Source organism: Alosa sapidissima, chromosome 12 (genome assembly GCF_018492685.1).
Source record: "Alosa sapidissima isolate fAloSap1 chromosome 12, fAloSap1.pri, whole genome shotgun sequence".
Classification (NCBI taxonomy): Eukaryota; Metazoa; Chordata; class Actinopteri; order Clupeiformes; family Clupeidae; genus Alosa; species Alosa sapidissima.
In genome coordinates this window covers 29084506-29151609 of record NC_055968.1, presented here as the reverse complement: position 1 = coordinate 29151609, position 67104 = coordinate 29084506, and the positions used below count along the sequence as shown (strand labels likewise).

The following is a 67104-nucleotide window of genomic DNA, read 5'->3' as shown; positions in this document are numbered from 1 at the left end:
GTGTCTCAAAAAAATGTGAAAGCAAATTTGATTAATTAGATAGGTATATAGGTAGATAGATACTTTATTGACATGCACTGTCAACATGCACTTACAGCAGAAAAAGTAATATACAAAAACTCCACTGTACAATAGAGACAGTAGAAGATAAACATGATACTAAAATACTAAATATACTATATGAACTAAGTCAAATATCAACATAGTGTGCTTAAGGATGAGCACGCATGACAGGGAAGGGACTGAGCCTGTAATACAGTGTGAATTCTAAGGTGCTCTATGAGTGTCACGGTGATGGTGCAAGTAAGTAAGTCCAACAGTGCAAGGATAACGTCTAGAGACCAGCATAAAATAAATATGGCCATAAGAGAATAATGTATAATGTAGACAAGGTCATATAAAAAAAACTATATCAGTGCAAGAATAGGTTGAGGTAATAGGGTTACAGCCATTGGTCAAGTATTGAGTATAAGGTATTAAGCATCAAGTAGGCTAAGGCCACAGTCCAGGAGGGAGGAAGGGTTGTGCATATGTGCTAATAGCATGTAAACAGAGTAGCAGTAAAACAGTAGGCTAGTGGACAGTAGATACACAAACATGAAGAAGGTGAAGAGGCAATGTCGTGGAAAAAATCACTAACTTTTAACTCTAACTCAGCACTTTGAACAAAAACCAGCGGAGAACGGTCTGAGATGAGAAGTGGCCGCTTGTGGCCTTTTATTCACAAGTCCTCCTGGTACAGCTCTGAATGCACAGAGGCAAGTGTCACCAGGCAGGAGTTGCGAATGATCAGGCCCGTCGCTAGAAGGCAAGCAAACCAAGCAATTGCTTGGGGCCCCGAGCTGGCCAGGGGCCCCAAGACAACGACTGGTTAAGAATAAAATGCAACGACAAACTGTGAGCGCCCCTTTGATAGTCAATGCAGTAAAGTGCAACGACACTGTTACCGGCAATACCGGGATCTCCCTCAAGGGGGCCCCTCTCAGTAGTCGCTGACAGCAGCCAGCCAGCCAGGTTTGTGGTCTCTGCTGCTGCCGCGAAAATATAAAACCTCGGCAGTCATAATGAAGCGGAGTTATGCGTCCGGAAGCCAGAAGAGAAAGGTGACAAGAAAAAACAAGATAATGGTAAGTGATAAATTACACTGGATAAAATAGCTCTACTTGTCTTGTACAAATGGTGTAATGTCGCAGCAGGAAGGCTAGACTAGCAAAAAATGTTTATGTTAACTACCTGCCTGACGACCCATGCTGCTTGTAACAAACTAGTTAGCTCAACTTTTTTTTCCCGAATGGACGGAATATGGTTACATACTGTAATATGTTTATTAACGGGATAAGGAAGACGCAGATCTGTTCCAGAATCACTGTTTATCGTATTTAATGACATAACATTGCTATAGCTTTGTAATAGGTTTTGATGAAAGTGGCATAGCTTCTCTGCTATACTAACTATTCGACCATGATAATCTATTTACCAAATGGGGGTTAGGAAAACCACACAATAAATTCTGTGCGTCAAAGCAGACTGGAACATTCATGTCTAGTAGTATTCATGCATGCCAGCTGTTTACTGTCTTTAAAGTACCAGGTGCGTCTGTCTAATTCTCAGACAGCAGAATGCTTAAATGCTATGTTAAGCTACAAGTACAGTAGGCCTAAGTCAATGTATAACATTAGCTTGGGATGTTTTTACAGTAAGCATTGGTAGTTGTGAAAGCAGCTGCATCCCTTCTAAATATCAAAATGCTAACATATCTTTTCTTTCTCCCTCAAGGTGCTTTGCTTAAATTTCTCAGCCCTCAGGCTCTTCCTAAGGATACCTCCACTGATGAAGATGGCCTGAAAGGTTAATCTTATGTGTGTGTGTGTGTACTTGTATTTATGTTGGATTTTTAAATTGCTATACAACCTGCACTCTATAGTTTGAACAATGCATCCTTTTTCTGCATAAGATGGCAGTGTTTTATTTTCTCACTTTGTGAGAACTGAAAAATGTTAATGTGAGTGTGTGTGTGTGTGTTTAAGTATGTTGGATTTAGTTGTTGTGCACTTTTTTACATTTATATTGGATTTTATGGTACGTTGGTGTTTTTGCAAATGTTCAAAACTAATGCACAGTATATATATGCAACTGCAGTATTTGCACTGTCAAAATGTTGTATTTATATAAAGTGTGGGTGAACTTAATCTGTATGGCTATGCGGTGGTTCCTGTAGGCTTTGCGTGCGGTGGGGGGGGGGGTCCATGTCCATTTTGCTTGGGGCCCCCAAATTCCTTGAAACAGCCCTGCGAATGATGGATGTCCTCTGCAGCGGAGACTCCACCCAGGCCTTGGGGAGAAGGTGCGCACATTCTGAGGATTTTCCTCTTGGGGGAAAGTTTTTGTATGTGGTCAAAAACACCTCCTTTTTTACTTATGGCCAACCCTGGCCCGGTGTCTGCCCTCTACGAAATCGGCAGACCCTTTTTCATCCAATCAATGTATATTCAATAAATCATATAGGTGGATGAGCTCACTGAGCTGCCACAAAAAATGATTAAATAATCCCCAGTAGGCCTGTGTCACGTTCGCGCACGTGCATGACATCCTGCCCCAGCCTCTGCCTGGCCACCTGGCTGCACATGAACTCTTCATGAACTTTACTACATACTGTATACCTCTCGGCTGCTGCCTGGCAACACATGACATCTTCAAAAAAAATCTGCCACAGCAATTAGTGCAATGGTAATTAGTGCACTGCACAAATAAAAGTGATGTTCAGACTATGTTTGCAGGGCATACAGTGGTGACCAAATATTTTGAGACAAAAGTGAAATTCAACGTTTTAATTACATTCTCAATTTAATCTGACTAAATTTCCAATTGAGGGAGGTGATTTACTCCGTTCTGATAATCCGATCAATTGAAAAATCCACCCATGTAAACAAGTACTCTGATTGATGGAGTAGCCTACATTTCTTCTTTCTGTGCAGGTGCTCCCTATGTAAAGGATAATGTAACGGCGGTCATTATCGGAAATTATTACACGGCTCTTTAGAGTGCTGCAGAAAGTTCCATTCACATGAATGGGCTTTCACAATGTTCGGGCCTATGTTAAATCTACATAAATCACCGGCAAAGTATATAATCACCGCTGTCAATGGCAACGGGTTGATTAATGTCTTTTATATCCCTCCGCAAGACGTCTGTTCGCTTATTGCAATGGAATTTCATTGAAAGGGAAAGTAGGCTAAGCTAGTAAGACGTTGCCACGCAACACCTGAAACTGTCAAGTTCTATCTGTGTGGCGAACTATTTATTTTGTCAGCAGAAGACACAAAACGGTAGCAAAATAATTTTAAAGACCCATTGGGTTAGGTTTTTTTTCTCGTTTTGGCAAGTAGCCGTGTAATAAGCGGGATAATGTATTGTCCGCCGGAAATTATCAGAAAATAAGTCCCTTCAGGTCGAAGCAAAACCCCTCCGCTGCGCGTCGGGGTTCTGTTCTCCCTGTCGGGACTTATTTTCAGATAATTACCAGCGGACAATACATTATCCCTTACATAAGTCCCGACAGGGCGAACAGGTCCTGCAGCATTTAGAAATCTGGTTGTTTAACCCCTCACTGGTTGCTTTTTGAAATGTTTCTTTAGAGGAAATGAACAGAAAGACTGTGCCAGTTTCCAGCTCCACCATAAGACGAAGGGCCCGTGTAGATGTAGAAAAACGACTTTAACAAATTAGGGATGACTATCTCAGTCTGACTGACATGGACACAGAGACAGGGCTTAATGACATAACCTGGCAATAGCCAGATGAATTTCGCTCCGCCTAGCTCCACTCATCCATCTGGAACCGATCCATTGAAGTGTTGCTTCAGAAGGCTGGGCCTAATCAAAAAATGCTTGCATATGATTGAATAAGCCACTTGTCCGTCATCTATTGACGTGCTACTTCAACCACTCACATCGAAGCCAACCCGTGACGCTAATAACAGACTCACAGTCGCTTCTACGCTATGTCACATCTATGAAACTCCCGCCCTGCATCCTGATTGGCTAAACCATAAAGTTGGTTGGAGAAATCACTCTCAATGGAAGAGGTCCCAGATGGATGTGAGTGAAGCTAGGCGGAGCTAAGCGGAACGACATTCATCTGGCTAGGGTCAGGTTATTAATGACAGGCATGAGAATAACAATGATAGTGTAGGATTGTTAGAAGATTGTCTCAGTTGTGCAAATGATACCTCAGGTATTGCAGCAGGAGCAGTCTTTCCTGAAGAGGATGGTGGCAGTTTGAGTCAGACTATACTGATGGTCTCTTAGCTAGTGGCAGTGATAGTTCCGAACCTGAAGATGAGATCTATGAGATGTCCTTATCTGACAACATTGCAGACTGGGCCAGACACTTTGGAATTTCATTGGTTGCTCTGACTGCACTACTATCCTTCGCCTCTCCCATGATCTTCCAAAGGATGGTAGGGCCCTCCTTAGGACAACAACTAAATATTCCATTCAAGAGAAGGCAGGGGGAAAATACTACTATTTTGGCATCATCCATTCACTTAGTGCTACACTCAGCGGGTATGCACACACACACACTAACTGATGGCCACTCTGAGGCTACTAATAAACATAGATGGGCTACCATTATTTAAAAGCTCAAGTGTTCAGCTGTGCCCCATCCTGGGTCTCCTGCTCAGTGTCCCTATGAAAGAGCCTGTAGTGATCACATTATACTCTGGAGAAAAAAAACCTTCTTCAGCAAAAGAATTCCTTGAAGACTTCACCAAAGAATTAGTTCATTTGGAAAAGGGTTTCTGTTTTGAGGGAAAGACTTTGACGCTTAAACTTGATACAGTAATTTGTGACATACCGGCAAGAGCATTTGTGAAACACACCAAAAGTCATAATGCGTACCACGGCTGCGATAAATGCACAAACCCTGGTAGACACGAACAGAGACGAATGAGTTTTCCCTGTAAAGATTATGCACTGAGGACGGATGAGTCTTTCAATGACAGGTTAGATGAGATACATCACCATGAGGGGCCTCATGCGTTTGAGGGCACTGGGGTTGGCATGGCGTCACAGTTTCCCCTAGATCAGGGGTCCCCAACCTTTTATGTACCATGGACCGGGGGGGGGGGGGGTTCGGGGGTTCAATGTTCCATATGTGTTGTGCATGCATTACTTAAAAAGAACTAGCTCCAGTTAGGTATAAACAGTGAAGGTAACAAACTCTTAAACATGTGAAAAACGTGAACTTGAAGAAGTGAAAATTAAACAATATTAACTATGAATATTGAACAACTTGAAGCTACATCTAGCAAGTGTGAACATGTTTAACACAATATGGGAACAAAACGTGCATTACGAATATAATCAGTGGGAGCCCTGTGCTTGTTTCCCTGCAACAAGAAGGTTCCATCTGGGGGTGATGGAAGATAGTGTGTGTTTGAAATGTCCAGTCGATTGCGCAATTTGGTCTTAGTTGCAGTCATTGCCGAAAACCCGGCCTCGCATAGATAGGCCTACGTGGTGGGAAATGGTAACGTTTTCAGCGCTTTTACGGCTATCTCGGGATATTCTGCTTTGGTTTTGATCCAAAAACCCGCCAGAGAGGTTTCCTCATACACACTCTTAAGACCACCGTCATTTGCAATTTTGATCAAATGCTCTTCCTCCTGCGCTGACAAGTTAGGACTTTTCGGGATATTGACAAATTGGTTGCGGACCCACTCATTGGTTTGCCGTGGATCTTTGGAGGATGGGAAGTAACGCTCAAACTCATCCTCGTTCATTTGCTAACCACTTTCAGATAGAGTGTTAGGGAGTTAGCCCCGAAGTTACGGATAACTTCGGCCCTGGAGTGGTACCAAGCTCCCTGTTCTCCGACTAGGTCAGAAGAAAAAACAGTAAAGGTTAACGCTATCCCAGAAACTACTAGGCCTACTTCTACTAACTACGATATGAGATATAGTCTACCTACGAGTCGATAAGCCATATTTGTCATCGGATGACGGGTTAGTGCAGAAGTGAAGTAGACTGTGCCACGTAACCTCATCTCCATTTAGGTGATAGGCTTACTTAATGTTCCTGATTGATTAGCTACAGAATAATACAGATTTTACAAGTTTTATTTGCTACTTGCTAGATTGACAAACGTATAATATAGAATTAAGTGTTCAAAATCAATCTATGGAATTGGGGTTGGTTGGTGCAGCCAAGCTCGTCCAGGGCGGGCACAGATGGCTTCCAGGACGGGCCTGGCCCCCCAAAGCCCCCCCATGACGCCGGGACTGGCAGCGCTGAAGGCAATATGTAAAGAGGGTTGAAGGCGGGACAGACAGACGTAAGAAAATAGACCTTGCAAAATGCAAACATGCGTGCAATCAAACAACTGCATATAGGCCTATGTCATGTAAAAACGTGACATTATTGTGAATTAAATTGAGTTTAGTTTGCATGCATTTTTTTTTAAACTCATGTCGTAGGCTACGGCCCGGTTAGGAATGTCCCGGTGGTTGGGGACCGCTGCCCTAGATTACATGCACCTTGTGTGCTTAGGTGTCATTAGCGCTTGCTCAATATGTGCCTTCGTGGTCCTCTGACTGTCCGTGTCCCTGCAACTATAGTTGAACAAATGTCCGCTAAATTGGTATCCATGAGACCCTATATTCCGGTGGAATTTGCCAGAAAACTGCGATCTCTTAGAGAATTGAATCGCTGGAAGGCCACGGAGCTAAGGCAGTTTCTTTTGTACACTGGACCTGTAATGCTGGCGAGTTTTCAGAAGTTAATCATCTTTCAGGTGTCAACTGTCAGTATCAGTGTTGTGCAAGTTGACACTTCACATGAGCCCCTATATTATCAGAATCGATGAAAACAATGTCAAAGCTTTTTCCACTAGAACTTCTTACGGTCGGTTTCCACACGGCGAAATTTCGCTTCGCTCTCATTGAGGTTAAATGGAGACGAAATTCGCCCTAGTTGGACGAAATGAGAGCGAATCGCCGAGGCAGGCGAAACAAAGTTGGCGAAAGTTTAACTTTATTCAAACCATTCGAGAACCAATCAGGTTCGTGTGCTTGTGTTCGGAGGCGGGAGTTACAAAAAAGTCTGACCAAGATGGCGGAGACAAGCTGTAACACGAAAATTTGTATGTGATTAAAATGTTTCTACACTAACATTGGCACTTGTATCAACACAAATTGCGGTTTATATGCCACACAAACTTAGTCAGGGCACATACACCACTAAATAGACCACTATATATGTTAGTTTAAACTCTCAAACTTTTCAGCTAGCCGACAGGCCAAGTGCTAGTATTTTCGCACATTAGATTGCATTGTAAACATAGCTAGACAGGTATGAAATATATTATGTCTTATTGACCTTGTTGTTTCTATGAACATGAATTGTTGTTGCAACATCAACTTAGTCAAGGCATAAATAACCCTGGATATCTTCATTAAGTACTTAAACTAGCTGATTAGCCTAATTAGCTCTCTTGCCACCACTGGCTAGACACTGCAATCACAAGGTTAGCGGTATTTAGCACTTTTAAAGGATAATTCTGGTATTTAGTCCCTTTTCTGGTTTGTTTTAGATGAACTAGAGTGGTGGACTCGACTTTTCTGACTCGTTTTGAATCGCTATAATGCTTCAGAGTGGCTGCCTATGGGCATGCACAAACATGTCCTTAAAACAACCCTTAACGTTCGTTTTCAAAACTGCAACTCACCGAGTGGTTAGTTGTGTTCGTTGATTATTTAAAACAATATCGGCGCAATATATGATTTCCAGCTTTTTTGTTATTTGCTATTGTGGAACTAATTTTTCAGATACCTCACAACCGCATATAAACTTCCGCTCAATATTTGAGCCTGAAGCATAGACAGTAAAACAAAGATTGTAGGCGGAGGAAGATATTTCATCAGGAGCCACTTCCGGGAACCCGGGGTCAAAATCCCCCTTTATGCAGAGCAGAGGCAGCGACTGCTCCATTAAAGGCTATGGCCATAGCTCAGAATTTCACCACATATGCTAAGATCTTGGTTCTATAGAGTTAGGAATGTGAATTTTGGGCATGTTTTCATGATCCTCAAACCCTTCTGAACATTTCAGGTACATTAGCATTTTTGAGCATTCCAGTCTGGAGAAAATCAACCTTATATCAGGTGTGCGCCGGTTATTTATGGCGCTGCTGTTGGCCGGTTGCAGCGTACACTCATCAATACGTCATCGACACGCCTCTTTATGCAGACAGGATTCGATCCCCATTTCGCGCCCATAGACATGAACTACAACGAAGTATCTTGCTCCGCCTTAACAATTTTGAGTAAAAGAAGGTCTCGCGGAAAGACCATAGACGGTAAAATATATGGACAGCGTCATCACATAGACGTCAGTTGAGACGACTGAAGCAAATTTCAACCGTTTCCTGTTGGTCGACGAGGCTTTCTGAGCAGGCTCAGGGGACGTAGATGTAACGTATAGGCACGTACTGTAGTCCGACTCGTGTCTTGTGATAGCTGCACCGAGAGATTGGGTTAATGTAGCCCCTTACTTCGTTACCACCACGTCTACATTTACTTTTCTTAAATGTCCTAGTTGTTCATAGATAAATGTGATTTTCATATAAACAGCACTCGCCACATTCATAGCTTACTGTCAATCTATCAAAACTTCGCTGAAATGTTGTGGTCCGATGCTTTCGTTCTTATCCAGAGAATAGAGCTGCACAGTCCCGCCCACAGCCGATGCCGGATGTAAAAATTCAATGCAATTTCTCCATTGACAATTGCGGTATAAGCCATAAAAACTTAACTGCACGTGGTAGACTTAAAACCAGCTATGGCTGTACTAAGCGATTGTATATGCTCCTATAGACACCAAGAGTTCATGGGGCACTAACCTTGTTTTGAGATAAATGCCTTTCGCGATCTCTTGGATAAGTACTTCATTACCCACAATCCTGAACAATCCCACAGTGATGCCTCTGATTGGTGGAAAGGCCGTTATGGTCATAGTTTGAAACTTTCTCCAGAGCCCGTCCCTTATTAGACATTCTCTGCTTTCTCAGCGAAAAATATTGACAAAGATGGCGGAGTCTTTTACTGCCTATGGTGAAAATCTTAATGTGATTAAAAACTTTCTTGACGAATATTGGTACTTGTATCAACAAGGATTGTGGTTTATACATCACACGAACTTAGTCAGGGCCAATACACTATCAAATAGACCACTGTAAATGTTAGTTTAAACACTCAAACTTTTCAGGTAGCCGACAGGCTAACCTTTAGCATTTCCGACATTGTATGTCATTACATAATGCAGCTAACATTAGCCTACATGCTGCAACACAGGTATGAAATATATTATGTTTTAGTGAGTGTCCAAAGGGGTGAAAGCCACTTTAAATCGGGTCACATTATTGACTGCTGTGTGTCCGAGAGTCAGTTTGTGGGTTTTGTAAGGGCCAGCATGAGGGACAAGACCTACAAAGTTGTGGTGAGTTAAGCAGGGAGGTTGGTAACGTTAATGCTGCTAGCATTGCTAGTTAACAATAGCTAGGCTACTGTAGCCTATACTGTATGATTCATATCAATCATTAACCTAGGAATACTTTGTGCATTTAATGAACATTTTGTGTAATAATTCACGCCAAATTAATAAACTGAATATGGTGGTCCAAGAGCAGACCATGCACCAGTCCATGCATCAGCCCGACTGAGCAGTGATGACAGCATAGGATGAGTCAGGTAACCTTACGAAGCACTGCCGTTAACGTTAACCGCTTTCACACACACGCGATATAAAATACGATGATAAATATAAAATTCAATATCAAAACACTATTATTTACACAATTACTACTGAAATAACTGCTACTAACTGCACATTCACTATATAAAAATCACTGTTTGGAGGGGAGGAAAGGGTTCGCGTGCTGTCGCCGGTTGGAAATGGCAAAATAAATCGTGCCGATTTTGCCTATATTATTCAGTGAGGTGCGGTGGTTTATGGGATGAGTAGTTCCTTCGCTCGGAAATGAAAATATGTACACAGTCTTGTACCTTTGACTTTTTTGGATTTTCTCTTCGTTTTTTCACTCAAAATGATATGTTGTATGCTTATGAGTTATGCCGTAGCTGGTTAGCCTAAGACATGCTGTAAAACTCTTTAGATACAGACTTTTCCAAACGTCAATGGGACAAATGAATGGGAATCTTACATCCGGCACCTAACCGCATTTTGGCTGTGGGCGGGACTGTGCAGCTAGCTCTATACGGTTATTTTGCTCCTCTGCGACGCTTTAACCCTCTCTGGGCTCGTTTCTAGAAAGCGCCTAACCAAAATTTACGAAGTGGATGTTTATCTCGTGACTCCATGATTGATCTATCCTGTAGCTTTATTTTGATTAAGAGACTGACTCCCCTACTTGGCTCATTCTTGCTATTTATGTTAGAGTATTGCCTTGCTTTTTAATAAGCTAGTATTATAATCTTCACAGACTCTTAAATCAGCACAGTGATAAATGGTGTAGTGGCTAAAGGAGGTGACTTGATATCCCAGTGTTGTAGGTTCGATTTTCTTATGATGTGAGATTTGCTTCTCGCTACCTGCAGGTGAACTAGTGTGACGCGTAGATTCAATTGTTTTTGACTGATCTCTTGTACCTATGGTCTCTCGATGTAGAGTAACTATATACATAAATATGTATGGTCAAAACCTATTGTTGTGTCTCGTAGGCCTACTCTTACTCAGAGGTGAAAAGAAGAGATAGGATGCGAACTCCGGCCGAGCGAGTAGTGTACTGACGCGCTGCCGTTACGCGCCACAATTTATAACATTTGCGATACCCAGACATTTGTCCAGGCTATATATTTTTTCCACAAATAATGGCACATATCGGCTTCAGTAAAATGATGGTTCTACAACACTTTTTCGGTCGTTTGGTGGGTGCTTCGTCTCCCTCTAGTCCTTCTCCGCGGAAAAAATGAATATGCAACTTTCTGGTCGCGGTCCGAACACATCCAGATGTAACTCGGCAGAAGTATCCAATCGTGCCTCTAAAATGTAGTCAGATTATAGTTTCTAAGAAGACTGCAAAACGGACTCCGACTTGGCTTTGTTGCTGTTAAAATTGTAAGTAGCCTACCCTTGGGTGAACTTCATTTTTATAATGTGATTTGATAGTCTCTTGAACAATGTGTTTGCTCGACCGTGTTATTGTGAGCCCTATGTGTTTAGCTTGGTTTATTGATGGCTAGCTAGTGGGGGTTTAGCATAGCAGTCACTTGCTACCAAAGCTACAGGGGGAGCTATGTTGTGAAAAATGCGAGCCTAAATCAGGCGAAAACCCAGAAACAGCGAAGGAATAACCAGACCTGCATAGGGCTTCTTTAAAGGAGAACTTGGCAACTATTTGAACGTAATAAACCCGTTTCGAAATCATTTGGATGGTTAAATTACCTGTTCCGGTGAAAATGGTGACTTTCCCCACTGCCCCTAGAGTCCCCAGGTGGAAAACCAACCTTGAAACATTGAGACTACCGTCCCGGAAAGAGAAGTGAGAAACAAGAAACTTGTTTAAAATCGTGTTTCTTACTTTGTAACATGCACATTGCTCTGCCGAACTTATGCTAACCGTTTCACTAGCTTGTAAACAAATCCGTGTGCTTTATCCTTACCTTTTTCCACAGTTTGAAATAGCATAATGCCCAATTTCTCCAGCAGAGGGGGAAATATAGCTATATATCCTGCCAAGTTTCCCTTTAATGGTAAGCAAGCATTTATTTATCAAACGATAATGTTTCATTGTAAAAGTGTAACGTTACTACATTAAATTCGGTCATGTTTACAGTCTATGTACATCGTTAGTGTTAGGTTAACGTAATGTTAGGTTAACGTTACTCGGCAGTCTGATTTATAATTAGGGCCTAGTTGTCAGTAAGTTACAGTTTATTATACTCATATGATACATAAAATATGAATATAGTTCCGGTATAGCTTCTAGGCTACTGTCAAAATTATAGGCTGAAGATGTGCTGCTGGTTAACGTGGAGGTTTAGCTAACATTTATGTAACTCCTCGTGAAGCCAGATTTTTACCTGAATCGTTCAGTTTTTGCAGAAAGCACGAAACTTGGTACAGTTATAGTACTATAGGGCCTATAGTACCAGTTGCTGCTACTGGAAGAAACTGGAATCCATGCATTTCCACTGAATTATTTTTGGAATCTGATCCCTTATCATACCTGTTCATTCTTACTCGTCGCTCGACTTATCGTGACTAAATTCAAGATGGCTGCAAACGCTAAACTTTGTGAAGATACTGTCTGTATAAATCGTCTTGTAAGTAAATGACCAGTGCTTTTTCAAAGTTCTCAATGTCTCGTTTTAAATGTCAGGGCCCTCGGAAGTCTACCAATGAAGTGTGGAGATACATTGAGCCTCGTAAATGGTGTAAAACAGTGATTTATTTGCATGGCTAGCCCGATGCCGAAGCACCACCATTGAAAAAGCTGTTGGTAGCATCGGCTAACTAGCGCCAGATTTTGGAGTGCATGGGACAAGCCGAGATGGGCTATGAGACATACGTTCACGCTCGGTATCATGTTTCAACACACTTTAGGTCAATATCACACCGGAATTCTCCTTTAAGCTTGTTTTAAGTTGGCAAAAGTTTGAACTAGCCAACTAGCTCCGCTGGTGGGAAAATGCATGGGACTCAGCGCGGCCTATTGTGTGCAGAGGGAATTTGAAAGACAACCGATTATCCCGCCCCTCGGACTGGAGCACTGCGAACGGTGAGTGCCCAGACTGGCTCGTCAGGCTAGTTCGCATTAGCTGCCAGTTCGCAAAATTCGGTTTACATTGTACCAAATGCTGTCATTCTTATATCTACCAGCAGCACTCGGTAGCTTTATATGCTAAAGTTTCTTTTAAGGCTTATATGTTTTATTGTAGTTTAACATTTTGCATCCCGTGTCACTACTGGTAGCATAAGCCAGTACCTGGAGCCTACAAATGTTGCACAGGTAGTCCAACCCCTCCAGAATGGCACACCAATATGTTCCAATCTCCAGAAGGATTGCTGTGTCTCCCAGCGCAGCATGGAGAATTTGTACATTTGTATTCGACAATGTATACATAGCCATAGCCTACCGGGAGTCCTATGAATTAAATGGGTTTGGAAGTGTTGTTTAGAGCTACTACCCATTTTCAGTTCAATTGTCCACATGAAACATCTACTGAATCTTCAGTGAGGTAATGAAGAACCCAGGGGTACAAGCAAAGACTTGAAGGAATCATTGGAATTTGCCATTGCTTCTGTTTGTGAGTTTTATGAAAACATTGAACTGGTTGAACAAGTAGGGTTTCCATGACAGGACACCATAGAGGAAGCTGCTGCTTCATTTTTACTTCATGTGAAAAAGTAGACATTTGACATCTGTCCAAATGCGGGTGCTTGAAATCCTTGAAAATGCTTGATTTTTAATGTTCCTTCAAGGTTAAATCTGTGGTTCCGTTCTTTCAAACAATCTGTGGTTCCATTCTTTCAAACATGTTTAAAACTCGAGCAGAGAAAAATCAATTCCGGGGATGTTCGTGGAACGTTCTTTTAACCATATTTAAAACTTGAGTAGAGAAAAATCATGTAGCCTATGATTTGATTTGGGAGATATCTCAGCTCATAATAGGAGAGAGATCAAGTGCATGTAGCCTATCAAATCTAATTGTCATTCATTCATTATTAATATTCATCATGCCCTTTGCGTGTAAACGTTTGTACTTAGGCTACCTCATGCCTGTGTGGCAGGATGGACTGGGGTTGAATCCATAATATGAGGTGCCGAATGTAAAAATTTGGTTACAATTTTTTAGCTGATACATTCAGGGATGCAAACGGCACGCCTTTTGGCGGATGCCGCCTTTTTCACGGCTGTCTGGGGGACTTGTGTGAATCGTGCAGATCCGATGAGTTTTTTTTTTGGGGGGGGGGGGGGGGGGTTGAAGTGTCTGATTATAATTTCATCAAAGTTAATTCTGTATTAAAATGACTAAATAAACACATAGCCTACCGTTACAGTCCATGAAACATAGGAAGTGTAAGACAACACTAAATCAAAAAGCTGCGCACGTAAAAATCCCATTGGCTGCGCACCATTATCTGACTGCTACGGACCGGCACTTCACTGCAAGGATTTAACGTTACATCTATCAGTCCAGGATCCAGTAATTTTGTGTTTTGCAAGAAAGGTAAGGTTAACCTTGATGTCTTCTAATCACATAATTTCTACCATTTGCATTGTGTAATGTTTAGGTTGTCCTAATGTGTCATTACAGTCTTTACAATAACTATGCCAGGTTAGTGCTAGGTAGCACACTACCGCTACATTTTACATGACTAGCAAAAATACAGTTGGATTTTTTTTTTACCTTGTTTGTTGCGTCAGTCAGTTTAGTAGTATTCTGGACAGACTAGCAGTATTATTACAGGTTGAAACGGAGATTGAGGTCAAGACAGCCAAACACAAATTCAAAAATGTCAGACTTTTTCAAAACAATTGGGGGGGGGGGGGGGGGGGGGGGGGGAAGGGACATGCCAAATGTACTTTCTGCATGAAAGAGATTAATTATGCTAACAAGGGAGTGCATGCTCTGTTGAATCACTGCCAGAGTGCTATACACACAGAGAGAGTGGCTACCATCATATCTACCCAAAGTGTGGCCCAGCTCCTCTGTCAAGACAAGCCAGCTACCAGCCGAAGTCAGGCAGACAGAATAAGGGAAGGAAAAATACTATTTTGTAATTGAAACACTTGAAGCGAACACTATCATTAACTTGTTCAGAAAATTGAAATAGTCTGGCGAGGTGGGGCCACGGGTTGGCACATTCCCGGGATGGACCTGCTGTGTCTTCATCCATTGTTTCGTCCATGGTTTCGTCTCTTATCTAAATCTGACCATGGAGTTGACTTTGGCGGAAAGCTGAAGGTGATTGCTGATAGGCTGTCCCAATCAGTGGCGCCTGCACAATCCAATCACGTTTGAGAGGTAAACAACAAATTAAGGGGTTTCCGAGATTTTTCCTTTTTTTTAGAAGAAGTAACGGGTACTCACGGTTATGGATAGAAATGTAGTGGAGTAAAGAGTACAATATTTGCCTCTCAAATGTACTTGAGTAAAGTCATGAGTACTCCCCAAAAATGATACTCGAGTAAAGTACAGATCCCTCAAAATTGCACTCAAGTAAATGTACTCCGTTACTGTCCGGCTCTGCCGACAGTAATGTAGTGGTTAAGGAGCTGGGCTAGCATTCAGTAGCCTGCAAAGTTGCAGGTTCAATTCCCTAACTGTGACCACATTGAATGTTGCAGGAGCTCAAAAAAAAAAACCCACGGGAGTGAGCACAGAGTGCTCGTGACGTATGACAAAATAATAATGTAATCCGGCCCTTGAGGCTATTAATTGCGACAAACAACGATACTGATTAAAATAGACGATAGATCCAGGTACGGGGACAAATCTCATTTGTAGGCCTACTCTGCTATGTGCAAGACATCCAGAGCTTGGTTCAAACCCAAAATCGCTGCGCAAAGTTTTCAGGAAATACTTGTATTACACGCGAGAAACACAAAGACGTGCATTTGTAATGACGCGGAAGCGATGCAGGCCATAGTGTTGCAGAAATTGAAGCAGAAATTAAGCAGAAATAGCCAGGCCTACACCAAATGTTTAAAAACGTTCACGTGTGATGAAGTCTTAGGTAAGCTTATTCACCTATTCTAATTCTGAAGGAGAATATCCTTTTGGAGATTATGATCGATTGTCTATGACAGTGATAGTCACGGTGCGTCTGTGAATGGAGGTGCGTGTATACAACGGTGTCCACTAAGCATACCATGCTTGTTTCGACCCTCTGCCCAACATAGCTTGGAGGTTGCAGTGGTAATCGTGATGATAGTGTCCGTAATGGATGTGGTACAGACAGCAGGGCTAGTAGAAATAGGGCTCTAAAGAACTACAAAGTCACCCGCAATATGATGCGAACTTCTGGCTACTGCAGATTACCTGCGATAGGAACTGTTTGACCAGAATACTTTATTGTAGGCCTATATTGTAGTAATCTATTACTAAACCACAACATCTTAGGTGTTGGTATACATCTTAGGTGTTTTTCTGTTTTCTGTTTTTCTGTAAATTTACCCCCTTCATAAACTTTTGTTTTACTCAAAGATTTTTACATTTACAGTATAACTTTATCTCTGACCACTTTCAAGCCATGGCCTTTTAAATTTTGATATAAAAATCCAATGGTGTTGCTTTCTTAACCCTGATGCCTAGTTTGCCAGGTTTAAAAAAGTTATGAGAGGAAATATTTTTATTTGGTGTGAAACACACACACATACCTGTTTTTTATGTTTTTCATTTATTTTATAATTATTAATTAATTATATGTATTAATATTTATTTTATCATTATTTTATTTATAAGCTAAGGTTGCTAGCACAGGTGTCTAAAACTAGATAAAAACACTTGCACTTTCTGTTTGCAGTTTTGTGTGGTATTTGAAAAAAAGAACATTGCATTTTCAGAAATAGCCGGCCCTCCAATCAGATGACGTTGGCAGAATTGGCCCCCAGCTCATTTGAGTTTGAGACCCCTGGCCTACAGACTTACTGTAGGCCTAACCTATGCCTATAAATAATTTCTTATCAAAAATATTTCTGGATACGTGCTAAACTCCTTACCTGGTTGTAGCCTAAGTTTTATGGGTGTGGACGCTCACCTGGTAACCTGGATTACAGATTACCTGACCGAGCGACCACAGTTCGTCAGACTGAAGAACTGTCTCTCTGACACTGTGATCTGCAGCACCGGAGCGCCACAGGGAACTGTGCTCTCTCCAGTCCTGTTCACCCTGTACACATCTGACTTCTGCTACAACACCGAGTCATGCCACATGCAGAAGTTTTCTGATGATACTGCAATTGTGGGGTGTATCAGGAACGGGCAGGAGGAGGAGTACAGGAGCCTGGTGGAGGACTTTGTGCAATGGTGCAAACTCAATCATCTTCAACTTAACACTTCAAAGACCAAGGAGATGGTGGTGGATTTCCGCAGGTCTAAGCCCACTCTGCTACCAGTCCACATTGATGGGGTCAATGTGGAGGTGGTTAGCACCTACAAGTATCTGGGTCTCCACCTGGACAATAAACTGGACTGGTCAGCCAACACTGATGCACTCTACAAGAAAGGGCAGAGCAGGCTGTACTTCCTGAGGAGGCTGCGGTCCTTCAATGTGTGCAGTAAGCTCCTCAGGATGTTCTACCAGTCTGTTGTTGCCAGCGTCCTCTTCTATGCAGTAGTATGCTGGGGAGGAAGCACAAGGAAGAAGGATGTAGGGCGAATTGACAGGCTGGTAAGGAAAGCTGGCTCTGTAGTGGGAGCTGAACTGGAGTGCATCACTTCACTATCTGACAAAAGGACCCTGAACAAACTGATCAACATCTTGGACAATGAGTGTCACCCACTCCACAGCACTATTGTTAAGCAGAAGAGCCTGATCAGCTGGAGACTTCGCTCACTGCCTTGCACAACTGACAGACTGAGAAAGTCATCTGTCCCCAGGGCCATTGAACTGTTCAATGCCTCACTTAAGGGAAGAGGAGAGATAGACTTCTCTGCATAGTCTGTCTGCCTCTTCACCCCCTCCATGTTTGGTACTGTCTGTCCACTAGCCACTTGTACCACTGTCTTTATGCCTCACTGTTTGTGTGCTATATTAGCACATTAGCACATATGCATAACCCCCCCCCCACCCCCCCCCCCCCCCCCGTGCCACAGCCGAACTGTGGCCACACTTATACATTTTCTTAAATAGTTAAATATATAGATATATAGACTTTACTTTACTTTATTTCTGCATTGTTGCACTGTTGACTTACTCATTTGCACTATCACCATGACCACTATCACCATTGCACTACCACCATGACACTCATTCACACAGAGCACCTTAGAGCACCTTACCATACCTTACTATGCACAGAGAATCACAGGCTCAGTCCCTGCCTCAGTCATTGCAAGCGCCTCTGATTTATTAATCACCACTATGTGGATACTGTTTTTAGAATTGATTTAGATTAAGTGTTAGTGTAATTTGTATTTTAGTATATTTTTATATATTGTATTAAGTGTTAGTATAATTTGTATTTTAGTATATTTAGCATATTCTTTATCTTCTACTGTCCTTACTGCTTAGTTGTGTTTTTATATTATATACTTTAATTACTCTTTCAGCTGTTAAAGAATGTGTTTGTGTTGTATGTATGCTGCTGAGACCTTGAATTTCCCCTGGGGATCAATAAAGTATCTATCTATCTTTATCCATATGGAGATCTTCAAAGGCTTGCGCTATAATTCCAACCCTGTTTATAAACTAACCTGTCTGTTGCTGACAAGGCCTATCTCAAATTTCCCGTTTAACTCTTCTACATAGAATAGGCTATAATTGCGCAAACATTTCAAATTCCGACTTTAAAACGACAAGGCGTGGACAGGCAAAATAGGCTATTACGCATAGGCTACAAACAATTTCCAAATCAGTTTCAGTAGCCTACGCTACGAGCTGGCCTAAGATCCGAAGTGGCAGACGGATAGGTAGTTGGCTACATAGCGACTTGTTAGCTCACATTAACAGTGTAGATGCGGGCTTGTTTTTCGCACAACCGGAATAGTCTCCCTGACATAGGATATGCTTTTGTGAAATTTTATAAAATATATAGAGAACGAAAAAAAAACACGTTATTAACCGGTTTTGTGGATTTCAGAATAACGTTTCTGTTCCGGAACAGTTGAAGACCATTTTGTTTTCGTTTCCGTTTCCGCTCCTCGTAAAATTCCGTTCGTTTTCGGTTTTCGTTCCTTGAACCGGTTCGGAGCCCTGGTTCCATATACTCAAAGCACATTGGGGTAAAAATATATGTTTTAATTTAGATGTAATCATGCCCTTCTGGAGCAACAGCCTGGATTGGACCAATCACAGCAGCTGCCAGTTGCCTCCTCACTTCCTCCCCACTAGGATCCCAGCTGCTGTTGGTCCTGATCCTGGTTGTCATCCCTCACTATGATCACCTCCTCCAAGGGCAAGTCATCCAAATTCATAGCGATGTTGTGCATAATTGGACAACATGCTATCACCACCGGAGCAAAGGTGGGCTTCACCTCCAGGGCCTTGTAAAAGATTATCCTCCAACGCGTTTTTAAGATGCCAAAGGCCCGCTCAATTATAGAACGGCTCTTGGCGTGATGGTAATTAAACCGCCTTTCTATTGCTCTCACCACTGGTTCCCGGTATGGGGTGATCAGTGATGGTGTACAGGAGTACCCGCCGTCCCCAAGGAGAAGGTAACGCTGTGGTGGGTAAAGTCTGTCCGGAAAAATAGGGCTGTTCCTGTACACACGGGCATCGTGGACTGACCCTGGGTAGCCAACACAAATGTCCAGGAACAGCCCCTTGTGGTTGCATACAGCCTGCATCTGCACTGAAAAAAAAAAAGTTTTCTATTTAAATAGCATGATTGGTTTTGTGATGGAGGCTTGATGCGAATTTGGCAGCCATCAATGCTTCCCACAACCTTTGAAAAGGCTGGGGAACGTGCCAGTTGCGCAAATCCAGCACTGCTGCGTGGCATGGCAAAGGCCCGTGACGCCACTCTGTAAGCGGTGGGACTGGTGAGCCAGAACAGAAATACTAGGACCTCTAGTTCAAGGCCCCAGCCAGAATACCGCCAGTCGTCAGTGCGCAAGAGCCTCATTATTGTTGGTTGGCCAAGGCGAAAATCTTCCCTCAGGTCAGAGGTCCCGTCCAAAAACACTGACACAGTATCTTGCAGGCTCTGGCTGTAATGAGCACCAAATAAAGTGTCACTACTAAACTACTAAGTGTGTTTTATTTTTGTAGTTTTTAAGTTTTCATAGTGAACTACTTAAACAAGAAGTAAGATGGTAATGTTTTATGTACAACACTTGAAATATAAAGGTTGTCGACACCTCATTGCATGGCAATTAAAAATATATTTGCTGCAAGCCAATTATGTGAAAGGCTACTTGGCTCCCCACGTCAAGAGGAGAATCATGAGAAATAGGTGAGAATTCTGCAATATTTTAGCAATATAAAAGATTTGTTTTAACTTCTAAAAGGCACAGTCTGTTTAGTTGTGGGATAACACATTTACGAACACAGTTGTTGAACCTAGTTGTTCCTATGGCTCCACCTTGTGGATATTTTAAAAAGAGGTGTAGGTCTATCGTTAAACCAACTTCACTGCAAGCCAGATCCCTGGCTCGTGAGATATTACTGTAACCGTAGCCTAATACTAACGTAACAGTTTTGTTTTTATCGTTTTTTTTTTTTTTACAAATCAAACTCAGAAATGACAAAGGGTGTCGACAGACTTTCTATAAAAGAACAAGCAGTATTAAGCTATATTGAATGAAATCGTCCTGCCAAGAAGGGCGCTAGCATTAACAGTAACGCTGCTAATAATAAATGTGATATTTACCGTTGCCATTTCGTTGACATTATGTCTAGCGAGCAAAATACGAAGACGTCTCGCCCTTGCCGTGTTATTTCGCCTTAACCTGAGCACCAACACTTTGACCAACAGAGTCACAACTAAGGCCTGAATCAGATCCAATTCTAAACACTGTATCGATGTTAGCTCACGTTAGTCAAGACAAGACGCATACATGCACGAGAGCCTATGGATGTTTTAAAAACGTTTAACTAATGCTTATATCATGTTATATAGTTGATAATATTTTTAGGATTACAAATGTGTAGCCTATAGGCCTATATTTTCGTAGGCAAATTCAGCAACGTAACCAATGTAACTCCCATCATGTTGTGTTAGCCTAAATAAAGTTAGGATGTACACAGATCTAAGTTACACTGTTTTATTTCAATAATCAAATGTATACATATATTCAAATATTATTTCAATGCAGCTGAGAAATCCCAGCCTTATAGTCCGGCAGTCATGGGGTCAGACCTGGCGTTTGTTTATGCGACCGAGATAATTGACGAAAATCCGGCGCATGAATATGTGGCAACAGCAACATTCTGAGTGTCCGAAATTAAAAATCGACAGGTTCACTTGTTCCCTAGATAGCCCCCTATATAGTCCTCTATATAGCAAACACAATATAGTGAATGAGTGAACGAGTGAACTTTTCGAAGCCCTAAAGCTAAATATTTCGGAAATATTCAAATCCCCAAGGAAACCACGCCCACTGCGGTGGCTTCAATTTGCGCGGCACCGATTGCACGTCATCGCCTCCACCCAACATTGTGTATCGTCCAGCAGCAGCCGACCCACAGGCACACACACTTTGCCTTCTTCAGCTTGTGTTCATTTAGTCATAGAATGCTGTTCTCCAATGTTCTGTAATGTTTTGTATCACTTAATTTATTAACAACTTTTATTACTTTTTAGAGATGATTTTATCACACACACACACAGGCGCACATACACCTTCACACACACACATAGGCTTAGACACATACGTGCACACACACTGCCTGTCACGTACACACACAAACACACACAGAATGCTGTTTTTTTTTTTAATCAATGTTGTTCATAATAATATAATATAGAATAATTATTTCCAATGTCTTCCACTCATTTTTTTCATAATGTTCCTGACGGGACTCGAACCCGTGCCTTTAAAGCAGGGGTTCTCAAACTTTTGTGGGCCGGGGACCCCTCGTGTAGTGGAAAATTCTCCAAGGACCCCTCATAATCGCAACACATAAAACTAAAACTTAAGTTAATCATGTAGCTGTATATCCTTTTTTTTTCTGTTAGATGCTTATGTTATATATATTTTAAAAACATAGAGTGCTAATACCACAATAGTTATGTTAGCAAATTATGACAGTATGTAAGATTTTTTTTCAAGGTTTGTTACTTTTTTGTCAAATGTAGGCCTATTGTGTTAACTTTCATTTTGTTGGCGGTTAATTAATAGTAAAGTGTTTTGACATATTGATGTAACGTATCAGCAGATCAATTGGCCAAATACTGATTTTTTTGCCATATAAGACAATTTCATATTTTGTAGCAAACTTTGTCACTACACTACAGATGCAATATACTTTTGGACTGACTTTTTACTCTCTGGTAAGTTTGGTATAATTACGTACTATCCAATGAATGCAACTCCATATATCTTTGGATAATTTGTCTGATATTCATGATTTTACGAGATAATATCTTGTTAGCGCCTTACTGACACTAACTCTCTAGCTTAGCCACCAATTGGCTAGGCTAGCACCGCTTGTTTACATTAAAGTAGCTAGGTTCCATCTCTCTGAAATGTGTTTAAAATGCGATCAGACTATTGATTTTACATGTTGAGATCTTTGAGAATGTACTACTACGGTGTGGACTCGAAATATAAAGCTTAAATGTGCTTTAGATGCATTAGAATATCAACCGCGATTAGCATGCTAAATGCATTGAAAATGAATAAGCTACCAATCGCCACTGTAATGACCTGACGATCCCTGGAAATACTTTAAAAACATGGTCAGACACCCTTGCTCACTTCTTAAGACCATAGAGATGGTGTTACAAATAATAATAACAACTGCAAAGAAATAAAATAAATAAATAATATTAAATAGGAGGAGGTTACTAACATGGACAAGGGCCATCACCTGAGTTGAGTGCCTGAGTGGTGAGAGCAGTAAAAGAGTTTTAGTATATTTAAGAACCATTGGAGTGCAAAAGTGTAAGGTGGTAACGGCATATATTCTCCATACATAGGTTGAGTGGGGTCCTTGCATATAGACATGGGTTTCTTTAACATCTATCTGCTTGTTAAAGGAACCACTCGGTGAGTTGCACAGTTTTGAAAACGAACGTTATGGGTTGTTTTAGGACATGTTTGAGCATGCCTGTTGGCAGCCACTTTGAGTAGTCAAAGGCGATTCAAAACGAGTCAGAAAAGTCGAGACAGGACCAATCGTCAAAATTTCGGTGTCCACCACTCTAGTTCATCCAAAACAAACCAGAAAAGGGACTCAAAGTGCTAAATACCGGAATTTTCCTTTAAAAATGTCAGTAAGGCTACTGAACTTCACACCCACTATCTTGCTGGCCACATTCACAATTTTTAAAAGTATAAGTAAGTATAAGTATATATACTCTTTTGATCCCGTGAGGGAAATTTGGTCTCTGCATTTATCCTAATCCGTGAATTAGTGAAACACACACTAATCCTGGCACAGTGAGCTGCCTACATCAACAGCGGCGCTCGGGGAGCAGTGAGGGGTTAGGTGCCTTGCTCAAGGGCACTTCAGCCGATCCTACTGGTCGGGGCCACGGCTGCCCCACAAAAAAGTGAATTTTTGTCTTTGGTAGTGAGGTTTCCGTACCAGTAGATGATAGAGAATGCCATGCAGGACAGCCTTGATACAAGCTCTGTAATCATGCTTAGATACAGCCACAAGTCCAGTACAAGGGGCAGATCTTTTGTAAATTGGTGACTTGTGAAGATAAATGAAGTCAGCAAACACATTACCACATCAGGATAGAGAGCAAAAGTGTGTGTGGTCAGTAGCGATGTTATAAGACACTGCCGAAATGCAAGCTGTTGGGAGGTTGTTGGTTTTGCCAGACGCCACTGCTGAGCCTTCTGAAGATGTTGTGGTCTCACTAAACAGAACAATGATGAAGTGATGAAGGTGCTTGTGTGAACTCCAGTAAAATGCTCACAACGGCCGTTCTGTTGGTGATGTTGGCTGCTGGCAGCACATGTTGTACTGTGGAGGGCCCTGGCGGGTCTTGGGTGCAGCATGCGGTGCGTGTTGCAACTGCCACCAGCCAGTCTTAACGTCCATATTGCAGTGCTCCTTAGAGCCGCCCATGGATGTTAAGACTCGCGTGTATTGTATTGCTTACGTTTTGGTACAACATAAGCACTCATCTTTAGGTGCTTGTTGACAGCCATGTCAAATGAACAGGAAACTGGTTTGCCGACTTCAAGTGAGCTAGTGCACAGAGCCCACAGTATTAATTTGGTTTGGTTGTTGCTCAGACACTGATGAAATAGCACAAGGAATTTATCATCTTTACTGTGTATGAATTTAATGGATTTATTGTGTCGAGCAACATACAACTCCTAATATTATAATCACCAGGCAATAGACAATAGACTGTTGTAGAATGTTGTAGGCAATAGAACTCTGAGCTTCACTCTTGCTCATTAAGTCCAACTGCACGCTACCAGTTCAGCAACATTGTCGTATTCATCAGCGTTGTTAATTTTGATGTGTGACTGATTGCACCTGAAAAAAAGTGATAAAAGTAATGTGGGAAAATGTGTTTGCCAATTCGTCCACATGGTTCTTCCTTCAATGGAAAGATGAATAAACTATAAGGGTCACATGACAAATGTCAAACAGTTCACCAAGGCAAGACAATCAAACAACCAGGTCAGGTTATTCCTGTGTGTAGCACAAACGATTACATTTTGCCAGAGGTGAATAGTAACATACTTGATTATACTGTATGCAGGTATGATAAGGGATCAGATTACAAAAATAATTCTGTGGAAATACATGAATTCTAGTTGCTTCCAGTAGCAGCAACTGGAATCCATGCATTTCCACAGAATTATTTTTGGAATCTGATCCCTTATCATACCTGTTCATTTGTACTCGTCGCTCGACTTATCGTGACTAAATTCAAGATGGCGGCTAACGGTAAACTTCCTCAAGGTACTGTCTGTATAAATCGTCTTGTAAATAAACTACCAGTGCTTTTTCAAAGTTCTCAATGTCTCGTTTTAAATGTCAAGGCCCTCGGAAGTTTACCAATGAAGTATGGAGCTACTTTGAGCCTCATAAATGGTGTAAAACAGTGATTTATTTGCATGGCTAGGCCGATGCCCGAGGCACCCCCATCCCAAAGGCACCCAAAAACTGTTGGTAGCATCGGCTAACTAGCGCCAGATTTCTGAGTGCAGGGGACAAGCCGAGATGAGCTATGAGACATACGTTCACACTCGGTATCATGTTTCAACACACTTTAGGTCAATATCAGACTGGAATTTTCCTTTAAGTATGATTTTTGAGTATCTGTACTAGAGTATTAATATTTTTGGAAACTTGTGACTTTTACTCCACTACATTTGAAAGACAAATACTGTACTTTTGACTCAACTACATTTGAAATATGAGTATGAAGTACTCATTACTTTTAACCACATTTGATTCTTTAAATACAATAATGCAATAGACCATCTTGAATGTCATTTTTTTCAATAATTCAATTTGAACTTGGCTTTGAGATTTGAGAACTTGTCTGGTGATCCATGATCATTGTGAAATTGGAATGAAATACATACACATAGCTAGATAAATAATCTAGCCTACTCATAATTGAGTTATCGGGTTTTGTATTCGGCAGTGAAAATGTTAGATTTGTGAACGGAGAATGAAGGATGATTCAAATTATATTATTGCACCATTTGAACAGTTGAAAATTTATGAAAATAGGTAAAATGTTTTTGTTGGATGTGAGGAACTAAAGGTCTCTTCAAGTCCTATGACCGGCCAAAGGATGTATACCCAGAGAATGTCTAATAAGGGGAGAACTGCCACTCTCAGTAAACTTCCGGCTTCTGAACTGGCTGCAGTTCCACTCTGGTTCCATATGAGGGTGCTCACAGGACGAGTGCAGAATGAATGGGGGTCTATGGGGCTCCTACCCCTCAAAATTCACTTTTCTCAGAATATAATTTTTTGTCTAATAATTTGAATGTTGAATTCGAAAGGAGATGCAATGAAATTACACATTGCTGATTGTTAGATTTTTAGTCATGTATTTGCTTTAAAAAGACTTGTCAATGACGTCATACACATCGTATGACCAGAGATCCAGAGATACTGCTTTACGGCAATCCTTAAGTCACTTTGGTACTTTCGTGCTGTCCACATTCTTTTCTCTGGAGGCATCGACAACAGAGCTGATACAGGTAAATACACGTGCTAGAAGAGTTTTTGTTTTGTTGTTTTAAAAGACCATGCCACACACACACACACACACATATATATATACACACAATGTAGCAGCAGAGCCCTTATTAGACATTCTCTGCTATCAGCTATGTATCCGATACACGATGGCGAATCCAGCCACTGAAAATTAGTGAGTCAAAGTGTGGAAAAAGAAGAGACCGCACACATGATGGATGATATTACACGTGTAAATCTTGTGAAGTGGAACAAACACCAAGTGGAATTTCATTTTAGTATTATTAGTATTATTACTAGTATTATAATTATACTATATATATATTATTAGTATTGTAATTATAAGTAGTATAAGTATTGGACATTTCAAGATTTAAACTACCTATGATCAAGTTGTAAATGTAGACAGTTTCCTGTCAGCTGTTCATTTGTTCTGGTAGCTCAGAGCCTTGTTTCTCTGTCTAATTTCAGCACCCAGCCTGCACATCACAAATTTCTTGATGGCGATAGATTCTATCAGGCTGGCATGCTCAGGGTGGGTGCGGACGAGGCTATCAAAAGCTCCCAGATTCTCAAGAGTCATCTCCAAATTCCTGGTGATGTTGGGGTGAGGCCATAAGGTTGTGATGTTTCTGGATGCCCTGAAAGTACTCCTCTGGCCTCATGAGATTGGCGACATTTTTTGGCCGTCAGGTAAGGGTGGTCGGTGTTCATAGCATAGCTGTGGTCCTGGTGTCTAGGACCCAACAGCAGGACCCTGTCATGTCATGACATGTCCTCACTGTAAAAGTACTGCTGAAGCATCCGCACCACCCAGCCAGCAACATAGAAGAGGCCCTCCTCCATGATGCAATCACCATGTCCTCACTGTGAAGTCCTGCTGAAGCATCCGCACCACCCAGCCAGCAACATAAAAGAGGCCCTCCTCCATGATGCAATCACCAACAGTCTACAAAAGTAAGAGAAAATACAATGTTACATTGCATATGATAATGTGTCATGTGACTTACAACTGTAGATGTACGTCTTTGTGCTGTTTTGTGGGTCATGTAGCGCAGATAACCTTGTCTTCAACAATGCCTGACTCCAGGTAAACATCAATTGGTTCTGCTGTGGGTGAAAGAGGCAGGGCCAATGAGATGGTTGGAGGCATCAGCAGACCTGTGGTTGCGGAGGTTGATAGAGTCGCCCCATTGGATGAGGTGAGAAGTATGACACCATCATCCACCTCACAATTGGATGTGACTGAAGAGAGGGCAGGCAGAATATTCGACACACTGAGTCCCCTGAGCGCAGCGGGGACTCCCGTGCACTGGGGTTATACTTATGGCCACCTTTTCCCCGGACCAAGGAGAAGAGATTCTACCAAAAAACAAAAGGGGGAGAAAGTAAGCTGTTTATGATTTTGATTAGGTGAGGGATTTCCAATGCCTTAGTTCACAGGGAGTCCCACGTGAACCACCGTAAATTCAGGTAGGCTTTGACAAACACAGGAGCACATACGTTACCTATTTTCGTCCTTGGGAAATGTGAAATAGGACAACCCTTGCCCACTATTAGAGCAATTAATCACTGCACACCTGCGAGGCATTGATTTTACATGTTGAGACCTTGGAGAATGTACTACTACTGTGTGGACTCGAAATGTAAAGCGCAAATATGCTTTAGATGCGTTAGAATATCAACCACGATTAGCATGCTAAATGCATTGAAAATGAATGAGCTACCATAATCGCCACTGTAATGACCTGACGATCCCTGGAAATACTTTAAAAACGGGATCAGACACCCTAGCTCACTTCCTAAGACCATAGAGATGGTGTTACAACAGTGTGGAGTTGGAATTTGAGGTGTAGATATGCTTTAGAAGTGTAAACATGTCAACTGGGAATTCCATGTTAAAAACAGAGTGATGAATTAACTATTTTTGTTTACTACTTTTACAAGGGCTGGGGGTCTCTGTAAATGTATTTAAGCCCTCATCTGATCATCTGGCTAGCATGTTTAGACCCTCTAAATGTTTTTACCACAGTGTGAAGTCGAAATTCGAAGTGTAAGTATGCTTTAAACAGAACACCTGATTTTTTAATGTGTGTTAATGAGTACACCACTATCAAACTAATAGTGATAGGCTATTATTACAACTCCAGGGATCTGTGTGTGTCTTCAAAATGGATTCTGTATGGTGTGATTAAAATTGTTTGTCTTTTCCTCGTAGAAAGGTTTGAGCCCTCAACCTCAAAACTGACCCTGTGGCCCTCCGCTGCAGCAGAACTGGTCCTTGAGTACCGCCAGAATGGGACCACTACCTAGAAGATCAAGAGGGTGGACAGGGTGTGCATGGAGGCAAGGGACACAGTGGCACTGAAAGGAGGCGACACCAGAGCGTGATGTGCGCAGGCTGATTGGTCGGGCGTCGATACAGCTGTGTGAGCTAAATCAAAGGATACTCTCCCAATGGTAGGTCAAATGTTTTAGCACAAAGGACTGTACTGTATTCAGTTACCCGCTTTAAGGACTGTACATAAATGGTGACACAGAGGGAGACGGAGAGGACTGTGGTGGCACCTTGACCAGGCACTGCAGACGGGCTCAGCAGGGTCGACCCAGAACCCAGCAGCATCGGCAACGTATCGTCCAGCAGCAGTGAACCCACAGCCCAGCAGCAGTGGCGGTGTATCGTCTGACAGCAGCGGCCGGTTCAGCAGTGGCGGTGTATCGTCTGACAGCAGCCGACCCAGGGCCCAGCAGCATCGGCAACGTATCGTCCAGCAGCAGCTGACCCAGGGCCCAGCAGTGACAGCAGCGCACCCAGGACCCAATAGTGGACCCAATGGCGCTGTATCATCCAGCAGCAGCGGACCCAGGGCCAGCAGCAGTGTCTAAGTGTATCGTGCAGCAGCCGACCCGCACACACACACACACACACACACACTTTGCCTTCTTCAGCTGGTGTTCATTTAGTCATAGAATGCTGTTCTCCAATGTTCTGTATCACTTAATATAATCCTTAATATAGTCTTCCCATGTCATTGTTTTTTTTATATATATATATATTTTTTTAAGTATATTTTTTGGGCTTTTTGCTTTTATTTGGACAGGAGAGTGGAGAGTGAGACAGGAAGCAAGTGGGAGAGAGAGAGATGGAGTGGGATCGGGAAATGACCGCAGGTCGGATTCGAACCTGGGTCCCCGTGGGCACTCGGATATGGTATGGCCGCTGTAGCCTGCTGCGCCACAGCACCCCCCGTTTTTTTATATTACTGATTGAATGGACATTATTGTTTATTTTTGCTTTTCCCCTCATTTTCATTACTTATTTTATTAGGCTATTGATTGAATTGCCATTGTTGTTTAGTATTGTTATTTTCCTTATTATAGTTTGACCAACATTCTAATCTGTTCCCTGTTAAATTTGAAATATTATGTTGTTTTTGTATGTGTGTGTCGCTTTCCAAGGCGTCTGCGAAATCCCATATTCATAACCATAACTTCATTCTTTAATTTAACAACTTTTATTACTTTTTAGAGATGATTTTATCACACACACACACAGACACTCACACACACAGGCGCACGCACACCTTCACACACACACACTGCCTGTCACACACAAACACAGAATGCTGTTGTTCATAACTGTTTACTATCTGTGATTTATAACTTGTTCACAAATAAAATGGAACCTTTGTTCTGAAATACTACACATAGCCTTTCTTTTTTCTTCTGGAAGACATTAATGATAATTAAACAAAAAATAAGAGAATAACCGGAAAAGTACTCTTCTCTGCAATGTTGCATTATATTATTATTATTATTATTGCAGTATTTTACTGTGCTGAAGGAGCAGCATTTCTTCCATCAAAAACAAATTATATAAAATATAAAGTTACATTTTACATATACAGTTGCAAATTTATTTAAAGAATAATTATTTCCAATGCTTTCCACTCATTTTTTTCATATTTCATAATGTTCCTGACGGGATTCGAACCCGTGCCTTTCAAGTAAATAATTAAATAATAAAATAGATGAAGATATGATATGCACAGGGCAGAACAAAGCTTCAATCTGATTGGCTGTTTCTCCGTAACAACTATACACGGCTGGCCCCCGCATGGGAGCCGAGAATAATTCCGCTAAACGGCCCTAAACACTTTCCCATTCATTTCCAATTGTAGTGCCAAAGATCCTTAATATACCGTGAATTTAATATATCAGAAACCCTGTTCATGGCCTCAAAGAAGTCAGCTGTAGGGTTTGCCTCACTTGGCAGCCTCTCCAGCTCTATGTAGTCTTCATTCCTATTGTGTTAGCATATAAATGGTCATATTAAGCAGTGAAATGTGCAGGTGTACTGACTTAATTTTAAGAACATAATTCCTTACCAGCAGCCACAGTGTGACTGAAGACTTGCGTAGCAAGGCGCACGCGCATGTTACTGATTGGTGGCAGTGAAACATGCTTGTCTGTGATTTTGGGGGCCAGTTGTTTTGTTTGTCAGTGCTGTAGAATGCAGCAAAGTGTTTCCACTGCACCTGATGTGGTCCGATCTGTAACATGACAGTGTAAACGTATGTTGCCATTTGGTTTGTTGGTGTTTTCTCAAACGATACAATTATTAGATATATGGAGAATTAAACTAACCTTCAGGTCATGTTTTTTAAGATTGACTTCACTAGGTGAGGTACGACAAACATTGTTTCCATATTGTGGAAACATTGTTTCCATCCACAGATATGCAGTGTGCACTCTCACTTGTGTCTTTTATATCGAGACTGGCTCCTAACAACTTCAGTGTTTTGTGGTTCGATGTTGATTGGTCACAGACCACAGAAAACACCTGTTGTGAGAGATTGGCTGTGTAAACATGACCATCTCATGTAGGGATGTATGCAGAGAAGTTGCACTTTTCTATTATTTCATTGCATTCAAACTCACAGTGAAACCAATCTGTCTCAGCCTTCTCACTGCTACTGATATACTGCAATAGTTGCTGTCTCCTTCGAGGAGAGGGTAGCTTTAGCCAAAAAGTATCCCAGGGCCTGCAGAATGCACAGTGTTGATGGTGCAGGTTATGTATGAGTATCTTGTTCATTTTCAGCCTAGGTGTAGTAAAGGTATGTGTAATGTCAGAATTGTCAATCTGTCCAGTCACTAAAGGCACAAAGCTCACCTGCTTCCACTTAGAAGCTGCTCCTCGAGCCATCAGCACCATTGCCTGATTGGCTACCTCACCTTTGGAGGTCAGCCCATCTACTTTATCGAAGGCACGGTTGTAATCAATGTGCTTTTTAATGGCCATTTCATCAAAAATGAATGACACTACCAGTTGGGATGGCTTCATCGTTTTTGCCATTAATGCCATCTGGTGAAAAATTGAATCAAGGAAACCTGGCTGCAATGTAAAGCAACACTAACCTGTTAGTTGAATAAGCATAATGTATGTATTAAAAAAACAAATGTCAACACATTTCGATATAAATCTTACTTTGAAATGGCCAACATTTGAGTTAATAAATCTTTGGAAGGTTGATTGACATGGAAGAATAAAATGCCTCCTTAAGGTCCGGTAGGCATTTGGACTGTGGTGGAATATTTGGACTCCAAGCTGCTTTTTCTGCCTTTGCTTTTTTTGCCAAAACTTTTTAGTTGAAAGCTAACAAACTCCGCTAAATCTGGTGGTAAGTTTGTCAGGCCATCAACCAGTTTGTTCTTTCCCTGTTCAGCTGAAAGTCTTGTAAATTAGAAAAGGGGTTGTTTGTTTTAATCAAAATAGATAAACAATCAAAACATCTAGATTATAGTCCGGAAGCCCAGAGCCTTTTGATTAAAGGAAGACAGCATCAACATTTGAACACAGACCCATCAGGGGATGAACCAGAATGATATCTGACTGGTGGACTTCAGACCAAGTTTATACATAGCAGGGTATTCTGATAAACAGCCATTTTCCCCTCCTTTACAGTATCTTGGAACATAATGCAGTAGGCCTACAGTATGGGGCCACATCCCCTGTATGGCCCCATGTTCAAATGCTGATATTCGTTTCGCTTGATCAAAAGGCTTCAAATTTCCATACTAATAGGCAAACCCACTTTGCTCTAATTTGAGCGTACGTTTCCGACCTTCCCTCTCCCTCCGTTGCTGCTGCAGGAGTTGTGATTGCTCTCTCCATTTGGAGCTCTTTCTCTGACTGTCCCTATTGTTAAAATAGTCATGCGATGTCATCAGCCTTAGCCCTCTTTCAAGTACTTTTATCTACACAGAGGTGTTATGATGCCAGGTTTTTATATACCACCAAATGGCAACTACATACACTGATTGAAAGTCAGCCTTATGTTACTTGTACTTATGTAAAGCCAGCTACCTTACTGCTACGACTTACTTCTATGTCCTCTAGTATCTTTTCTGTTTCTTCCATTTCTGGTTGGTCTGCATCTTCCCCCATTTGGCCATTCACTGTCACTCTGTCCTCTCCTTTAAAAACATGTCTGTATTATATTATTAGATGTAATGCATGATGGATAAAAAAAAATGTTTTGATGTTGTCTCTTTGTTTTAGGTAGGCTACTGTAGATGCTGGTCATATCAATTCATCACTACAAAGGGATGAAGAGATTCTACTCTCCTGCATGCACACTAATGCATTAATGATGTTAGTTAATTCAAAGACAAGTGCAGTATTTAGTTTTGTAAATGCTTAACTGCAATCTATCTATGTATAGGGTCAACACCTACCCATATTTCCATGTCTCTGCAAGACACGTCTACTGGCATTTGATGGAGGGGGATTAGGGCATTTGATCTTAGTGGGAATAGCATTGTCTGTAACATGCTTTCTTTTTTGCTGTAAAATACATTATCATTATTGTCCTTACCCTGTGGGGAGACTGCAGAATGTGGATATGTGTGCAGGTGTTTAATTGTGGGATTTGATAAAAATGTGAATTTCAAATAAAAAACATACCATGTGGACAATCATGCTAGTTTCAAAGTGAGCCTCACACACTCCAAACCCTCCTTTTCTCAGGTTTTCCTGCTTGTAGCGGATGGACAGGTCGGCTCTCCTTATATTAACAAGCCACCTCTTTCTTCTAGTAGTTCAATAATATGGTATAGAAAAGATAAAAGTCAGTGTGTATCATATTTTAAGCTTTATGTTCATCAAGATGTAAGTGTTGTGGTTGTGTAGGCTTATTGTATTTCCATTGTAATTTGCATGGTTGGTAGGCCTATAGATAACTAGACTGCACAAAAGTTCGTTGGCAGACTTAGCTAGCAGTCTATAAACAAAGTAAACATATGCTAACATTCAGTCCCTCGTTGGCATTCATTGAACTCTTCATTCAAGTAGCCTACAACTGGTAGGCTACGTAATTAAAAGGTTCACGTCTAACTTACTTGATCAACGCACACCTTCACAAACTGTATTCCCGTCGTAGGCTACTGATATTGCAGTCGTGAACAGCCACAATCCAAACTCATTATAGCTAGGATGCAATTCATGAAAATTGGGCACTTCTGGATAAGTTTTTGATTTTTGGCAGGGTGTTAGTCTAGGTATCCTAAGGTTTTAAAAAATCCATGGATACAAGTTGGGGGCCCCCCTAGTGGCAGTTATCCATAAAATCCAAAATGGCTCCCGCCGAAAAGAGAAAAGGTTATACAGTATCTCAGCTTCCTTTAGTCTTAAATTGTTGTAGGCTATAATGTATTTTCTCTACTTTGTTTGATACAAGGAATCCAACGTTGATATGTTCTGCTTATTTTAAGTCTATTTCCATGTAGTATTATAGCCATTAGCTGATAAACTGTCAATATCTGAAAAAGTCACATTGAAATACTCAGGTCCCTAGACCCATATTTTTACCTCCAAGGTATGCTTTTCTTTGTTGATTGGACAGGTCACTATCACTATAGCAGGGGTGGGCAACTAATTTCCCCAAGGGGCCACATGACAAACTGGGACTGATGAGGAGGGCCGGTGTCGTGTCGAGTTAGGCTCCTTTGTCGAGATGAGCTACCGTAGCGTAAATCGATAGCACGGACATATCGAGTTCAGGGTTGCCAGATTGGGCGGTTTTGCAATCTATTTTGCGGGCAAAAATGGGTTTGGGCGGGTGTATAAAAATTGGGCTGGTTTCGGATCAGTTCGGCGGGTTTTTGTAGCCGAAACAAAGGCACTTCAGACCCTTCTTCCAGCGACCGTCTCTGGTCAGCAGGCAGCAGTCTCTCACTCACTCACTCACACACCCTCTGGCTGACGTGCCCCCCTAAACTCACAACAGACACTCTCAGCTCACGTCACCTTATGTATCGAAACATGCATTCTAGCCATATAAATGGCATAGTGCATGGTATTTCCATAACCGCGAGATATGCGCTTCACAATGACCGCAATTAGTTGTTAGATATTCACAGCAGACAGTAAAGCCCAGCAGTAATTTATCCAAATTAAAACATATTTCAAGTACCATTCATGATGTTGTCAAATATTGAAGTTGTGGGAAGTTTAAGCTGTATGTTTCTTTCGTCCCCCATGTCGTTTCATTTATCCCGGTCTGGAGGGACGAATGAAACAAAACGCATGTTCGATTTCTCCTTAAATAAATCCTGAATGGTTTTGTTCAGAGCTGAAAATGCAACTGTATTTGACAGAGGACCGATGTAGTTTGCTTGTGACAAAATATTAGCTTTCAGTGTTTTACGATGTCTTTGTAAATTACGTTTAATTAAAAAGTGTTTCAGTCCGGTTCTCCCCTACTCTGGCGCAGACCGCCATTCAAACACACAGCTCGCGGGGTTTTCAAACTTAGCTAGCTGACTGACAATGTCAATATGCCAAAGTGGGCAAAGAGCATTTTGTCATTACAGTCAATCTCTTCATGAATGTGCACACTGCTGAAAGATTACCTACGAGACAGGATGGACTTACCCCTTCTTTCAGGGTTGATGGAGGTGCGCAGGTCTTGCGCGAATGGCTTGACATAGGACTACGGCCCACGTTCCGTCCAGCCCGACAGTTGTTGAGGAAGTTTGACAAAGCCTAGGCCTACTAGAACTTTTTAATTATTTTTAGGCCTAATAACAATTGCTCAAAGCGATTTTCACGAAGGGCCTAGGGCCATAGGCCTATGTTTTTTGTGTAGAGATGGCCCATGCATGAACGTTCTGCTTCTGCAAAGAGCGCACTGACACCCCTGTTCGTTCAACGCGACTTTCATGAAAACTAGGATTAACTGCCTGTCAGGTAGGCCTACTAATTGTTCTAAATTACAGGTGTCAAACTCAAGTTTGCCTTTAGCCTATATCTGGCGTATGAAAATATTTTTTGCGTGTAGTTGCCATGCATGGACGCACTGCTTCTGCAAAGAGCGCACTGACACTGTCAGACACCAAACAGGACGAGGACCACAAAAGCGTCACGTTCAAAAGTTTATTTAAGGGTTGGGGGTTAAGGGGGTTTCAGGGGTTCCGGGGGGGGTACAGGAGTTCCAAGAGTCTGCGTGTGTGTGTTCCCCCAGTAGCCGAACAGCGATGGCAGGAGCTGGATGATCCGGGAAGTCCTGGGGGAAACACACACACAACAGCAATTGAAACGAAGCAGCAGTACAGTCAAGGACTAGGCGGTATTCGTAGAAGAGGGACGGAAGGCAGGTCAAGATTACCGGGGCTGGAGAACACAGAAGTAGTCGAGCGGGTCCGGGATCACAGGCAAAGAGTCAGAGGCGTTTTCAAAAACAGGCAGGTAACTGGTGCTGGTTGCAGACGATCTGACAAGTGTGGACTGAAAAGCAAGGCTTTATATAGAGGGCATGATGAGTGGTGAATGCAGTGCAGCTGGTAGGTAACGAGGGTGAGGCAGAGCAGAGCAGGAACAGGTGGAGGTCATCAGACTTCAATCAGCACGTGTTACCAGGCAGAGAGAGAGCTCATGACAGACACTGTCCTAAATAGCCTATTCAGCGCGATTTTCATGAAAACTCTAGGCCTAACTGCCTGTCTCAGGGAATATATAGCGCCTAGGTAGGCTATTAATTAATTGTTCTAAATCACAGGTGTCAGACTCAAGTTTAACTCAAGCCTTTAGCCTACATTTGGGGTAGGCCTATGAAAATATTTTTTGTGTAGCCTACAGTTGGCCCACCAGTTATGAACGCACTGCATCTGCAAAGAGTCGACACTTCATATATCCACTCAATGTTTTTATGTTAGGCTAGCCTACTGAATGCTTTTGTTCCAAGCGTCTATTGACACTAAACAGACAGATTAATAGTCTATGTTTAGCCTATTGCATTATTTTCCGTAACATAAGCTTATAGAATAATAGTCTGACGTCCGTGTAGCCTACTTTTGCGTTCATTTGATTGAATATTGTTTCTGAAATTGGATAGGCTAAGTCGAAAAATGGGTCATTTTAAAGCTTGTTAATGATTTTAATGTGTTTAAATGAGAAACAAGCAAAAGCGAATTTGGGCGGTTTTTTGTGCATTCTCGCGGTTTTTGACGAGGTTTTGGGCTGGAAAACCTTGCTGGCATCTGGCAACACTGATCGAGTTGCGCTGCCTATCGAGCTGCGCTACTGTACGAAGTTACATACGCTAGTGCCTACGTAGCCTAGGCTACTGCTTTGCCTTCCTGCCTTTCTCCAATGACCGTTGTGTTTGGAATTATTCGGGCTTTTCTAATTTAAGTTGTCTTACAAAGGCAGCACAGACACCTACGTTTCATGTTTGTTTTTATAAATTAAGGCGAGACACGGCAGGTGGAAAAAAAACAATTTACACATTTAGGTGTTTTTTACAGAAGCGCCCTGACTGCTATTACACAATGCTGCTTGATGAGTGTTTGTTTTTGTGCATAGGCCTACTGTGTGTAGGCTGCGTGTGTGTGGTCTCTTCCCAGCTGACTGAGGAGCAGCGAAGAGGGATGTGTGTTTATCGGAGGCCGATGTTCTGTGCAGGAGTAGCCTGCTCACACAGCCTGATAGTCCTGCTTCATCTTCTTATCAACACAATAAATAAAACTTTCGCTAACTTGACGCAAGAGGGGAAAAGGGCTTTTATAAATATGCTAATCTTCATGCTACGTTACATGCACCTTAGTGACCCGTGATCCGAAACATAATTTCCAATACCGTTGTAGGCTAAAGTTCTATCTTTCCTGCATTAGGCCTACGCTATGTAATCCTTATGGACAACTTCCATTCTATCAGTAACCAAGCGCGAAAGTTCAGAGGCAAGTCTAGGCTGAGAATAGGATTAGAATCACTTACCTACATCAAACTTTCCAGGCCTACATATTGAGAAAAGTCCCTAGGTACTGTGGTAGAACTGTAGGCTAAGGTCACTACGTAGTGTGATTAAATCAGCGTTCATTTTATACGCATTATTTTTGTTCTGTAAACAATGAATCGAAAGTCAAGCATTATCTTGACAGCCCTAATCTATTACTAACGGGTAGCTAGACAGAATAATAGGGATCAGTCTGTATCCCTTCTGTTGCATTATTTTCATTTACTGTAGCCTTGGACTACCCAACTGTAACTGTTTATTTAACTTCATGTTAAGACTATCTATTTAGTCAATTTTGTATCACTCCCTTTGACCCGAGGATCACAATAATTTAACAAGCAGAGGATCTTTGAAGTACCAATATATTTAGAAAACAATGACAAATAAATAACTATAAACAAAACACATTTAAATCACAATGAATCACAAGCACACAGCCAGTCATGTCTTCATCAAAAATGTCCACCTGCTGGGGTGTTTTTTTTTACATCTGTACAACAGTAAAGGACTGACATAGGTTAAGCTCTTGTGAGCACACTAACAGCAGAGACCAGTGTTGTGCCCAGGGAGCATCTGAACATCTTTTGGAAACTAGTGTACTACTAGCCAGCTACTTGCTAGCTAGCTATCAGCCAGTTCAAGTTTTGTATAGATTTCTAAAAACGAACAGCAAAACCTCTACACTGGTAGAGATTTGAACAAACATTAAATATCAGTTCAAGTTTTGTATGCATTTCTAAAAATGAACAGTAAAACCTCTACACTGGTAGAGATTTGAACAAATAAACAATATCAGTTCAAGTTTTGTATAGATTTCTAAAAATGAACAGTAACTGATTGGAAGAACTGATCATTTGAACTGATTGAAAGAACTGATCATTTGAACTGATTGAAAGAACTGATCATAAGATAAAATAACTGATCCTTTGAACTGATTGAAAGAACTGATCATTTGAACTGATTGAAAGAACTGATCATATGATAAAATAACTGATCCTTTGAACTGATTGAAATTGATTGTAAGTGCTCATAGACGACCTAGGCTGGTAGTGGTGGATGCCTGAGATGGAGGACAGCATTCTGTAAAAGAACAAAAAAACTATATTTAGAGAAGAAAAATCAAACAAAATGGAACATTTTGGCAAATGTCTACATTTGTAGTTATTAGCAGTGTAATTTAACGTGCATAAATAACTTTAATATAGGCAATAGTAGTCATTATTATGTTGTATGAAACAGGGAAAATGCATATCAACATGTGCATATTAAAATTAATGTAATTTACCAGATACTAGCAGATACGCATACTAGATAGCCTACTATAATAAGCATAGGTTACATTCCATGATGTTTCAGAGCTACTGTACATTCAGCTCTATTCAGTATTCAATGCCACTGACCTTTGCCCTGAAGCAGGGCACAAGCCACTTTAATGCGTGCCGTTTGGACCGCATGCACTGATGTTTGTACATCATTGATCTCCCCCTTCTGAAGATAGTTTTCTGCAAACTGCAAATAGCATTTGCTTATAAAAAGCTTATAGCAATTGTGTAACAGTATAGCAATTTACCATCAATACTAAAATGCCGCAGCTGCAGGAATCTTCCTGCTTGTTGTGCTGCATAGTCTGCACTGTCCATCCCTGGTCTCCACAATCAACAATCTTCTTTAAGAAAGTTCTTTGTTGTGACCAAAAAATATGGTATTTAATAGCAGCAAGATAAAAAATTAGCAGGTGTAAGATAATAGGTACAAAGAAAGCTTGCACAACTATCACAAACATTACCTCCAGTTGTGTAGCAGGCCTTGCTGATAGGCACCTTCGTTTGCCAATGGATCGACACATACTAGGACCTTGGCAGGCATGTTGACAATCTAAGACATGTATAAAATACTTTGTGTTATTCTGTCATAGACATTATATAATTGCCTTTCTACAATTAGACCATGAGCTCTGCTCGCACACAGATTGAACCCAAATCAGTGTAATTCATGCATGTGAAGTTAACTTTGATTATAAAATGGATAGTTCCAGTCCTTGATTATGATTGGTTGAATCGCTTCGTGCCTAACACCCCTCTTTGTCTCTTTTATTTTATTTGCGTACTCACACATGCTGTTGAATTTCTTAAACACTAGGTGGCAGTATAAACTAGGGGATAATGCAGTTTGAGCTACAATATTAGCAATAGAGAAACACTTACACAGAGAACAAAGAACGCTGTGAGTTAAAATGTAAATTTGAATAGACAAGTGTCTTTCACTGTAGACTTTAGGACATTGAGGATATTGTTATTTTCAAGTGTGCAACATGAAAGACAACCGACCACTAAAATCCAGTGAGCTCCAACGTTCACAGGGCACAACCACAGGTTTTCCACGGGAAACTTCATCTATGAGCAATGGTTTCAATGTCAAATTATTAGTAGCTTATTTCTTATTTCTTATGGTTGATCAGGACCTTTTAGCACAGTATATAGAAATTAGAACACTTTCAATGACCCATGACCTATTTATGTCTCATTTTCAGACGCTTTCAAGGTTTTGTCCCCCCCCCCCCCCCCCCCCTTCAAACTTAAACCTTTAAATACTTTCAAGGATCTGTGGGAACCCTGGTAAACAATAAAGTGGAATTAGGCCAAATAAATGACCAACAGGTCAAACTTTCAGAACTTTATACAACCTCTTTCTTGTATGTTTTCCTGTACTGATGCAGAACCTTGTGGATGCTTCAACATGCAAAACAGACTATTCGTCACATACAGTACGTAATACAATATGTGATGGAATGCAAACTATGTCTGTTATTAAACATCATGTTGAACTACAACAAAAGGTAATACATTGTATGAAGGAAGAAGAAATTATACATGTTAAGCTGCACATCTTGCGGGTAGTGCTGTTACCTCTCTGACATCGTGGTCTTGAATAACAGATGTTAACTTAATGACTGATGGTCTCGTTGGTGTGGAGTTGTCATCATTTTGGGTCCTCATGTAGGGCTTTATGTGGTCCACATTATATTTGTTTTTTAAAGTATTTCCTACAGAATTTGTCAATGTGACAAGTTTGCCACGCAGTGTTGCAATTACATAAGGTCCGGAGAAATCCGGCTCAATCCTCCCTTCCTTCCTTCCCTGCTTCCTCATGTTGTATAGCAGCACCTCATCACCAACACGGTACACAATTCGTTGGTGCTTTTTGTATACCTTTTTAGCATATGCCTCTTGTTGCTTTTCTTGTGCCTTGGCAATGTTTTCTGCGGCCTTTGCTTCTGTTGCCTCCTTTGACCCCTTCTTTTTGTTGACATATGCCCCATAACTTGCTTCCCCAGGAAGAATAATGTTGGAAAGCTGAAAAAAAAATAGCAAAATACATAGCAAGTCAAAAGTATAACTAATTGAATGTTAGCGTGCACATTGAAATACAAAAGACGAGGATTATTTTCAGTTGTGAAGGTACTTATATATGCTCTAGAAAAGCACTGACCGGCATGTCTACAGGCACTTCTGAGGGGAATACTGCCTCCCTCCCATACATCAGTTGAAAGGGAGAGTATTTTGTTGTGGTTTGTACTTTTGATCTAAGTGAAAACAATGTTGCTTCCAAAAACACATCCCAATTGTCTTGTTTGTCATTGACCAATTTCTTCAGAGCTCTAGACATACAACAAGGAACACAAAATATACAAACACAAATGCTTTCTTAAGCATGTGTCGTTTTAATTTCATGCTCCACCCACCACAAGGAGTTTTGTTCTTGAAAAATACTGATGTACTGAATTCATTTCTTTATTTTGTTAGTGAATAACTACTGAAATGCTTAATAACAATCAATCTATGATTGTGAATATATGATTATATTGTGATGCAATGTTTACTACTCTGACATCAAAAGTGGAAAGTGAAACGTAATTTAATGTGACAAGCCTATCGAAACTTGCCGCTTGATGTTATCGTTGGTCTTCTCATCGAGGCCATTAGTTTGGGGATGATATGCAGCCGTGACACTCCTCTCGATCCCCAACAAATTGCAAAGGGTTGTGTTGAGCTGGAAAAAGAAAACACATTTTAAAAAAAAAGACAGAACCAAGCAGAAATTGGTATTTTACATGTGAACATACACATACATCATTTACGAATTCCCTTCCTCTGTCCGAAAGAATTCTTTTGGGGCAGCCATGGCGGTATATCATGCTGCAAAGATGCTTTCCAACTTCAGCTGCTGACTTATTCCTTAAGGGGTAAGCCTCTACCCATTTAGAGAAATAGTCAGTGACTGTCATGATGTATTCATGGCCAGCCTTGGTTTTTGGTAGTTGGCCCGTTAAATCAATGCCTACCAACTCCCAGACAGCAGACACCTGTGAATTGACGTAAATTAAATCTATTTACTCGTTAAACATTATTTAATTGGTTGTGTTGTTGTATAATCTGAAGAACAAATAAATGTACCTTTATACACGGTAAGGGTTGCACAGAGGTCAGAGGCTTCCCAACCTTCTGGCATTTGTCACATTCCAGTATCTTTGAGAAACGAACTATTAGTTTATTGGCTACAGCTTCGACAATAGTTCAAGACAAAAAAATGCTCAAGCACATACCCATTGTTCAATGTCAACAGACCACACCGCCACAGTTGAGGAGGAGTGAGCATCCCTTGCTGGCATCTTCCAGATCTGTCCAATATGGCACCCAGACTTTGGTTCTGTCATTCCATTCCCAACCCCACTCACTGGGGTCTGGAATCTCTGGAGTTTTGGAGAGGGACTAAGATTAGATTAGAGGTCTTTATTGTCCACTACTGTGGAAATTCATCTTTGGCCCCACAAACATGTAACACACACAAGCAAGACTACACAACAGGTACATCATAGAGCAGACACAAACAAAGACTACACAGCAGGTACACAACAACATAATGCAAACACACACAAAGACTATACAGCAGGTACAACATACAGTATAGCACACACAAGAAAGTCTACACAGCAGGTACAACATATGGAGACATGGAAATGTGCAAAAGAGGTTGATTTCAATAAAAAAGCAGTAAATAATATAAGTTAATCAGTTAATCATAAAACTCATAGATTATATTGATTTAGTAAAGTAATAGATGATGGTATAAAAGATTTCTTAAAAATGTTTCTGCTTGATGTAGGCACTCTATATCTTCTTCCTGAAGGGAGTCTTTCAAAAGTGTGATGTAGTGGATGAAAAGGATCCTGGACTATCTGTAGGGCTTTCCTCTTAGTGTGTGTTGTGTACAGTTCCACCAGCTGCCTCTGGGGGTTCAGTATGATTTTACTGGCCATATTTATAATTTTTGTGAGTTTACTTTTGCTTCTAGCCCCTAGATTCCCATACCAGCATGTGATGTTGTATGAGATGACACTTTCCAGCAGACTGGTATAGACCATCCTCAGGACCTCTCTACTAACATCAGAACTGTTAAGTTTCCTTAAAAGAAACAGTCTTTGGGTTGCCCTTTTAAAAATATGATCTATATATTTAGTAAAAAAAACCTGACTCCGCCAGATGGATTGCTTCGCATTTGCTCCGCATATCCATCTGGGAACTTTCCGTTGGAGAAGGGGCGAAAATACTGGTTAGCTGATTGGATAAAGCATCTGTCTATCACCACCTATGTTGGTCGGTCCAAATCAACCAATCAGATAAACGAAGCATTCTTCTAAAGCCTTCTTTTAACATACAAGTTAGATAAGTTAGTTAGATGTGACATGAACCTCATCAACGACAATCCCCCACCAAGTTTTCATGGTAGGCTACACGTCTGAAGAAAGCATATTCCTTCTCGTTAAAGGAACCGTATGTAAGAAATGTATTTCAATTAATCATAAAATGGCCCTGATATTTCACTACACATTAAGAAGTCATGTTCATTTCAAATACTTATATCACTGACAACAGTAGTCCAGCCAGGATATTGTCATTTAAAAAGTGCAGCCCTCAACTGATGTTAATGTTGTGTTTTGTCATGTCATGTTGTGTTTTGGCCTGATGCGCCACCCTCCACCTATCTACTAATCACAAAGTCAGTAGTGTTTCGGCATCGGGTTTGGCAATCTCGAGTCAGGGGGGAGGGGGAGGGGATACACCGTTCTACAGTAATTTGAAAGTGATTGCAGTATCAGTTTTGGCCACAATCTTACATATGGTTCCTTTAAGTAACTAAGATTCATTGCTACCAAACACTAACTTGAATTGGCCGTGGAGGATGTCTGTGTCCTTCATTCCTCCCAGCTACATTGCAGACTCCTAGCTTCCCCAGGAATACTAAAATATATTCGGATAAAACTTCAGCGATAGCTATGCTCATCTCATCCGTGGAAGTCGCCATGTTTTTCAGATTGAACGGTAGCTTCTCGTTGCGTCAAAATAAACCCGCTTCAAAACCAACGCTGATTGGATGTTCGTTTGGCGAACTGCTCCAAATTTTCTTTATCGGAGAGATGCCAGACTGATCTGCGAGTGAAAATCTGAAACTCGCGAGATCAGGATGGTCTCACGAGGCTAGAGTGGGACTGCTTCTAGACAAAAGCTGCAGCGTGCAGGGCACGCTTTCCATGCTGGAATAAGGCATGATGGGTCGGGGGGGTTTGAATCCAGGGATTTGAGGCCATGAGTGAAAAGAAGCTTCCGGGTTTCATTGACTGACTCGACACCACAGTTCTTACTATATCCAGTGTGAGGCTGGTTGGGTCTTGGGTGATCAGAATGAGGGTGCCGGTGACTTCTGGGTAAGCTGCCCATGCATTCCATGCTTTTTTTTGCCATTCCATACAACGTCACATCATGTGAACGCGTGGAAGAGGGGCAGTGCTTGACATTTTTGAGGTCCCAGCATTTCTGAGATGTGGTGGATTGGAATATCTTTATATGCCTTCCCTGATCCAAATTCAATCCCCCCGACCCATCATGCCTTATTCCAGCGTGGAAAGCGTGCCCTGCACACTGCAGCTTTTGTCTGGAAGCAGTCCCTCTCCAAAACTCCCCAGTCCCCAGTGAGTGGGGTTGAGAATGGAATGATAGAACCAAAGTCTGGGTGCCATATTGGACAGATCTGGAAGATGCCAGCAAGGGATGCTCACTCCTCCTCAACTGTGGCTGTGTGGTTGCCTGTAAGGCCACCGAGCTGGACTTTGCTGTACCACATTGTGCAAGTGTGAGGGAGGCTGTACTAATAATGATGAAGAGTGAAACCAAAAATCTTTGAATAAATACATGATGTTTAAGCAAAGTCCTTTTAGGCAAGTCCCTCCACTCTGCGGCCATATTGCAACGCTTTTTGGGCACTCATCGGGTGCGCAAGGCTTCACGACACCAATCTTGCTCCAGTGGTGAGATCACAACACATGATTGGCACGATGTCTTCACAACACACCACATTATTGGCTCAATGTATTCACAACACAGCACATGATTGGCTCAATGTATTCACGTCAACATTTTGCCGCGGAAGGGGTGTGATTTGCGTAGACAACTGCCATATTGCCGTTACATTCTATTGAGGATTTTTTGAGTGCTGTGTCTCCTCATTAGAAAGTCTATGGTTTAAGTACGAATTGTTTTTTTTGTGTTATTTGACTAAAATATAATATTGATCCTTAACATGGTGAAAAGCCTAATATACTGTAACCTTTCACTGTGGCATAGTTCTGAATTTGTGTTTACATGATTTTTGCATCAATGTGAACATGTGATTTTTGACACTATAGTGATAATGACCTGTTGGTCATTGCTGTGGCCATGTACTCAGTTGAATTAAAGCAGTCCTTGGTGTGCTGGTCATCCCAGACCTTCTCTAGCAGACGTCCAGATCTCGATTATATTCAGTGCCATAGAATGTCAGTGGCATAGAAATATTTATATAATATGACACTGTAGCTTTCCTGAATATAGTTAGAGAAGAAAAATAAAATACACTTCTATACTGTAAGCTTTTGGGTTTTATTTGTGCAACTGAAAATATTTATACACACTATAAAAATAAACCATAAATGATTAACAAATGAAGACTCCTTCAAGTGTAATTGGGTGTAAATAAAAAAAAAAAAAACACAATATTCACAGCTAAATGATGTGTAAACAAATGTAAAGAACAAGTGTGACTCCTCAAAGTGCTACAGACTCGTTAAGCAGTTAAGTAAAATTAGAAAATGTGGAGATCCTGTAAGTCCTGTATATTCTATTTCAAATCACAGCCAGAACAGGTTGGAATGAACATCAACTAAGCTTTGTATTTGTGAATTTATGTGTGCGTTCAGCCATGTTTTGCACCATGCAAATTTGAGTCTAAATTGTGTGGAATTTCCACATCCCAGTCTTCTGTGGTGACGGAAGCTGTCCACCTTGTCTCTGTACCTTGCCCGTCTTCATCCTCCTCCTCCTCTTCTTCTTCCTCATCATCCACTGGTATGATGACAGCCTCTCGGCCAGGGGTCAGAACCACACGCGATTCACCCACCAGGGCCTCCGTGAACCTCCGCAAAGTGCCGCACAGAGACCTCACTCTGGGACAGGACCACACATCCAGTAGGGACACACACACAGAACTCCCAGTCATGTACGGCTCCGGTGCCGTCTTGGCAACCCACTTCCCACTCAGCCACGATTGCTTGACCAGCTCGGCCCTGCACAGCACTTCATTCACCAGCGTCTTCTGCAGGATGTTGTTATCGCTCAGGCTGGGGTAAACCACAGAGTACAGCTGAATCAAAGACATTGGAAAAGGGAGAGATGATACAGGGAGTAAACAGGAGAAAGTAGAAGAGAATTAAATATTTCATTGGGCTTTATAGGGTATCAAAACATTTAAATAAAATGATTTTTTGCAGCTCGACAACAGAGGAGGGTATGCAAAGTATATCTCAACTTAGATTTCATTGTGATGTAGTGTGGAAGAATATCTGTCCTACAATCAGTGGCTGAGGGGATGATATAGGTGACAATATTAAAGAAGACATGGAATAAAAGTGTAGTTGATACCAGTTGGTTACAATGTTCCAATCACACCAATGGTTAAAGATCCCATGCCACACCTGTTTCATTCATTTTGTTATAATCCTTGATGTCCTTTGATCGAGTTTGTAGCATTATTTGGGTTGGAAATGCCTTGGATGGCTTATTTCAAGCTATTCTAGCATTGTCTGAAAAGCCGACTTCTCATGTAACTTACATTACAGCCTACAGTATAGTACCTAAAACATCTGATTTGTACTATCCAACTGATTTTGACAGCCAAACCCTTCTGTATTAGACAACTTTATTTAACCGCGTGATCATAGCTTCTGCTCGCCTTGTGACACATTAGCTAGGAGACACATTTAGCTATTTAACTATTGGTGGCCATTTTAAAAAAAAATTATGATGATCAAAACCCCATTCATTCGCTCATAGGGATTTTTTTTTACGAATCGGAACAGGCAAAAATGCTATGTATGATATGTAATTATAACCATACAGAATTTTTAAGTTAACAGTTGTCACAATTCAGCCATATTGACCACAACACTAGATAAGCCAGGCAAAGCCATATCAGTTTAACAGTCATTAAGCTTGTAGTGTCCTCCACATGGTATCGGCACACATGCTAATTCAAGCACCACGTCAATCCATACCAGCCTGTAGACAGTGGGCTCCTCTCTTGAGCGATATTGCACAGCCGAATCCTGAGGCGAGGGATCTTGATTGAACACAGCAATCTGGGAGCAGAATCCAACATCTGTGTGAGGCTCAGCTAGTGCTCCAACACCTGTGAAGTTCACCGTGTAGCCGAAGACCTCACACTGCCTCAATGCCCTGTAGAGGGAGACAGGGAGAGGAGAGAGAAATTCAGAGAACAGGTAGAGAGAAGAAAATGTACAATATTGTGTATCTAAAAGCAGATAACGAATATACAGTGGAATGCACAATACATAGGCAAGGGGATGTAATCAGAGGAGAGGGGTTAAAAAAGCATACCAGAGCTGGAACTGCTCTCTGCTCCACTCAAACTTGTGGTCAGGGTGTCTGAAGCCCACCAGGCCAGGCAGCAGAGGGTTGTAGTCAGCATTAGGAGTGCTGACGATCACTGCACTGGGTGCCATGAACCCAAAGAGCACTTCTGAAAACATCTCCACTTCTTCTAGGTGCAAGTGTTCGATGCTAAAATGAAGATGAGAAAGTGCTGCTGGATTATGGGAAAAAATAATAATCACGGTTCTTTTGGTAAATATTGAGACGATTTAACACAATGACTCAATAATTGTACAAACAATGCATTTTTAAATTGGGAAAAATAATGATAGATTCAATAGAATTTTTATCCCAATTCAACTGAAAAACTATTTAAAAATAGACGTAAAAACAAAAGAAATTATACATAAGTTACCACAGCAAAGCAATGGGATGTACTTGTTTACAGCGTACAGCAAAAGTATAAGATTGTTGAAAAACTATCAAAATAATCATTATATCTCAATTATGTTGTTTTCTTAATCGTTGGAAATCAATTCATTCGATTCACATATTGTAACAGTGGACAATAAAGGCATGTTTTCCACATCCATTTACTGATAACAATCAGACAATGCATTTCTTACCTTATGAGGATTTAGTCTTAACTTCACACTGTTAACACTCACAGTTCTATACAGGTGACGAGATCGAAGCCACAGGTGCTGGGGTCTGGTTGGGTCACAGAGCCCTCGTAAAGCTCGATTGCCAGAGGTCCAGTTCTGGGCTGCAGGTAGTCACTCGACAAAGGAGCAAAAGAGTACCTGTTAATCGCATAGCATATGATATTAACCAGACTGCAGCGGTTGCAAACTACACAGTTGATGGATTCAAATGTCATAACTTAACAAAACAATTAATGAAAAGAACTTGCATTCTTGTTCGCATGGCTGAGCTGTCCTTGTCCACTCCGACAAGTAACTCAACTCCATTGCCATGGTATTTCAACTTCTCCAGAAGCCTGCACTCTGCACATCCAAGGTCCAGAACCTACAGTAATATTCTTTCTTTATTCTTTATTTCAAGGATAGCCCCTTGAGATGTACCATCTCATTTTCGAGGGGGTCTTTACAATAATGACAAACAGTACAAACATAATGAGTAAATACTAAACATAATTCCAAACACATAAACACAAGGACACACACACACACACACACTCCAACAATGCTCCCCAAAACTACCGCCCCATCCACACCCCTACCAGCCAGTATTACACAAACAGGGTACGATCAAAGAATCCCTCTGCAAAAAATAGAGGTGGAATTGTACACATATGCATACAGTACTATAAACCCATATGAATACATTTGCTTGCATGCACAAGTAAGGTATACAGTACATATTTGTACACAAATACACGCGCATATACATATACACACGAAATTTGTGCACAGATACACACATATACAGTACAGTAGACAAAAGGAAAGCATGAGTAAAATGAGTCCTAGAGAGAAAAAGGTAAGGCAGATCAGAAACAGGAGCAGGATGTTAGAAAATGCATAGTTAAATATGATCTGAAGATATGAAAAGAAGTTATTGACCTAAGTGAGGAAGGAAGGTTGTTCCAATCTGATGGAGCTTTAAATTTATATGCACGACGACCAATTTCATTGCTGATTCTAGGTGTAACTAGAAACAAATGGTCCATGTGCCGTAGGCTGTATTGAGAACTAAAAGGGATTAAAAGTTCTTTCAAATATGAAGGGAAATTGAAATGAATGCATTTGAAAATAAGTGTTGACCAATGGAGTTGCCTTCTGGACTTGGGGGCAAGCCAGTTCAAGACTCATACATTAGACAGTGATGGGTTCTATAAGGACATCTGAGCACAAATCTACAAAGACTATTATATACTACATTAAGAGGACAGAGATTTGTTTCAAAGGTGTTACCATAGATCACATCAGCATAGTCCAGTGTGGGGAATATTAATTGAGTTATAATTCTTTTCTGGACTTCTTGTGAGAAGCAGTCAAGAAGCAGGAGGTGGCAAGCTCCTAATGTTCAGATGAATAACATGTAGCCCTTTAGCACAATTCATTATTCCAAAAAAACTGAATAAGTATGCGCTAGGGATGTAACGATTACCGGTATAATGGTAAACCGCGATAGAAATGTTGACAATAACAATTACCATTTTCTTTTCAAATATCATGAATATCAGGGTTGATTACCACGGTGTGGAAACCGTGTGTTTAATCCTTCCCAGCTACATCCAAGCCTGTTTTTGAAATACAGTAGGCCTGGTACAATGAAATAAAACTGGTACCCTACTGATTCTGTTGTCTAATTAATGGTTTTAACTACAATTCAGATTAGGCTACACCTGATTTTAAAAGGCGGAACATTTTCACCGTAAAATGTGCACTGCATCATGTAGCCACTCTGCGTCTTTTTATGTTTGCGTCCACATTAAATCCATTCCACTCACGTTGTCAGAGAATACAGTAGTCTAAAGTTTTATTTCGAACACTTACTTTGGTCTCACTCATTGGATCCAAATAACAGAAATAGCAAACTGCAAGTTATGGTAAAGTAAGTTAAGCTATAAGCACATAGCCAATTAAACATGAAGAAAAAGGTGAACAGGACACTTTTTGAAACTATTTCAGCTTGTGAAGGCCTATCAGTGCTTTCTGAACATATTGAACACACTTTTAGAAATACCGTGATAATACCGAAAACCGTGATAATTTTGGTCACTATAACCGTGAGGTTAAATTTTCATACTGTTACATCCCTAGTATGCGTATAATCTGGCAGTAAAAATGCACACAGAGCATCATCACAGGTTGTGGTATATAGCAGGCAGGAATAGGTGGAGAGGCAGAAGGAGAGCAACAAACACAAACACAGGCACGCACACACACACACACACACACACACACACACAGGAGCGCACATACGACATTGGAGAAGGCACATACCAAATAAGTAATAATAATAATTAATAATAAAAAAAAGATATGCAGCTCAGTCTGCATAGCTCAGCATAATGCGAGCATATCAAAATGAAAAGTTCTAGACTACTAAAAGTGAAATAGGCTATAGGGCCTTTATGAAGTAGTCAGATCATAGGCTAGCAAAAATAAAATAAAAATAATAAATAGCAAAATAAACTAGAATGTAATGCCAGAGGAATTACAATAGTGGATGGAAATCTGCTGGCTTAATGTTGGTGGGGAAATTCCTTGAAAAAAAAAAAACATTAAATCTCATTAAAACATTTATCTTTGAGTTCATACAAACCCTCGTACCAAAAGACCTTGTGTGTCAAGGCGTTCTTGAGATATAACACTCAAGGTGTTTTTCACCTTGACATTTGACCTCCAACATCAATTCACTTCATCTTTGAATCCATACAAATACTCATACCAAATTTCAGGCATGTATGTCAAGGCATTCTTGAGATATCGCACTCAGAGTGTTCATTGACTTGACCTTTGACCTCCAACATCAACTCACTTCATCTTTGAGTCCATACAAACACTTGTACCAAATTTGAAGCACATGCGTCAAACCGTTCTGGAGATATAATGCGCAAAGCATGAGATATGGCTGTGACTTTTATTTTGACACACGGGAAACACTTAAACAGGATGTGTAGTTTTAGGGAGCACCAGATTGTATGCATTAGAAGCTGAGACAGTTGATTTCACAGGTGACACCTGTGTCAGTGTTCTAATTAGCCCGGGAACTACTTTGGGAGCTTAACAAGCGCAGCTGCCTTTAGGCCATTATGACATCACAGCCTTTGAAGTCTAAGGGCTGAGCTACACCAGGCGCGTAACTGAAGCGCTCCGTTCGCGTTGCGTCTGCTGCAACAATTAGCTTTCATTATAATCAATGGAAGTGGCTACACCAGACGTGACAGTGGGGCGTACGTTCGAAAAAAATAGACCATTCATCTAAAATGGATTTTACGCGTCGCGAATGGAACGCTTCAGTTACGCGCCTGGTGTAGCTCATACCTAAGGGCTGAGCTACACCAGGCGCGTAACTGAAGCGTTCCGTTCACGTTGCGTCTGCTGCAACAATTAGCTTCCATTATAATCAATGGAAGTAGCTACACCAGACGTGACAGTGGGGCGTACGTTCGAAAAAAATAGACCATTCATCTAAAATGGATTTTACGCGTCGCGAACGGAACGCTTCAGTTACGCACCTGGTGTAGCTCATACCTAAGGGGGAAAAATTTGCTTTTTAACATTTTTAATCCCCTATTTCTCAAAAAGTATAAACTTTTTCAAAAAATCTGAAATAATAACTCTCGTGCCCCACTCCAGACCTTCAGAACGGTTATTTCAACATTTCTGTACGTTAAGCGGTTAGAGTCGCATTAATTCTTGAAAAGGTAAAAAGAAAAAAAGGTTATAATAATAACTAGACTGCATTTCCGGCGGGAACTGCGAAAGTGTGCTTGCCCTGGTCCGGTCACCAACGTGAGCAGACAGTGACATACGCTATGCTGAACCTGGCTTGATCCAAGCATTCGAACAGTGCCTTTCAGTGTTGGAGCAGTGGCAATACCTCAAAAGCTCTATTCAACTATTGCCTTGCGGGGTGAATGCGGTTCGTTGGATTTTACCTGTGACCTGCCTTCGAATTTAGCTTCTATGACTAAAATCAAATCAATAAAATAAAACAACAGCAGTGATTGGCTGCAAAAATAAATAATGTCACGCGTCTTGCACCTCTCAAAGTGGGCTATCAGGTAACCTAGAGAAAAATGTGAAATTATGAAATATGAGCATTAAAGGCATTAAAATGCTGCTTGTTTGTCAGGATACTTTTTCACTGATTTATTTTAAAAATATGAGCTATGAGTGTGAATGTTATATATTCCATCCCCTAATTCTGTTTTACTGGTTTATTTGTATGGATTTGCTCTATAAAGACCTTATAATGTCTGTTTGGGATTGTTTTGAGAGCCTATTGATGTATCTCAGAATAAAGGAATGTCCACAACATTAGTGATGTTTTTTGTGTGTGTGTGAATGTATTTTACTTAACTCATTGAATGTGGATACTCATGAACGCATGTCTCTAATAGCCACAATAGGAGTAATTTTAGCAACACCGTATTTTGTGTGGCCCATAACGACCCAGTGGATCATGAAAATGTGCCAAAATTCACATTCCTTGCTTGTTGTTGGTACATTAATCCCATTCAGATTGCCGCTTATCTGAGATGTAAGATGTAATGTTCAGTATAGGTTTAAGGTCCGGGGCAGGGATTTGACATTCTGTGACTTCTTCATTGAGGGCTTGCTTAGCAGCACTGTCCGCTCTCTCATTTCCCCTCAGACCAACATGGCCTGGGACCCAGCAAAAAACTACACTCAAGTTCTGGTTCTTTAGACGTTCTAGTTTATCAAGCTCAGCTTTGGTTGTACTTTTTGCGTGACATTAAAGCCTAATGGAAAGATTTTTAATTGCAATTTAATTGAATGCAATTTACTTTTACGATTAAATAAAATTAATTTATCCCTCTCACCCATAGTTTTCTATTTATTTACAAATGTACATACACAGTAGGCCTACTGTAAATTACATTTATACATAGTTATTCTACTGATCTTTATACTATTCATCCTGCACATATTCTTACTACTCTTATAATGTTGTTTCTGCACTACAATGACACTGTTTCCACACTGGACAAAAAAGAGAAAAAGTCTGCTTCAACCAGGTTTTTCTGCTCTCACTTGTTTTTATTTTTCCGTGACGTTTCGGGTAATCACCCTTCTTCAGACGTCTGCTGTTTCCACACTGCACATAGCTGTATGTTATGTACATATCTGTTATATATTTGTCATATTGAATATCCATATTTATTCTGTTTTATTATATTCTGTTAATACACTGCATATATCTATATTATTATTTCTACTATTATAATGTTACTGCTACATCTACATACATTATTCTACTTATTGTATCTTTTTTGATTCACAATGAAACGTTACATTTAATGTACATGTAAACAATGAGTAGGCTAGTTTTGGTTGTTGTTGGTGGTGTTACTGCATCCCTTAGTTACGCCTACAATGCAAAATTGTTCCCTCGTGATTGTTAGACGCATTTCAAAACATCGCGACGTGAAATGCCACCACAAAACATTGTTTGTGAATCGGTCTTATTAGGAGTCCTCGCTTAAGCGGTCACAGACTCAGGCGCTACTTTTAGGGCTAAAATGCTTCCTGAATTACTCTTAGTAAAAAAAAAAATAGGAGTCCTAAAGTTACGAGTGACGAAGTTACGAGTACAAGCATCTCATATCAAATGACCATGGCATTATGCTAAGCAACATAAATCCCATAACGTTACAGCAACATCTCCTCCCTATGACCTAGCTAGCTAGCTTCTAGCCACACAAGAAATGAATGATGTTAAATCTCCGCTTAGCATTCTAATAACAGAAGGGGCACATTTATGTGGACCACTACAACATGACTCATTATGTCTGTAACTCTAGAAAACACTTACTTTCATAAAGGAAGCACACCATCCAGCACATACACATGGAAACCGATATTTTAGGTACTTGGCCACGAACTCAAAACGTGTCTCTCTGAAGCTCTGTTCTAGAATCTTTGCCCTGAAGTCTGTTCCAGTTGCTAGGCAACATCAAATAAACAAAATGAGAGTCTTTTCAAGGTATTAAAAGTGTACGTGTGATTACGAATGGATGTGTGTGGTTTGCAATTAGAATAAACAAGAAATAACATTTCCAATAATTTCCCATGATAAATTACATAATATTTGCACCTTCCTTACTTGTGAAGCTCACACCGTATTTCAAGTAGGCTACACTAGTGAAATGTAATACAACGTTGCCACCTAGCGTTCAGATGTAGGCTATTTAACATTAACGTGACATTGCTTGCTTATTCTTTCGTCAACTCCATGCTTTTAGGAAAACAATCTTTTTATCATAGTTCCCTCTTCAATGAGCGATTACCAGCTCGTTTTTGTAACAGAGATAGCTGTTTATTGTCCCTAGGTTTACAGAAACACCTATTCATATTAATACGTAGCCTATGGAGTGCTGCCGACCACTGTTCATTACGGCCCAGAATGCCTTGCATGTCTTTATAACAAAACAACACAGTAAAACCTAAATGCCCGTAAACATATGCATTTGCATACCTGTAACATTTTTAATAATACTCTCCCATCATGATATTTAACAATAATGAAAAATTTAATTTGAATACCGTCAATGTGAAAACAACTCTATTATGTAAGCTATATATAGCTACTGTTCTCCTTGCTATTTCAGTTCGTAAGTCCATACTATCCCATGGCAGAGCAAGGATTTCATGATTGGGCAAGGTTGCCCGGAGACATTGTGGCTGCTCAGAGACATTGTGCATACTTGAAAGGCATTGTGATAGATGTACCAGAACAACTGCAAATGTGGAAGGTGATAGTTACCAAATACGGGTGGGTGGTTTACTAAATGCTGGAAACTTTTGGAATGTTTTCTTTTTTTTTTTTTTAGCTTATGCACCCTCACATTGGAGTCCCGAGTTCAAACACAAAATTTGGTATCGATATGTGACAGTGTTCCTGAGATATGGACGACTTCCTGTTTCGGGGCTTCGCCGCCGATTTCGTTTGGCTGTGACGGGCAAACGCTTTCGAAAATCAAAAATCCTTCCGGTAACTTTTGTGAGGCTTGGTCCAAGGATAATGTACGTCAAGTTTCGTGGCGTTCGGACCAAATTTGTGACCTGTGAAAATTTAGTTTCGCTTTCTGTTCAATCCAATATGGCGGACGAACGACATGCCCACCTGACGTCATCTTCGCGACCAACTTACACCGGTACTGACCGGACGTTTTAAAGTTGGAACGGTGTCTCTGTCTCAAAGGGCCTAGGTGCTACAGCTGACAAAAAATTAGGGAGACGGGAATAATAATAAAACTTAAGAAGAACTAGACTGCATTTCCGGCGGGAACTGCGAAAGTGTGCTTGCCCTGGTCCGGTCAGCAACGTGAGCAGACAGTGGCATACGCTATGCTGAACCTGGCTTGATCCAGGCATTGTAACGGTGCCTTTCAGTGTTGGAGCAGTGGCAATATCCCAAAAGCTCTAGGAGAGGGCTATTCAACTATTGGCTTGCGGGTTGAATGTGATTCGTTGGATTTTACCTTTGGCCTGCCTTCGAATTTAGCTTCTATGACTGAGATCAAATCAATAAAATAAAATGACAGCGGTGATTGGCTGCAAAAATAAATAATGTCACGTGTCTTGCGCCTCTCAAACTGGGCTATCAGGTAACCTACAGAGGAATTGAAATTATGAAATATGACCAAGGCATTAAAAAGCTACTTGTTTGTCAGGATACTTTTTCACTGATTTATTTTAAAAAAATATGAGCTATGAGTGTGAATGTTATATATTCCATCCCACAAATTATGTTTTACTGGTTTATTTGACAAATAATCTATATGGATTTGCTCTATAAAGACCGTATGTCTGTTTGGGATTGTTTTGTGAGCCTGGGGTTGTTTTGAGAGCCTACTGATGTAGCCTATCTCAGAATAAAGGAATACTTCATATTACTCTAAACCACCGTCTGTAAATCAACTGTATACTACTGTCTACATTGCACTATATTTCTTGACCTGTCTCTGTATGTTTCATCACCTTTCTATACTTTGCCTCACATTGCAACACAGCTCAGATCTTTGGTTGCTATGAAGGCCAGTCGTTCTAAATGGATGGTTGCTATGGCCAAAGGCCAGTTCTATCTCTGCCGTTGTCAAGCGGGCATATAGTAGAATTCTGATTAACCTTATCTTATTTAAAACATCTCTATTTTACTTATCCCACTTCCATACAGTGGGTCCCATTAAGAAGTGGCCACTTCATTCGCGCTTACCGTGATTCACACAGCAGCATTAATAAATTAATCTGTCACCATATGCCTATGCTTACGTTTGCAAAGAAAACATTTTAATTTGATCCACATGAAACGTTACATTTCATGTACATGTTGACAATGAGTAGGCTAGTTTTGGTTGTTGGTGGTGTTATTGCATCCCTTAGTTATGCCTACAATGCAAGTTCCCTCGCGATTGGAAGCTCCTGTAGACAATAGTAGAGGCATTTCAAAACATCGCGTTAGGAGTCCTTGCCACTTCTTTTAAGCCGTCACAGACGTAGGTGCTACTTTTAGGGCTAAAGTGCTTCGTGAATTACTGTTAGTAAAAAAAAAATAGCAGTCCTAAAGTTACACGTGACGAAGTTACGAGTGCAAGCATCTCATATCAAATGACCATGGCATTACGCTAAACAACATAAATCCCAATTAGCAACATAGCACTACATCTCCTCCTCCCTATAGCTAGCCACACAAGAAATTAATGATACTAAATCTCTGCTTAGCATGCTTCTCCGCTTAGCATTCTAATAACAGAAGTGGCACATTTATGTTGACCACTACAACATGACTCATTATGTCTGTAACGTTAACTGTATAAAACACTTACTTTCATAAAGGACGCACACCATCCAGCACATGGAAACCGATATTTTAGGTTCTTGGCCACAAACTCAAAACGTGTCTCTCTGACGCCCTGTTCTAGAATGTTTGCTCTGAAGGCTGTGTTGCTAAGGCAACATCAAATAAACGAAATGATAGTCTTTCAGTATTAAATGTGTACGTGTGATTCCGAATGGATGTGTGTGGTTTGCAATTAGAATAAACAAGAAATAACATTTCCAATAATTTCCCCATGATAAATTACATAATATTTGCACCTTCCTTACTTGGGAATCTCACACCGTATTTCAAGTAGGCTACACTAGTGAAATGTAATACAACGTTGCCACCTAGCGTTCAGATAGTTCTAGGCTATTTAACATTAACGTGACATTGATTGTTTATTCTTTCGTCAACTCCATGCTTTTAGGAAAACAATCTTTTTATCATAGTACCCTCTTCAATGAGCGATTACCAGCTCGTTTTTGTAACAGAGATAGCTGTTTATTATCCCTAGGTTTACAGAAACACCTATTCATATTAATACGTAGCCTATGGAGTGCTGCCGACCACTGTTCATTACGGCCCAGAATGCCTTGCATGTCTTTACAACAAAACAACACAGTAAAACCTAAATGCCCGTAAACATATGCATTTGCATACTTGTAACATTTTTAATAATACTCTCCCATCATGATATTTAACAATAATGAAAAATTTATTTGAATACCGTCAATGTGAAAACAACTCTATTATGTAAGCTATATATAGCTACTGTTCTCCTTGCTATTTCAGTTCGTAAGTCCATACTATCCCATGGCAGAGCAAGGATTTCATGATTGGGCAAGGTTGCCTGGAGACATTGTGTCTGCTCTGAGACATTGTGCATACATGGAAGGCATTGTGATAGAAGGTGAATGGTGAAAAGGTGAATGGTGTGAGTTACCAAATACCCGTGGGTGGTTTGCCAAATGATGGAAACTTTTGGAATATTTCTTTTTTTTTTTTTGCCTATGCACCCTCACACTGGAGTCCCCAGTTCATATACAAAATTTGGTATCGATATGTGACAGTGTTCTTGAGATATGGACGACTTCCTGTTTCGGAGCTTCGCCGCCGATTTCGTTTGGCTGTGACGGGCAAACGCTTTCGAAAATCAAAAATCCTTCCGCTAACATTTGTGAGGCTTGGTCCAAGGATAATGTACGTCAAGTTTCGTGGCGTTCGGACCAAATTTGTGACCTGTGAAAATTTAGTTTCGCTTTCTGTTCAATCCAATATGGCGGACGAACGGCACGCCCACCTGACGTCATCTTCGCGACCAACTTACACCGGTACTGACCGGACGTTTTAAAGTTGGAACGGTGTCTCTGTCTCAAAGGGCCTAGGCGCTAGGGCTGACAAAAAATTAGGGAGACGGGAAAAATAATAATAATAAAACTTAAGAAGAACAATAAGTGTGCTGCTTTGCAAGCACACTTAACAATAAGTGTGCTGCTTTGCAAGCACACTTAACTAGAAAACGCAATTCTAGGGAATTACCAGTGCATGAAAATGCAAAACATATGGTGTGAAATATATTGTTAAAACAGATGATGTGCTAATTGGCAACCAACATGATGAGGTTTAATATAGTTGGAATGATTCAATAGTTAAATAGGTGGATGGCTTAAATGGTTAAATTATTTGCTAGGTAGATGAGGTTTAATATAATTGGAATGATTGAATAGTTAAATAGGTGGATAGTTTAAATGGTTAAATTATTTGTGAGGTAGATGAGATTTAATATAGTTGGAATGACTGGACAGTTAAATAGGTGGATAGTTTAAATGGTTAAATTATTTACTAGGTAGATAAGGTTTAATGTAGTTGGAATGACTGAACTAGGTAGATGATGTTTAATTTTGTTGGAATGACTGCACTAGGTAGATGAGGTTTAATATAATTGGAATGACTGAACAGTTAAATAGGTGAAGAGCTTAAAAGGTTAAACTATTTGCTAGATAGATGAGGTTTAATATAGTTGGAATGACTGAACAGTTAAATAGGTGAATAGTCTTAAGAGAATGAGACTGTATGCTTAAAGCCTGAGAAACTGACAGTTGATCCAGGTGGCCTGGCCACCTGGCATAAGATTCTAATTGCTATGATGTCATAAAGGCCCATGTTAAGTTTATGGGGAAATTGTCAATAGTTTTTAATTAATAGTTTAAAAAGTATAAAAGTTACAAAGCACCCATGTCCTAAGTAAGACCTACGTAACATAGTTTGAATGAAGTTTCTACGTTAAACGGTTGAAGCTGCATTAACTGCGTTAGAATATAATAATAAGAAGATGACTAGGAAGAACAGTACAGTGCATTTTCATGCACTGTAATAAGAAGCCAGGAGATTTCAAGATAGTGGATTCCATCCACTATAAATACAAAATAGCCAAATAATATTTAAAGTACAAAATAAATAGCCATCACTGAGCAGCTACCGCCACGTCGCATAGATCTTATTCATTCTCTATGGATTTAGTCAAGCGTCGTTGACACCTCTGAAAAGGATCTTGGGAAGGTGGTGCTGCCATCTGAGGAGCTCCAGTGCATCTAAAAATTGGGCTAAAGAAATCAGATTTTATGAAATTGCTTCTAAGCCGTATGGTGCTGATGCCATAACAGGGATGCAAAAAAGGGGAGGACATTCACTACGAAACAAAACCCCTTAATTTCACCCCTTATAAATGCCTTACTTTTGACCTTAAAACCCTACAATTAAGTAGTTTTTATTTAGTTATACATAGTCTTGTCTAAAAATGTCTTTTAAAAAATGTATATGTACAAATGAATATGTTTTACAAATCCTACGGACAGTTCTTCAAAATAAAGTGTACCCATATTAAGCAGGCTCCTAATTATGCCTCTCCCACCCACAAGCGTGTCATATTACGTAGGAGAAGGTAAAGCACTTGAGCTCTGCTGTCATTCCGTGTAGTGTGTAGTTACTAGTCTGAGCAGTGGTTAGAAAGAGAGTGGATAGAGATTTTTTGGAAAGTCATAATGGTTAATCATTGTGTTTGTGCTGGTTGCACTAATTCAAGCCTGTCAGGATATCACGTCCACCATATTCCTAACAAGAAAAGCAAGGGTTTCCATGCTTGAGTGTGTTGTGCAGGTAGTAGAGGGGACTTCACTGCCTCATCCATCACAAAACGTTTACACAGGCATTCATATTCAGAGTATTGACCATATTCAGTATAACACAATATTGTGAATATGGTGTTTAACATGAGTTGTTAATAAAAGCATTTTCTGACTTTATCAAAGTTCTAAACGTTCCTTCTGTGTGCGGTCAGATACCTGTAAGTATTGTACATTGTGATTGTTACATATTTGTGCTGACATTGCCAGTGGTATTTAATTCGGTAAATGCCTTGTTAGAGTGTTTGTTTACCGGCCTTGCTTGCTATTTCGCTAGTAGGCCTACTGTTTTGACACTTGCACTTGTAGCTAATGTGGCAGCAGCCAATCAGATGTCCTTGTTGGATTCTCACAATTTGAGACGAATTTTAGGCTACTGTGAAGAAGTACGCCACTAGTCCCCTTATAATTATAAGGTTCTATCTGACATGTCAAAAGTGAGTAATTGACATATTCTTATTCTGTGACTATGTAAGAAGGTGAGGTGAGGTGATTCTTGTAGAGTGGGAACTCCGACTCGGGCTCGATTTACCCCAACTTCAAAGAAAGGAATGGCAATACAGTAGCTTCTAGATAGGAGAAAAAGCAGTTGAGTAACTGCTGCACTATCCAATATGGCCCTTCGGGGCGTCCGTACGGATCTCAGGTGAACTATCAAAGGGTTTATTAAAATCAGAGAATGTCTAATAGACATTCTAAGAGAAATGTCTAATTTAGCCATCTAGCTCCATAGACCCCCATTCAACCTGCACTCGCCCACGATCACCCCTAGTGGAATTCTAATGGAACTGCAACCAATGTCGATACAATGAGGCTTAATAGGAAGTGCCAAGGCTCTCCGTAGACGGGCTCTGTTAAAATGGCGTTTGCATCCCTAATATTGGTCAAGGAATCATACTTTCTTTTACTGTCTATGCATACTCCCGTGCAACTGTAACAGCCATCGCCTCAAACACAGTACAACATCTGCATTCAGAAGTGACAAAAAGTTGTCTACTACATGCTGTACTTGAAAATTAAAAACGCTAACGTTACGAATAGCCTACCAGAGAATGTCTAATAAGGGGCTCTGAGCCTACTAAAAGGATGCCTGACCATGAACTTGACCCAGTCCCTGTTTTCGTGCTGAACAGGGAAAAAGAAGAAAAGAAAAATACTGCTAGGCTGCTTTTCAACTGATGACTTCTAGAGTTGTGTACAAAAATCCTGTGTAGGCTACTGTCTGTATTTTAAATAGTCTAGTAGTAGTAATCTATTTAGACGGTATCGTTAGGCTAATCAGCCCCTAATCATCCCTAGCTTTCTGACACTAGCACACGTCTATAGTCGAAACGCGGGGGTCAATGAACAGCAACAAACATTTCATGGTGGTGCCGTGAGATGTTCTCATTGTAGGCCTATAAATTGTGTGCAGAAAAACGTACACTAAACCTAACAAGTCAAAAACATGCATTACCTCGTAGAAAACGTACCTCGTGGCTAGTATGGTTAGCAATAGCGAAGTTCTTAGTTAATAAATGCAAAACAGCAAAGCTCTTATTTTACCTTTTTTGGTTCGTACTTTTGCACGAAATCAACCACAAATTGATACCGTTGCATGAATAGTGGAGGAGAAAATAAGGGACACATTGCCAGTTCCTGTTCGCCATTCGTTGATGGTGTCCTCCTGGCCCAAAACCCTAAGGAAGCCCGTTTCCGCCACGTGGGGAAAAAATCGGTCACAAAAATCTAAAATGTAAGCTATGTTATCAGAATTTCGAGATAATAAGTCAGAATTTTGAGATAATTAAAAACTATATAGATATTTTAACGTTTAAATGTATCAATCTGGTGCACTTTGCAAAAGAAATTCAGAGGATATTGCTTATCAATGGATGGATATGTGTAGCCTGAACTTTTTTTTCACTTCAGAATTTGAATCATGTAGGCCTACATATTGCAATAAGTTCACAACCACAAAATATATTTGTGAGTTTCACAGTTCAGAAATGCTCAAAAATAATGTAGGCAGCACTCCATGAAATTATACAGAAAGTGGCTAGTTCTCTTGGTCATTGTATGCCATCTACATGTGATAGCCTATCTTACTTTTTTAGGACCGTTATCTGGGAAATGATGTAATAATATTTGCACCTGTCTTATGTCAGATTTTATATCAAGAAATCTCATAATTTTTTCCCTTCATATTTTTGCATGATAAACCATGCCAGAGTAACCTAATATTGATGGTGGGGTAGGCTACAAGAAAATTTAAAGTTTTTGTAGCAAGTGGAGCAGGAACCCTAACATTTAATGTAAAACCTGGATTTTCCTCATTTCTGTTGCAGGTTTAAAACACTGATTGTTTGTTGGTTTTATTTTCACAGGTTGACAGGCCTCAATGAACAGGACAGTGATGGTCTACCTTTAGATGGCACCCACCAGACATCACCAGAAATGGACACTGAAACTTGATTTATATATTACTTGATATATCTTTACAAGATGCAACACATATTATAAAATACTTTACAGGTGACAAAAAAGGAAGCTTAGCAAACGTCTCAGCTGCATACCAGTCGGAAAGAAGAAGCACAGGAATGAGAGGGTTGACACCAGCAAGAATAGCAAAGAGAAGAGCAAAGAAAATGAGGCTAAGCGCCTCAAGAAGGAGATGGCAGACAGAAGGAAAAAGGAGCACTTTGAGATGGACATCTCCAAGATGCAGAGTGTGGAGACTGGTTATGTCTCTGGGTGAGGTGAAGGAGAGAGTGGAGGATGAAAATGCAGCGATGGCTATCCACCATGCTGAGATCCACCATCCTGATCCAGAGTTTAGCAAAGAGGACTAGTAAGTATCACATTTTCAGATAGACACCTACATGCTGATCTGACCTGACCTGATCTGAACTCAGTTAGACAGCACACTTTCACAAACTCACAAGGGGGCATCAGCTGATCGGGAGCTGATGCTTGCTTCGACTTGTTGGCTAGCTATAACAAAGATTACAGTATACATGGCAGAGCAAGATAGTTGTTGTAGTTCATGGCTATGGGTGCGAAATGGGGATCGAGTCCTGTCTGCATAAAGAGGCATGTCGTTGACGTATTGATGTGCATACGTAGCAACCAGCCAAAAGCAGCAGAATAAATAACAAGTGCACACCTGATATAAGGTCGATTTTCTCCAGACTGGAATGCTCAAAAATGCTAAAAATGTACCTGAAATTGTCAGAAAGGGTTTGAGGATCATGAAAACGTGCCCAAAATTCACATTACTAACTCTATAGAACCAAGATCTTATACCATATGTGGTGAAATTCTGAGCTATGGCCATAGACTTCATGTGTCTCCTGATTAAATGTCTTGCTCCGCCATGTATAATCTTTGCTATAAATGCAGAGAAAGACAATTGACACGGGAAACGCTGGATGCTGTAGACCCACCACTCATCAATCTGTCGGTTGTTCAGCGTTTAGCTAAGTCTGGAGCCTTACGGGAATTGTGACCTTCCTCCTTGCGGATTTACTTTGTTTTTGGGCCCCTTCATGTTTGTTTGTTCGTCTATGGTGGAGATTTCCTTGCTTATTGAACGGAACTAGGCCTACACAGAGTTTGGGGAGCTTGAGTTGGCCCCCACCAGAAGGCCAAGCGTGAGTGGTGTAAGCTGGTGTCCCCTTGCCACTTGTTCAGATCTAGCTTGTACACAGTGTTGGGGAGTAACGGAATACATGTACCGGCGTTACGTGTTCAGAATACAAATTATGAGTAACTGTATTCCGTTACAGTTACAATTTAAATAGTTGGTATTTAGAATACAGTTACATTATTGAAATCAATGGATTACATGACGATACTTCTCTGTTTCATAAGTTTATTCACTCTCTAAATAAATTAAGGCAACCCAGAAGCTCCTGAAAGCAATCTATGATGAAATTGTTTCCAATGCAAGCTCCGCCGTCTTGCACTAGCCTCACATTGCACCCGTCAAAACGCAGCCAGAGCGCATTATGGACGCATCATCGATTTTGCAGTTTCAGAAAACAATTCCGCCACAGACCAGGAAAAACCTAGTCTAAAGTCAGTGGCACGTTTTTCAGATGCTATTTTAAGGACGCATGCTTGGCAATAATGTAGCGTGTGCACAATTTGGTTAAGATGCACTTGCTCATAGCATAGAATAGAATAGAATAGAATTCTTTAATGTCATTGCACAGAATACAACAACATTGGATAGCAGACCTTGTTGCTTATAGATTAAAAAAATAGAGTTCTAATATAATATAAGACAATACAAAACATATATGTCCAGCTGTTCACAGACAGCCCCCCTCTCTACCCTCCCATTATCCCCACATATATTCACATACATTCTCCAGTGCCTGTTTTAAAGTGACAGCGAGGTAGAAAGTGAAAAAAGTCCAAAAAGTGCATACAGTCCGACACACAGAGGGGCTCAGTCTCTAAGTGACCGTGTGTGAGGGTGACTGGAAGTGTTCAGTGTCCGTATTGCGGTGGGGTAAAAGCTTTTGAATCTGTTTGTGTGTGTTTTGATGGACATGAAACGTTTGCCGGAGGGCAGCAGTGCAAACATATGATGACCGGGGTGTGAGGGGTCTTTCAAAATGTTTGCAGATTTTTCTATTGCCCAGTGAGATGGCAGTGTTTCCCATACATTGACTAATCTGTGGCGGGGCCCTACGAAATAAAAATCGGCCGCCACAGATGAATATTCTATGTTTAATTTAATTTAAGTTTAATTTGCGCTTTTTACGCACGCAGCCTTTCCTTGCCCCGCCCCGCTCTCTCTCGTAGCCCGCTGCCACTCCTCTGCATGTGCATTTAACAAAATATTCACGATTGTTGAAGGATTGTTGTTGCCACATAGAAGCATTGCATAGAAGACGTCTGGCTATCGTGACCATGCTGCGCAAATTTGTTCAAAACTGCTGCATTGAAGTGAACTCTAAGGTCTTATCACAACATAGTAGGCTACATTGAAGAGACTAAACTAAGTTAAGTTATGAAATCAAGCAGTATCTCAAAGCTAACGTTAGAATACTGTTTGGATGTCGAATTTAGCATGCTTAGCCTACTTACAGCTGCTTGTCAATTTCGTTGAAGGGCTCATTTTATTGACTCTGACACTGAATGTTTGGAAAAAAAAAAAAAAGTGTTTTCCAAAATTCAAAAGTGCTTGTCCCAAGGAGAAGTACGAACCTTTTTTAACTATGTAGAAAACGTTATGAATTGCATCCACACATCAGCAGCCTTTCAACTGTGTTACAATTGCAAGAGTTCCCTCAAACGTCTTAAAGTAACAGGCACTCAATTAGACCTATACACTACCAAGACGACCCCCCCCCCCACCGTTGTCAAAGTCAGCTACCGCCACAAATTGAATCCAATTCTGTGGGAAACACTGGATGGAGTACGTCTTGGGACAGAGAAGTAGTCTTTGTGCCATTTCTTTATTTACATGTTGTCAAAAAGAAAATTGCCAGCCATGGAAACAATTGTAGCAATTTCCTCCCATGCCTATTTAACCAAAGCTAATTTGGGTGGGTTTCTCCCATCCCGATACAATGCCACTTCTCTGTCTTTTACGGCCCTGACGAGAACGTCTGTCTCATCGGCTGTGAACCACTCCTGGCGTGTACCTGGCAAATCAGCCATTATAATAGCAATACGCCATGGGACAAGCGCGCCTGTTTTTAAAGGGAATGTGATATGACGCTCTGATTGGTTTATTGTATGTGACACCCAAACCACACATGAGTAATGTAGCTACTTCGACCAACCCATTTTAGATTTGCGTCGGGCACCAACGCTACTTGCGTTTTGCATTTGATAGGCTACTTGTGTTTCCGATCGTTAAGATAGGGCCCTAAGTCTTCTTTTGAGTGGACAATCATTTGATGTGTTTGCTGTGGATGTATACTACCATGGAAGCTGCTACCTGTCATTTACCTTCCATTATAGCCGCTCAGAGACTACACTGGACAGAGAACAAATGGAAAAATTTAAATATTTTATATTTTATTTTCGGTATGTCCAGTCCACATTGGGGGTGGTTTTGTTGTCAAACGTCGGCGCCTAGAGCAAAAAGATTGGTCTTATGTTTCTTAATCATTCATGGGTGTGGTTTGGTTGTAGCATCCTTTAAACTAATGAAAATTACATCTGTCATTCCCTTTAACAGCAAGCAGCGCAACTTCAAACAGCGCATCGGTATTTTGATAGTTAGCGGCGCAGTTGAAGGAATCTGCTTGCACGCAAGACCATATATTAGGTATTCCACTAAACCATGCTTTACTTAAACCTAGCAGAGTATAGCCTACACGCATCTGCATTCGTCTATTATTTGAACTCATTGACAAAGTGAAACTAATTACACCGTGGTGTCATAGTCAAAGACAAAACATTTATACACAGTTAATTACTTTCACTATTAACTGACAATGTGTCACCATCGAAAACATTGCCTGAAAAAAAAAACAACACTTACCCCAATAATATTCTAATGACTGAACAAAAAAACAAAAGGACATTTAAAGGACATTTATCCTGCAGAGGAGTTGCTGCTTACATCTCGTGACAGTGCGTCTTCAGCTGTGCTCCATATGCGCCTCGTCATATTAGAGCCCATAATGTTACTGAGGACGTTCTGAAATTGATCGAAAGGAAAGTGAAGGATATGTAAGCGTTTCTGATGAAAGATCTGCTGGAGGACATTGAACATTTGATCACTGAAAAAATGGGTTGCAAGAGCTTGCTATGTGCTTACTATGAGTCTGCATTGGCATTTTTGTTATGTGCATTATTTATGTAAATTTACTAATATAAAAATGACCAGAATTTACACTGCAGACAACTTTACACCTGAAAGAGATAGAATATTCTTTAACTAATCATAAAATGTCACCCAAACATAAGTGGGACAATCCATACCCTTTATTTCTGCTAATTAGTCAAAATATGCAAAATAGCTCATTAACTATGCGTGATATAAAAAAAATGGATATTTACTATTACTGTATACTATTTCTATAAGCGTTTTACTATTACTAAATTAAGT

At 40.7% G+C, this 67104-nt stretch overlaps 1 protein-coding gene and 3 long non-coding RNA genes across 4 annotated transcripts; 1 reads left to right on the top strand and 3 right to left on the bottom strand.

The window, feature by feature from the left end:
* Positions 1-26845: 26845 nt before the first annotated feature.
* Positions 26846-29068, top strand: LOC121678493. Its single transcript, XR_006021245.1, has 4 exons — positions 26846-27002; positions 27136-27433; positions 28264-28505; positions 28586-29068. It is a non-coding gene; the product is annotated as an uncharacterized LOC121678493 (long non-coding RNA).
* LOC121678495 lies at positions 28979-37202 on the bottom strand. Its single transcript, XR_006021247.1, has 3 exons — positions 36675-37202; positions 35409-35413; positions 28979-28988 (listed from the first exon to the last, which is right to left on the bottom strand). It is a non-coding gene; the product is annotated as an uncharacterized LOC121678495 (long non-coding RNA).
* LOC121678494 lies at positions 29989-31437 on the bottom strand. Its single transcript, XR_006021246.1, has 3 exons — positions 31222-31437; positions 30987-31090; positions 29989-30888 (listed from the first exon to the last, which is right to left on the bottom strand). It is a non-coding gene; the product is annotated as an uncharacterized LOC121678494 (long non-coding RNA).
* Positions 37203-45296: 8094 nt separating the features above from the next.
* henmt1 (HEN methyltransferase 1) lies at positions 45297-61771 on the bottom strand. The gene is made up of 6 exons (XM_042058125.1): positions 61593-61771; positions 48236-48351; positions 47991-48125; positions 47329-47511; positions 46986-47166; positions 45297-46075 (listed from the first exon to the last, which is right to left on the bottom strand). The coding sequence occupies exons 1-6, from the start codon at positions 61674-61676 to the stop codon at positions 45629-45631; spliced, it is 1146 nt and encodes a 381-aa protein (XP_041914059.1). The 5' UTR covers positions 61677-61771; the 3' UTR covers positions 45297-45628.
* Between the last annotated feature and the right edge of the window lie 5333 nt (positions 61772-67104).

What these genes read in the sequence shown, in the direction of transcription:
- henmt1 (XM_042058125.1), bottom strand. Translation starts at nt 61,676, where the DNA reads ATGTGTCCCTTATTTTCTCCTCCACTATTCATGCAACGGTATCAATTT. An exon ending in AAAAGTACGAACCAAAAAAG is followed by an intron (nt 48,352 to 61,592) that starts GTAAAATAAGAG and finishes ATATTACTGTAG; the next exon opens with GTTCTGGACCTTGGATGTGC. An exon ending in AGAGAGCAGTTCCAGCTCTG is followed by an intron (nt 47,167 to 47,328) that starts GTATGCTTTTTT and finishes CTCCCTCTACAG; the next exon opens with GGCATTGAGGCAGTGTGAGG.